The sequence below is a fragment of the Lathamus discolor genome, chromosome 3 (genome assembly GCF_037157495.1).
Source record: "Lathamus discolor isolate bLatDis1 chromosome 3, bLatDis1.hap1, whole genome shotgun sequence".
Lineage (NCBI taxonomy): Eukaryota > Metazoa > Chordata > Aves > Psittaciformes > Psittacidae > Lathamus > Lathamus discolor.
The window spans coordinates 132,756,832-132,828,920 of NC_088886.1; the positions used below are offsets into that span (position 1 = coordinate 132,756,832).

Genomic DNA, 72,089 nt, shown 5'->3' on the forward strand with positions numbered 1-72,089 from the left:
ATGATTCTCTGTAAAAAAAAATTCCTCTGTCTAATGACCTTCTTGAAGCTGCCATACATAGACCAACAGACATGTCCTGCTGTCATCAGCAAAAGGATCTTGGTGACTTTCTTTTTATGGTGCGGCTGAGAGCAGGGCAGAGTTGTAATTGCAATTCCATGTTCCTGACAGCTTCCAGATTTCATCTTGTGAAATATTTTTTAGCCATAATTTATTTTATCTTCGCCTCATCCTTGGGAAAGCAAAGCTGTTTGGCTCTGTGCTTGGGTTAGTATCACTCTTTCCTGAGCAAACCCACCCACACAAAGTCTGCTGTAAATTGCACCCTCAAGAGCAGTGTTTGGCCAAGGGGATCTCAAGACCAAAGTCCTATGGACACCAGGCAGTAGCAAAAATGGGGTCTCCATCTACCTCCAGGGACACTTGAGTGCTGCCAAGAGAAATCTCAAGACTCCCCTGGGGATGTGTGAGAGCAATTAAACACCCATCTGCTCCCTGGGAGCATTTCCCAGCAAAGACTGGCCAAGGTGATGGAACATGACAGATACACACCTTCCTAGAAGACCAGTGAAATGGATTATGTATTGACCAGACCACTGAGACCCAAGTCCCAAATGGATCCAGCTAAAGATGGAAACTGTTAGACCTATGCAGCTCTAGCATGAGATCTCACAGACTAAGCCCAGCTGCTCTTAGTTCTTCATCTATGTGTCACTGTCAGCATTGTAAATATTACTGGACTCCTAAGTATCAAGATTTTGCCTTCCTGCCTCTTCCCAGGCAGCCCAATATCTCTGTTCTCAAGCTGGCTGATGGACTCTCCATCACCTCTCTTTGCCCTGTAATACTTGTCTACATGGACGTGGCGACAAGTCTACAAAGTACATCCAGTGCTTAAACCCTTCTCGTGATGGTAAAGGCAGGAAAGCCAAAGGAGCAAGTAATTGAACTCTGCTGCATCTCAATGGGAAAGCATTCACAGGGCCATCAGCTCCTTTCTCTCCAGCATCTAATATCCTTAACACAAACACCTCTTTCAGCAATGTGTCTCAGACTGAACCATAGAATCATATAATACCAGGTTGGAAGGGACCTCAAGGATCATCTGGTCCAACCTTTCTAGTCAAGCATGACCTAGGTTTTATGTTCCAACATGCTGTCCAGCCAAGCTGGTCCTTGTCTGTATCAAAATCCCTGTCCTTCATTTGCAAAGTGTTGTAAAAACTTCTGGATTTATTTTAGGGGCAAAAATTTGTCTGCTAGCTCCTTGAAAGGAAAGTTTGTTTCTGTGTAAGACCAGCTACCCAAGTATTTGTACATATATGCAGGGATGTATGCATAAGAAGTGTATTATAAAGAAATCAGAATTATTTTCAGATGTGCCTAAACCGGTTACAACCCTAAGCCTGTGTTGGCTCTTCAGCCTTCAGGTTCGAGTGCAATACCTGCAGGCAAAAGTGGGACCAGATAGATGACGGAGTGATGGTATGGCAGGCACCACACACAGCCTTAAGCCCAGGGGACACAAACCTACCCCAGACCTTGTAAAAAAAACCAAAACAATTCTATTTCCCACTTCAGGTGCTACTTCAGTCTAAATATACAGTAACCATCATTCAGTAATCTGCAGGTCATGGACACGTGGATGGGATCTTCTAAGAAAATCCCATCTTCCCAGAGAAAAAGAAAAAATTACTTGTCTAATCCATATGACCTCTTGAATGAAAGCAGCTCTGCCTTAGCTCAGGAAATATCATTCTGGTTTGGTTCCAGGACAGTATGGCTAAGGCATCATGGGGCTGTCTCTACATATCTTCACAGTGCATTATGTGTGTACATAGATATACAGCTAGATATAGCTGATGTATATGGGCATCTCTGTATTTCTGTAGCTACATATGTATGCATGTATGTATGTAAATGAATGGAGAGATCTTGCAGCAGGTCTGTCTGGAATAAATCTTTCTCTTTTAGGAACCATGTGGATCTTATCTGCTCTCTAAATGAAGACAAAAGTGCTTTCTCCTCAGAATTCAGATAGAAGAGGTATTTAGTCCTTAGGGGGGAAAAAGACCCAAACCAAACCCACCAAAAAACCCCTCCAAAACCCAACAACAAAACAAACAAAACCCCATGAAATTTAATAGAATTCAAAGGGTAACCTAAGAGACCACAGTGAGCATGCAAAAATGAATCCTGTCCCAGGCCAGGGTTGAGGGATGACAGCCAGGAGGCTGCAAGACTCTACACATAACCTTGCAGGGCTGCTGCACCTCTCCTGGAGATGGAGAGGGCTCCAGAGCAGCCACACCAGTATTGGAGATGGCTGTGAAAAGTGTGATTTAAGTTCTGATACACATTCCCTTTGTTTACCATCAGCATAAAAATTAAATAAGGTGCAACATCAAGGCATCATAAAAATGCTGGTGCTGAGTCTCCTAGTTTTTCTCCCAAGCAGGCATCTGGATTAATGCATGTCTCTGCACAGTGCAAAGCTATGCTGCTCGTGTGTAGGGACTGGGTAATCCCAAAACAACTGGCTAGTGACCAGGAATGATGCGGGAATGATTAGAAAACATCTGCTCCCCTGTTGTATCCTGTACTATCTGCATTCCATCTGCTTTGGTTGGACTTAACTTTTACTATAACTGTCTTGTGGATTGGTCCCTTTGGGAGTCAGCTTGGTTTTAAAAGTCTATGACCAGAGATGGAAGGAAAAACAGCTAAATAAATCTGTTGTGGTAATTGCATTCTGTATTACTAGCACTTGAACCATTTTGAGGGAAATAATTTCCTTGCTGAGTTACCTTTCTGAATGAAATAATTGCTTCTGCTTGGGGAACAAAGATTTATTTATCTCAAATAATTTAAGAGGTCGTTCTTCACTGGGCCTGTAAACTGGATCATTCCTTTGGCAGCAGCTGCTGCTAAGCTATTAATGCCTCTGGTAACATGAGAAAATAAATAAATAGAAGTGTCCTCAAAAAAGCTAACAGAACTATAGACGTGGATGTAAATTAACGTGTGTGAAGATATAATCTTGTCTCCTGCAGCCCAGGATTTATACTCCACTGCTCTCAGCATCCAAGGGTAACAATCTGACGTGAAACAGGCAGGCTTGCCGGCCGAGCCTCAGCGGATGCCTTGTACAACCAAGCCAGCCTGAGCAGCGCCCCGGCATGGCCACCTTGCAGTTTGCGAATCCAGGGCTCTAATCTGTGCCTGCAAGAGCACCCCTGAGTCAGGAGTGCGGGGAATAGGGATGAGCTGACAACACCACATGGCAATTCAAGGTAGAGACAGGGGAGCAAGCAGGAGGCACAGAGGGGAGGTGAGACTGACGGATCTGTGGGCCCAGACCCTGTGAGAGTTGGGTGTCCATGTCTTCAAAGCTCTGGCTCTATGGATGGTGCGGGGAAAGCCCAACAGATATCCAGGAGCAGGATGGCTGAAGTGCCCCTAGTTTTCCCAGCACAGCAGCGTGTCTGTTGTGAGACTTTTAGCAGCAAGCTGTGTATCAGAGCTAATCCCATTAGCCCTCTTTCTTCCCCTATCCTTTCCAAAAACATGTGTTTGGAAAGGGCAGGCCCTGAATTGATCAAGCATTACTCAGGTATTGTTCCGAATTATCTAAATCATATTTCAGAATATTCTGAAAGAAACTGCCAGGCAAATGCGCCATTTCTTCCTTGGACAGGGAGAGGAAGATTAATCTTTTTCAGATGTTTATGCCTGCCTTGCCTTCCAAGTTTTCCCTCAGGAAGCCTGGGCTGGGCTAGGAGCTGTACCTTAGCCTGAGGTGGTTTCCAAAGAGTTGTCCACAAAAGCTGTGTGATGCTTTGAGTGCTGACTGATGCCTTAGTCCACATTATGTCTTCACCTTTGGTTTTTCTTTTTGAAATGAAGACCAAAAATAAAGGCAGGCTGAAATTCGTACTTTTCTCTATCTCCATTTAAAGATAAAATGAATGGGAATATTCCACCCTAAGCCTCAGATTCAATCCAAACTAAAAATGCGCCCTTTAATATCTTTTTAAATAAAATATTGCCAAATAAAAGTTAATTCTTTTGGAAAAGTGAGCAAGGAATGTTGCCACAAACTTCAGAATTTCCCATACACATTTATTTGGAAACTTTTCCTCAGGTGAAGAAAACACCTGAAATAATTTTGTTCCCTCTGTAAACTTTTTTAAACTTTTGTAAAATTTGCTGAATTTACCAGGCTCACCAAAAATCTGCTCCCCTCCAGCATCCGTTCAGAAGCATCTAACTCCTCCAGTCATTTCATTTCCCTTTTAAGTGTCACCATCTCACACACTTCACAGTGCTATCGGGAAGTGAAATTAGACCTACTTCAGTGGCTTACAAGAAGTGATTATCCCAGGCTATCTCTGCTCCTCAGAAGTCATGCTTCCTCAGCTCCCTATCTCCACAGCTGGCTGGAAGTCTGGCTTGCTCTGGTGAGCCCCTTCAAGCATCAGCCCCTGGCAGGAGCAGCAGCCCCAGCTGCCTGCACTCTCACACACAAGAAGATTTTTCTGAATCAACTTCGTTCCCCTCTGTTATCGGGAAACAGGAATGTTTGTGATTATGTCTGGCAAAAGTTAGTGCTGGGGGAATAGCAAGGAGTAGGCAGCCTGGGTTTGTGGCAGATAAGCACGAGGAGTTGTACTGATTAGCCAGTGTTTATCCAAGTTATTCCAACTTCTACAGTGAGCAAAATGAAGCTGCAAATCTCTCAAGCCTCAGCTTCCTCCAGAGGTTTGAGATTGGTTTTGGAAATGCCGCAAGAGGAACTCAGTCTTGACTAAAACCAAAAGTCTGTATAAAAATATTCTTCATCTTCCCACAAAACTCAGACTCCACAGCTCATAGAAGTGTGGATGCTGGTTAGAGGACCCTGGTGAGTAAGGAAAGCAGCAGTAGATATGGAGAAAATACAGAGGAGGTAAGACAGAAAATTGAGAGCTTTGAACCTTAGCTGACTTACAGGAGTTATTTCAGCAGGGAAGAACCTCAGGCTTGTCAAATTGCCTGAGACATCTGGGCCAATATCCCAACTCCAGTTCTATTCAGAACCAGGTGCTCCTAAGGAAGAGAGAAACTGCCCGCTGGGGAAGTTGCTTACCAATTTACTTTATTAGCAGCTGTCTGCCAATACATTTTATAACTTTCCCCCAAACTCGTTTATGAAACTGCATTAATATCATTGTGAATACTCCCATGGCTTTGAGGAATGTCCTGTTTTACTCTGACCCACTCTAATCTCCAGGAATCAAAACCCTCCTATTCATTTGCAACATGTGGAGAAATCATTCCTACAGCTACATTTGTAAGTTATGACTCAACTTCACGGAGTATTCTGTGCACATCCAGGATATTCATGTGTTAGGAGACACCATCAGAAGCTTTGTGATGATCTGTCTTCCATACAGCTCTCCATAACATCCCTAGGTTTTTATCTCCACTGTGAAGCGAGTCTCACTCTTTTCAGTATTTTCTATGTTTTCCTGGACTATAATCTCTCTTCCTGCCTCTAATCGCTCTTCTGATTCCAGAGCTTACTTTTAGGATAGGGTCCCCACTGATACATGCAATAGCTTTATGCTATTGACTGGATTATTCTCCATCCTATCAACAGTGCTGAAAAGGGCAATCCAACAGGCTGCGTGAATGAAGCCGCCCTTTCTTGGCACTGCGTTGGTACTATCTGCCTGATAGCTTTCCTTTCACCATGAGAAATACACTTTGGCCTAAAGCTTTTCTGCTGTAACTGTTTGACATAGGAGTGTGAAACCACTGTAGAAAAAAACCTAGCACAGATAAAATGATAAACAAAAAGTCTGCTTTCCCCTTTGGTAGCTTTACTTGAGTCAGAAATGGTTTGGAGGGCCTGGAGGAGACCTCAGAGACTGGGCCTCCACAAGGGACACACTCTTTGTGTAGCAAGGGTGACTTGTTTTATGGCCAGCTCTGTATCCCCATGAGAGCTTTGGTCAGGAATGTGTTTTTTCCACCTATGGATGGGATGTGCAACCTTCGATGTGAATGAGATCATATCAAAGTGAAGTTGCTGCACCTTGGTGCAGCATATCCCTAGCTGTCCACTGGAATGAACAATCCAGCTCAAAGATGCACTTGTACAAGAAAAACAATGTACAGCAATTGAGTGGGATGTGTGCCATTTACATGTTCTCTTAAAGCAACACAGTTGTGTGCAGGCAAATCCTGTGCTAATAAAGGTTTTGTTTATGTCTGTGTTTGGGAAGAGAATGATGGGCAGAGGGATTGGTTGCATGATCTTTGGTGTTTAAACTAGATTTTGACTTTGGAAAAGGTGAATGCGAGTTTCCTTCTCCTCTGAATCCTCCCTCCCCTATTGTTCTTTCTTTTTTATTTTACTGCTCTATGGTTGGCATTTTTGTTTTTTAATGAAATATGAAACTTGAAACTTTTTATTTAAACCACTTCTTAAAAAAAAAAAAACCCTCATTTTTTTCTTACCCTTTCCATGAATCTTCTTGAAAAAAGGAAGGGTGGAAGAAGACTGAAGATTTATTCTTTTTTTACAAAACCAACTGTCATTTTTATGAAACATAACAGACTTTTCCCTCCAGATCCCATGTACTTTCCAAAGACAACAGGTGGGGCAGAGATGGGGGAGCTCTGAAATCTTTTCTAATCATTTAGCAAAGGAACAAGCAGGTCCCACATCACCTCATCACTACCTCATCTCTGCACAAGTTTTTCCTGACCTGAACCTCCTCAAACACAGGGAGCAAGGGTGGGGAGCGCAGACCTTGACAAAGCTGAGTGGTCTCACTGACCACTGAAAATCACTGCATCACCTAAGCCTTGCCTTTTAGGGTGACCTGCCAGAAATACATAAATAAGTAAACTAAAAACATTTGCAAGGAAAGAAGAAATAGTCTTAACTCCAAACTGAATTTTGCAGTAAGGAAAAATACATTTCTAGACTGGGAATTGGCATGCTGAAATCTGGCAAAAAAGGTTAGGCTAGAGATTGGAAGCAACATTTGCATTCTAGCCTTGGCTGTATCTGTTGCTGTGGATGGCGGAACCTCTCTGAAGGTTTTTTTCCAGCCAGCTGAAAGGCGGGTGAAGCACATACTGAGGGCAGGGGTTTCCCTGCAGTGAGCAACTGTCTCAGGCAGCACAGTGAAATAGGGGTCCCCCTCAAGCAGCCACAGCCAGTGGGGTACAGTCAACATGGCACGTGAGAGGAGGTCACAGAAAACGTGTATCGCACACTCATTCATTCTCTGGCTGGAGGGAAAGGCTGCCCTTGGGCACCATGGGGACTGCAGTTGCTTTAAAGTCCCGGTTAAAGGTAACAGTGTCACCACCTGCTTGATTTCCCCAGGCTGTAAAATGATACACAACCAGCGCAGATTATTTCCATCTGCTGGGAACAGGAGGCCTTTCTGTTTTATTTACAAGCCTGTGTACTGGGGGGAAACCAAGTGGCTGGAGAAGTTCTCTATGAATGGCGATGCTGCGCTGAGTTACAGCTTGTTCCCAGACAGCTCCGTGTCCATTCTCACAGAGACGGTTTTTTTGCCTGAAAAGTTTTTCCTATCAGAAAATGTGGTTTCAAGTGAAATCAATATTTGTGGGGAGGCAAGAGGGACCTGGCCATCATGACAGATGTTTTTCAATATTCCAGGGAGATGAAATGAAGCAAAAAGGAAACTTGCCTCCACTTGAGCTTTGGAGCAAAATTAAGTTATTTTGTTTCAAAACATTCGTTCGAGATGGAAAAAGCTGCTCTCATCAATTTTTGCTGTTGTTTTTTTAATCTTTGTTGAGAATGCCTCAAAAAATGTTGTTTCCATATCCTTAATTCAATTCTCCTGAAATTCTTTCCTTTAAAACAGTTTAGTAATTTGGTCTTCTGGTTTTGTTCAAACAGGAAGCAAGTTGTAAAGCAATTACGTTTCCTGCAACAGAACCAGTCTTCCTCTTGGCCACTGCTAGCAGAAGGACATGGGGGTAGGTGGCCCAGGATAAGACAGTGGCTCTAAGAAGACATTCCACCTCTAGCTCTTCTGAGGTGCAGCTCCTAACCCTCATACAGATGAGCTAAGAAATATACTTACATTTAGAGGGTTCAAGACAGCCCAGCTCCAAAGTGCTCATGGTGCCTAGCTCTGACTTCTTTTCACAATAGGAACCAAACTAAAGTTCAAGCCCAGATTCAGCACTGAGCTTCCTTCCAGAACTGTTTGGAGTTGACAGTTTGGTTTAGACCTGAATCTAATTTGTAACCTCCGCCTGCTTCTTTAGAAAATGCCTGCACGTTCCTGCAGCCCCAAGGCAGTCCACCCCTTCCTGGTGCCAGCTAGGAAATCAAACTCAGACCCAGCCCGTGTCAGGGCTTGATAAATGGGCTTGCTATGTGAAAGATGAAAAAGAGAAGGATCTGGGATTGTGGAAGCTGTCAGGCAGAGGGGAGCAAATGCCTGGAGGATGTAGGAAGGGCCCTTGGTAACAGGAAGAGCTCTGTCGCCTTCATTCCCAGATCGAGATAGAGAAACTCTTAGAGTAAGTGATGGAGAAAGGAGCAGCCGATGGCCACTGTGGGGAAGTGGTGGAATCAGCTGCAAAGGAAAGGACACACTGCTGGTGCTTCTTTGCAAGGGAGCCCAGCCCAGCCCAGCCCCAGCAGGACAGGAACCTCTTCAGTGGTAGAGTCAAGCTTGGGAAGAGCGGGAGAGATCAGAGAGCTGAGAGTGATTTACCCAGCAGCACAAAGCAGCTCCCAGTTTTCCTTCTGCTCTCCTGCAAGCATATAGTGAAGTCTGGAAGCTCATTGTACAGCTTATCAGAGCAGGACCCTGCTCTTCTTTTGCTGGGCACTGTGGGATGGTGACATTAATGTCTGGTTACACTGCCATCTTCAGTGCTGATTACAAGTGCTGCCGGTGACACTGGTGATATTTTGCCTTTCACTAGCTATCCACCAGTCTAGATTGCCTGTGTAACTTAGTGGTACAAATCCTCTGGCTGAGGAACCTCTGCCCTTGGGCTATGCACAGCCCCACTGAGGCAGGACAATGGTGTTGGAAAGGACTCTGAAGGAAGTAGAGAGCAGTCAGACTGCTGGTGCCATCCACCTGCATCTCCATCTGCATCTCCATCTGAAACTCCATCTGTATCTCCATCCGCATCTCCATCTGCATCTCCATCTCCATCACTTACCCACCTCAAGGAAGAGTGTAGCCTCCTCTGCCTCTCTAATACAAAGTCTTGAAAAGGTGGAGTGAAACAAAGTAGGAGAAAACAACCTGGAAAGGACTGGTATGTGTTGCTGCTTGAGCCAATTGCACTAGCTAGTTGTCTTGAGCAGTTTGGATATTTGTCTTGTGCTGTGGGAACACCTATGGTGGCAGAAGGAGGATGCAGTGTTCTGTGGTTGTGCTTCACACCATTCATCAGAGCCAAGGCACTCACGGAAATTAGTGGTACTGCTGGGAGTAAAACCCAGACCATTTGCACCTCCCCAGCTTCTATGTCCCATGTCACCTGTGACATTGGATTAGCCAGTTGAGGTGTATCCTTAAATAGAGAAACCTTTAAATTAGTCTGCATACTGTTGTGTGTGCTTTTCTTACCTCAAACCCTATTCCCATTAAGCACCAGTTTGAAAGCCCCTGCTAGCGTTTCCTAGCGCATTATTTTGCTGCCACTTCAATGAACATCAGCCAACCACCAGAGCTGGCTGCTAAAGAAAGTGTGGCTTGTTTTCACCTGCTCCTTCCACAACCAGCGTAAAATGAGAAAATGATTGCTCTGAAAGAAGCAGGCAGTGAAAACAGATGCAAGGCTGGGAGTGCTAACTCCTCTGTCAAGTTAATTGTCTGCCTCTTGTAACCTAGTGCAGCTCAGTTTTGAAAGCTTTTATAGAAATCCAATTATGTGCTGGCTGTGGAATTTTTATTGATAAATAACTTACCAGAGCGATGCAAACTGAGGAGAAGGGAGGGTGACAGAGGGGTGTTACTCCTACAGAGGAGGGGGGAAAAGAGCTTAAAGTCATGATTGATTTTTAGGCTTTCAAAACTGCTCCCATGAGAATTTTCACTAGTAAACCCTGCCCTGGCAACAAGCCATCAGGAATAAAAGCAGACCCAAAAAAAAGAAAGATATGTACAGATGCAAGCTTTATGAAGGGCTTTCAGAGAGAACCTACTTCCTTGTGCCTTGGGTTATTCACTTTACAGGTCCCTGGATACAGGGTTACTTTATGGAGGGCAGTGCTAGCAAAGCTGTTATATCCTGGCATCTAGCAGCTGAGACACCTATGCCCCATCTTTCATTTTGCACGCTTTTAGAAGTCAACAGTTTAGTTTCAGCGAAGATGCTGAGGTCAGTAGGAGTTGTGGGTACTCTGGGAAAACACACTCATCTCTGGGCCAGTAGTGGAAATCTCTGTATAGAGAAGGAAAGAAACTGTATCAGGAAGGTAAAGACAAAGGTTTCAACGTAGAACGCATTCAGACTGCCTAAAAAAAGAAAAAAAAAAAAAACAACAGCAAACTAAATTAGTGATCAAAAGGAAAAGTAAGCTTAACCCCCATCGTTTTATAACAAATACAAAGCCGCAGAAGATGCATGGAAATGATTTTTTTTTTTTTTTGAAAACTGGCATTTTTGAAAGTGAAACCTTTGGCCAAAATTCATTGTCAGGAAATTTCATGTTTAGGAAAACTGCATTGGACTGTCTTTCCCTTTCATCTTTCTCAGTATTCCTATTCTCCTGCTTGTTTATTTTGGCTTTTTCTCCATTTAAGAATGGAGGGGGGAAAAAAAGTGAATTATACGTAAGCTGGAAAAATCTGGCTTCTGCTCACCTACCCAACACAAGAAGCTGTGGAGTGGCTAGAGGCTATGGTCACTTGGAGTTTATTTCAGAGGCAATAAGCCACAAAAAATCCATGTGCACAGGTTCTCTGAGAATATTTATTTCCATTCTTTTTTGTTTCAGCCCTGAGAGACATCATTCAGGCAGAAAAGATAGGATGTATTTTCAGTGATGGAGTAGACCTCGCTGAGATCAATTTGCATGAAAGACCTAGCAGATTAGATGATCACTGGGAATTGATCCAGATATTCGGGGAGTCTGCAAATGAATGCTGGAAAACTTTCAAACACATCCAGACTTTTTAGTCGCTTTCCCTCCTGGTCTGACTGGTGAGACCTGAAGAATGACCTCCTTTGCAGTATTTCTGCATTTCTTCTTTCATGTCTGGCATACAGACAGAAACTAAGTAGTGCATGAAAATTAAAAGTAAAAATTAACAAAGTTTTCTCAAGTTCAAGGTCTGGATTTAGTCTGAACCACAATTGGGTCATGCCCTGGGCAATTTGCATCCAAGATTTAGCCTTGAATTCATTTGGCCTCAGGGCAAAGGTCTGGGCAGGTTCTGAGCACTGCATTTGCATTTAGTCTAATGACACTCTCCCAGCCTCACTGGCCTCATTAATTCTGAATGTGACATTGTGTCATCCATGAGCTGACATAAAACAGGGGAACACTTTTACATGGGCAGTAAAGATGGAGAAAAGAGGGTTTGGGTTTCATGTACTAAAAGGAAAGCAAGGGTCACCGTATCTGAACTCCTCTCGGGTCTCTCCTAAGGCCCCTTGAGCAGTGTGTGGTGGTGAGGAGGAGGTATGGGTCCAGGCAGAGGTGTGCTGCTGGCTGCAGGAGTTCAGGTGAGGAGGCATGAAAGGAAGAGCTCTCACTTGAATTCTTGCTTGAAACTTCCTTTACACAATTTCTTCCTGGTGAAGAAAGGGGCACTGAAGGCTAACCAAGCAGGGAAATATTCTGTCTTCTCTCACTGGTATTTACTCTTTCCCATCTTCTCTTTTAAACACAATTATAGGAAGAAAAGATTGTTCAGCTGGGTTTTACCTATCATAATGAACAGGGAAAACAAAAGCAAAAAGTTAGAAACTGGCTTGTGCATTTAAAATACACCCACAGACCTTTTGTGCCTTGTTTAACTGGGTTTCAACAGAATCAGCATCTGTTTGAAGTATTCATATAGGCTGTAGCATTCTCACATTAAGACATTTATCCTCCTAATACCTTTGTGAGGTGTGGACATGCTGTCATCCCTATTTTACCTAGGACATAAAGAGAAGGCCTGCAGAAAGGTCTTGGGAGGCCTCCTGATGTGTACCAGTAGCTGTGGAGTGAGTGAGTGCTATACAATGTCAGCACCAGTGGGCAACACCATCACAACTCGGTGTATAAACTCAGCAGGTAAGTACAGCTGCCGGCAGGAAGATGAGCACGGTCCTCCCCAGTCCATAGGACTACAAAAGCAAGATGCCATCCATCAATCCAGGACAGAGTCATGACTTATTGATGCAATATCTCACCAGTGTCTATTCCCTCCCTAACTGGAAGTACTCTTTGCATGGATATACCTCTGTTTGAGTTCTTCGTGTTGCACAGCTTGTGGAGCACATCAAGCGATGGGAGGCTCTCTGCTCCTTGAGTGCAGATGTGTTTAGACTTCTGCAGCAACATCTTCCTTTCTAGAGAGGAGTTGCGTTTCTAAGCACTGGGGAAAGCATAGAGTCTTAACACAGCTCATACATCATCTCCGGTCCTGGAGGCAAGTTGAAGGCGTTCATATGAGGGCATTGGCTTCCCGGGTTTGTAATGATTCTTGACAGCAATGCAGTGAAATATTTTCCAGAGTGGGAGTACAGATGTGGGGTGATGTGGATCTTATTTCTAACATAGCCCCAGTCGTGTAAATATGAGGATTGAAATACACAAGGTGATGAAGAGCAGATTACTTAAATAGGAGGCTTGCAAGAGGTTTGCCTGTAAGGCAAGCAAGTCTAATAAACATGATAGACATAACAGAACAAGCTGGCTACGTGTCAGCCACAAGCAATGTGACCCTTAGCTCTCCCCATGTAAAGTATCTTGTGGTCTTTCTGGATGAACCACCTCTTCAGAGGAGTGTAAAACACCTCAGACCCAAGTGAAGGTATGGGAGCTGTTCCAACTTATAGAAGTTGAGTACCTGGCCATTACCACACTCACAAGTAAAAAGTCCTTCTGTGAATGATCAGTCGTGAAGATGCACGCTGCCCTAGAATGAGCTAGGACAGATGTTTGGTGTCTAAATTAAAGCCGGGATGCTAACAAGACCTGAACCTTAGAAACAATCACTGGAGAAAACTGAGGAGGTTGGTGGCAAAGGGATGCATTCACCAAAGGAGGAATTAAGTGGTCCAGTCATTCAGCCTTGATAAGCAGTAAGTGGTCAGTTCAAGAAGAAGATTTTGACTGAAACTATGGCTGAAGAGAAGCCAGAAAAATGACTGACTTTTTGGTAGCTGTGCTAGGAAACTTAGAAAGGAATGAGAGAATTAAATTGGACTGTGCTGAAGTTCTTTAATGGAAAAGTAAAAAAAGACAAAGAGATGGATTATCAACACAGAACCATTTGTTTTCTCTCAAGTTATTTTAGTGATTCAATTAACTTTCAGACAAGGAAGATTCCTTTAAAAGGAAAAATCAAGGCATTTTAATTTTAAAATAGCAAACTAAAATGCTGAAGTATTTCTGAAGCTTGCTTCATGTATTTTATCTGAAACTGTTGACTGGGTTCAGCCAAGCGTGTGCCCCATCTCAATACCCTTGTTCCTTGGTAGTGCTTATAAAAAAAGAAGAGAACTGTCACGCTGCAGCACTGAGGGACAGAGGTGGAGTGGCTGTTGCCAACATGTAGTCACCCCAGAGAAGAAGAAACCATAGGAAGTGGCTGGGAGTCACACCGCAGAGACCTAGCTGTTACAGACCATGTCCCATTCCACTTGGCAGCATCTATATAAGAGCAGGTTTGTATCTACTTGTGGTATGCTGTAACTCTCTTTCCAGCTTCTTCTCCTTTCTCTGCAGGGCAGTCTACAGTCCAAAATGGAAGGAGGATGTCAGGGAGATGAAGGGCTTTCAGAGCAACTGTGGTGATCCGGTAATGGAGGAAGGCTAAAAGAAGGGTAGAAAGAGATGTGAAATGGTATTTAGCACACAAGCAGGGCAGACCAGAGCTGGGAGCAGAATATAGTCTGATTGAGCATCTCTTTGGACTGGCTGTCCTGAGAATGTATCTGAACCTGGTTCTGCTGGTGTGAACTTTATCACGATGATTAGGCTAACCTAAGAAACAATAGCTGAGTGCTGCTTAGCCGAAATACTGCGATAACTCAGCAGTTCTCTGTCCACAGAGGGTCCTGCTAGTAGATGGTGTTTTCTTGTTGTACACATATGAACTGTCTCAGAGCCTGATTAAGTCTATTTGCCAGAAGTTCAATGCATATGGGTTTATAAAACAATGGCCTCCTACAACATCTGTTTACTACTACAGTAAGTGAGCCTTTTCCAAAAAATATTCTTACATGGATAACACAATTCTTCAAACACCGTATCAGCTAGAATCTAACTTAGAAATGCAATCTCCCTCAGGCAATTCTGGTACTTTTCACACTATTTCATCCAGAACTGTGAGGAAAAGCAATGATGGAGAATGAGAGGTCAATTGAAGAGCTCTTTTCAGCACTGGGGAGCTATTTGCTGTTGGCTGACATGATGCTCTCTGCCTTTTGCACTGGTGATGATTTGCAGTTCCAGAGCCCCACTCACACTGAATTCATCCCCAGGTGTCCCTTGTCTCCTAGTGTGCAGTGTAATACCCCCTCACAGCCTCGGTGCAATGTCTCTTGAGAAATCAAAATGTGTGGAGAACTGAATGACTGGCATGGATGAGACACGACTGCCAGTTCTAAGCAAGCCATTTCACTTTTCCAAAAGGGAAGATGCTTCCAAAAATCATTCTGTTTCCTCAAAAGGCTTCGATCTTCACACAACTCCATTTTCCAATGGGGAAAAGCATTAATTTCCAGCAGATCCCTAGCACAGCTCTGCCTGGGCGTTTGCAATCTCTCCTATGCTCCCACTGGAAGGAGTAATATACATCTCATGTGTTCCTTCCAAGCACTGAATACTCTCAAATTGACAGGCCAAACTTTATAGCAGAATTAATAAAACACTGTGTGCTTCGCAGCTAGAGCACTTGGGGTGCAATTTTATTGGCCTGTTAGGTTGCTGGTTTGTACACACACCTTTTACATGCATGTAAAATGGATTATATGTATACAAATAAACATATGTCTAAGTATACATTTATGTATGCATCTATACACATACGATTCATACAAGCATTTTACTTGGGAAAAATGTTTGGTGTTATTACGACTTCCTGTTTCTTTACAACTGAGTGGTCAGCAAGTGTTGAAGCACGCAGTGACCTTGCTTAAATTTACACACATACCTGCAGATTTCAGAGCAATAAACTCAGACCTGCTTCTTGGTTTGGTTTGTTTTCTTAACATTCACAGCACGCCAGCTGGCTGAATCAAGAACAAACTGAACTGAAGCTACGGGGTGACTTGAAAATCAAAGAAAAAAGGCAGGTAAGTTCAGCTCATGTGCTATCTGTAACTTGCTCAGATCCTTGTTCTCTCCCTTCTTTCTCATTATCTCCCACCTGCTGACGGCTATGGTGCTAACCATTACACCTGCTAACTGCTACCCCTCCTCTGTGTTTTCTAGAGCTGTCTCAGCCTTACTGCTGTGTGGGCTGTGGCTGTGCAAGGCGGGAGATAGAAGGGGAGTTTTGGGTGGCTCCACATCCTAGCTCAGGTACTTGAGGGAGATGCCTTTTGCAAGAAACTGGGGCACCTGGGCCTGTGCTGAAACTTGCACAGGACCTTAGACCTAACCAGGCTCAATCACCAGCACCTTGCAACTGTTGTCCCAGCAGACAGTGCAATGGAAGAGGAGATTCATAGTCCCCACATCCATTGCACTGGGAGGCTTCTCCACTTTCACTGGTCCTTGGTCCTCTCATCAGAGTTCATGCTGCAGGAGCTCTTCACGTTTTGGGTTGAGTGTTTTTGCATATCTGAAATGCTGCTCTCCTTGGGCCCCTGTGTCCTTTGCTCTGCAGTGCTTAGCTCAGGCTCCCTGAAGCGAGGCTTCCGTTTGTGAAAACAAAGAGAAGAGCCAGTCTCCAGTTGTTTTTTTTCCCCAGGACCCAATCATGTGCCTTTCGTTTGCCTTCTAGTTGCATCTGTGCCCTTTCCAACATGGCAGCATTTGTGTCCAGGTGACATTACAAATATATAAATATATAAATATACAAATAAGCAAATATGTATATTTATATATAAAATATATGAATAAATTTTCACAGAAGAACAACCAAGCATATTGTTTTAATGTTACTTCTTTTTTTCATTGCTTGGAGAAGAAAATAATAGAAAGGAAGAAGTTGTAAATACTCCCTGGCTTTCAGCAAGCAGGAAATGGACTGTCCTCAGCAGATGGGTTATGCTGAGTGTTTCAGTTCCTGACTAATTTCAAACTCAAGAGCCACTTCATAACATAAGCAGTTGGGTAGCTCTTTAAGGGAAAAAGAGGTGGTGTTCCAGCCCACTGGAAATAAGTAAAGGAGATTTTAAGAGCTTAATAACTGTGTGGTGACTCAGCAAAGAAAGGAGCTACCAGAACTGTCACTCCTGCAGCATCTAAGATTGGCAAGCATCAAGTCCCAGTGCTGCAATGGAGAGTGACAGCACCTGTCCTACACACCAAGGCCAGGCACATGTCTGGGAAACAGCAAGCCTTCCATTTTTGGTGGTTTGCTTAGTTACTTGTCGTGGTGCATTAATGTGGGATTTGCCACAGCCTTCTCTGCATTTTATTCTGCAGGTCCCAAAGGTTGCTCCTCTGTGGAAGGACATTTGCCAAAGCCTGAACAACTGTGACTGCAGGATGAAAGCTACCAATAATCTAATTTAACTCCTCTAAAGGCAGATATTCAAAGAGTAAGGATCCACAGGTCCTAAGTAACTAGTAAAACAAAGTGATGAAGAGTCCAAGGGGAGGATACTTGGCCAAGTTCTAGTATTGCTCATACAGTTTAAATCCCAAATAAATCCATAGACTTTGTTCTCCATGTCATTAAATCCACATACCTGAAAATAGTTAGGCTCTTTTTTTTTTTTTTTTGGGGGGGGTGGGGGTGGTTTCCAGCTGTACCAAATTACTTGCAGTCATTTGGACCTGATTCTGCTCTTACAGAGCCTGATGCGTATGATGGACAAAAGCATGCAGTTGTGATAGAGACACTCTCTCTGCATTAAAAAATTAAGATCAAGTTCATATACAGATTCGATGTTTTCAGAGCAGTTTTATAGATATATCTGATTCAAGAGACAGGCGAGACAAAAGCACAGATTTTTCTCAGTTTGGAATAAAATTGTAGTAAGAAAACATTTCTTCATGTTTCCTTGTGAAGAAATTTTGTGTCAGAGATGGGAAAAAAAAACACCCCAAACACCACCTACCGAGGACTAGTATGTCCATCTTGCACAGTATTTGCTTCTCTGGTGGTCTGAGTCCTGACTTACAGACTAAGAAGGACCTAGAGGTCATGAATGTACTACCCACATCTGAACATGGGCTTCTTCCCAAGACCCACAGAAAACCATCCCTATTATTTTTTGCCTGTAGATGCTCTTCCTTATTTTTAACATGGTCAGGACTTGGAGTGTGAGATTTTGCCTTTTTCCTTTGATTAACATCTCTGCACTCTTTCAGCAAACCCACCACTGAGACTCCAAATAACTGTACCGGCAGGAGAACATCACACCTTTCCACTACTTCCCTGACTCTCCTATCTTTTTTTCTGATGCTGTCGATGCTATGCTCTGTACCCTGCACAGCTGCTGAAATAGAAAAATTAAAAAAGAAGAAACTAGATGCAGAGTTTAATACAAAACAGGCATCATGACCAAAAATACCACATTTATAGATTCGTATCTTGAGCCTAATTCAAATCAATCACAGAACAACCCCCAAAGGGGAATGTAAATAAAAGAATCTTCCACTATTGCAGGCTGGCTGATGCACGTATCACTTTTCACAGTCATCACGAACTGATGTTGCAGGGCATCATTTTTGGGCACCCTCTTACCTTCACCTTCTAACCACCAAGGCTCCCTACTGCTAGGGATAGATCCCAGCAGCACTGCAGAGACTCGTCCTCAGTGCTTTGGTGTGGCTGGGTGAAAAAACTGACCTTCTGTTCCTCTTAAGTTCCTCTCTCCAAACCATCGTCCTGAGAGGCTGCTAGAAGTGGTCAAAAAAATAAATCTCTTTTTCCTGAGAACTGCTGGTATTTTGCCATTTATTTCCATTACTAATTGGCTCAGAGGAAGTCAGAATATTGTAACTTCTTGCAGGAAGACCATTTCCATTAAAAATATTTGGTTTGGGAATACATTTAATTTCAAGAAGATATAAGCATCTACTTTTGATGTTGCTCTGCTGTGCTATATGATCAGATCATATTTGAAATAGTGAAGTCAAAGCAAGCTATTTCACCTTATCAGAATGAGAGGTTTCAATAGTATGAAAATTAAACAATCAAGCACTAGTGAGAAAGACTGAAAAAGTCACCTCAGAGTATTTGGACTTCCCCACTAAAGTTTAACCAGCATGGCCCTGTTCCCACTGAATGTTTGGATTCCAAGAAAATCTGTATGACAGAATAAAAAAATATCCAGATCTGTTTGCTGGAGAGCAGGCAAGAATAATCCTCCCTCTCCTCTTTCTGCTACCTGCTTTCACATGGGATGGTGGAATTGCTGTCTGGGATGAGCCTGTGCAGACTCCCAGGATAAGCACATGCAGGTGCCATGGGGAAGAGGTGGAGGAGTGGGATAAGCCCCAGGAGTGATGTCTTCATGTGAAGTGAGTACTTCACATGAAGGTTGGGAAGCCCTCCAAAGGGGAGGAGATGCTTGAGGGCCACGAAGGAAGAAATAATGCTAGCAGGACTTGGTAGTGTTTATCTGCTGATCAATATCTGAGAATGGTTCCCCGCAAAGTTAACTAAGCTGAAGAGTGGCAAATAAAATAATGAACAGTAGCTAGGTGATAGCTTGTCAGGAAATACAGAGGTGATGGAGAATTTTCTGCCAAAGTATTCACACAATTAAAAGTAGCTTTGGTGAAATTGAAGTTTTTCAGGGGAAGTTTGTAGAAATTGGTGTGGTTTCTGCTGGGAGTAAAAATCATGACAGAAAGATTTCATATTAAACTGACATGCCCAGTGTCTGGCTTCCAGACTCTTCTTCATGCTCTCAATATCTTTAATGAGCTAGGTGCTGTGGAGAAACTCTAAACCTCATGAAACACCCTTGGATGACATGTTTTAAGTCATAAATAGGCTGTAACAGCAAAGCAGCCCAGGCAATGTAGTCTATCCTGGGAAACCCAGGATGGGGTGGATGGTTGGAACCATGACTCCTATGAGTCACTATGACACGCAGGCAGATCCAGCTCTCAATTGATTTGAGCAGAACAAATGATTTTGTCATTTCCTGAAGGAATCCATTCCAAACTATCCTTTTCAGTAGAAAACATGATATCCAGACTTTTTCGGTCCTGTTCTGAAATAAAAACAAATGTCAGAGTATTGGGAATCTCTCCCTCTTTCTCCTGGGTGAAGATCCAGTTTTCAAGCAGCCTTGTGTGCTGGGCAGAGGAGTGTCTGTGTATAGCATGTGAGACACACACTTCCAGCCCTGCTTCGTATGCCTCTCTCTGGCAGTCCTTGCCATTGGGGCAATGATACCTTTGGGAATTTCAAAGAGAGACAGGGATGGAGGGGAAATATTGTGCCATTTGCCTCTGTGTTCTGTGAGGATTTTCTGAATGGTATCCATATTGCTCATTGTAATCAACTACCCTTTATTCATTGACGTTAAGGAAAAACAGACATTTGATCTATTCGTGTCACAAGCGTCGTGTGCCTTTTATGCCTTTTCTTCCAAGGCAGCTATATTGCTGAAGGCCAGATGGCACTCTGAGATACACTGCAGTAAATCACAAGCATTTCACCAGTCCCACAGTGCAGAGAGAGCAGAATAAGGCCCTCCCACCCAAGACACAGTATTACTGGGGACATAGCTGGGGACTTCCATTTGTTTGCAATTATGTGCTGGCACTGGGAAAACCCTGAAATCACCACGGTATCTGGGCAACAGATAAAGCTTTTGTTTTTGCACAGACAAAAGGCAGAGCAGGCCAAACCATCACAGATTGTGTGAGCACTGGGAAGTCTGATGAAAGGCAATAAAGAATGTCCAAAGTCAGCAGCAAATAATATGGCATCAGGAAAGAGAAATCTTAGAGTAGTTAAAAGTGAGGAAGGAGAGAGGGGAAGGGGAGGGAGAGGAGGGGAGGAGCGAGGATGGCTGGGTGCCCAAACCAGTGATACACGGGGTGAGTGCTGCTAAGATTCGCATGGGAGCAAACCACGTGGGAACTGTGCAGAGCGAGCTGCATAGCTCAGACCTACTCATCTCCTGCCCACACAGCATCCCTCTCCAGACTATCTCTTGTAACTGAATGACTGGGAAGCCTTGTTTCTCCTTGTCCCTTCTCCATTATCTTTTTACATTACTCCACCCCTCCAAGGAACTAAAATACTTTCTGTTAGCCACATCTTGCATATGGTGAAAGAGTTGAATGTGAAATTAGATGATCTGCACTTCTTTACTTGCTTGACAAGCCATCCCGCGTCTGGTGTGATGCTTCTCCAACACCCAACGAAGAGACAGAGACTTGCATTCTTTGCATCATGTATGTTCGATTAAGAACCCAGCAGAGCACATCTTCGGCCATGAAATCTATCAGGTAGGGACCGTCTTTATCATTGTGTGTTTGTGCAACTCCTGCACAGTGGGGCCTTGTCCCAGTTATAGTAATGATGGACAGAGAGAAAATCGGACTGGGAGACAGGATACGAGAGTAGGGGAGTGCAGGTTTGTACAACAGATGCATTCTGGAGATACCCCTGGAATCTCTCTCTCTTCTTGGCAAGACTAGGCGTCTGGAGATCCCAAGAGGCACAGAGGGAAAATAAATCCCTCAGTAGCAGGTTTGGGGTAGGATGCTTAGCAGGCAATAACGCAGGTAGGAGAAACACTGGAACAACTAGGCTGAGGAAAACACTGAAACCAACTGAAAGTTCCTATGAGGACCTTAGGTTTGAATGTAAACACTTAGCACGATGGTAGTTATCTAACCTCTTATGTGGCTCTAGATCTGGCATACAGGGTTTGATTCCTGATTGCATTCATAGTATTTATATTTGGACAGAAAGACGTATTTCCTCTCTTTTTGCTCCTCCTTTTCCAAATATTTTGTGCAGAACAATTTTACTGGTGCTCTGCCCTGTGGGAAGGTTCTAATTTATAAAATACGGGCCAGGCTATGCAGTGGGGCTTGGCATTTGCTCATGTAAGTGGTCTTCCCTTTGCATAGGAATTATATAGTGTAGTCTGAAGTATTTTAAAGGTCTCTCTGGTACTCAGAGGCAAACAGATAGCGTGTGCTAGATATTAAACTTACATTGGTTTAATATATTGCTGTGGAATTATGTATGGAAGGACTTGGCGATTTGGGTTTTGTTACACCCTCTGAACCACATCCAGAGAGTCCTTTCTTCAGATTTGCTGTTTTTACAGGCAGCGTACAAACATGTTTCACCACAGCCAAAATCTTCTTCCAGGCACTGCAATAAATCATGTGGCGCACTAGGCAGCTGGAAGTGATTGCAGATCTCTGTGGTGGAAGGATTGCACATGTTTTGGAGGGTTCAGTCAACCACAGCAGCATTTTAAACCTCTGTCCTTCTGTTCTTAGGTTGTGTTCTTCCACCTCTCAACAGGCTGCGCTAGACTTCACCCTCTGTTCGAGCCATGGTGGCCTGGATTGGGTTTGCTGAAAGTGTAAAGCACCCTCTGGGTTCTACCAGTTCACAGGGCTGGTGGGACAGGCTTCAGCTCTCTGCTGGCAGGGAGAAGGAAGCAATAGCAGGTCACCATTTTTTCTCAACAGCATCTGCGCTGAAGAACTGAGGCTGTAGAGAGTGGTGCTGGAAGGCATGTGAGCTGAGGACAAGCTGATGTGCCAAAGGGTTGTGCTGTGGCTGGCAGGAGAAGACAGATCTGCCTTTACAGGTGGGAATGAGCCCAAGAGCACAAGCCAAACAGCTCAGCCGCAACAGTCAGGCAGCTCCTTTCCAAAAGGACCCTGTACCCTGCTCTGATACAGTGACTGCAAAGAACAGAAAGGGGATGTCCTACCACCTCTTTCAAAGACTGAAAATGGATGACTGGCTCTCACCAGAGAGCACCAACAAGGATGAGGAAACAGGAAGCAGGAAGGTGCTGATGACTGATGGAGACTCTCAAATGGTTTTAGATCACCAAGACTTGCCATTTGAGCTGTTACAACTGGGATTTAGAGAAAAGAAGAGGTCCCCAAAGAGCCAATAGAATAAATGAAGGACAAATAAGGGCCGGGGCAAAAAGGAACAAAAGAAGAAATTCAGAGAGTTCTTACAAGAAAACCACCAGTGTGAGCACTCCTAGCAGAGGGGACTTACGTGAGCAGACCACCTTTCCAGAATCAGGAGTTACATGGACCAGGGGCAGGGCTGCAGCCTTCTCTCTTTTCCATGCCTCTGCCCCCCCAGCTGGAAGGCAACCTTCATGACGAGAAATAGAGGTCTTTTACCCTGAATCTGTCTCCTGTGTAACAGCAGGAGCCATCCCCAACCTCGATCTGAGCAGAGCTGGGATGGCTGATGATGTACCGGTGTTACTAATCACAGACAGGCTGAGGAATGCTCCCTTGAAACCAGGGCTTTCTGCATATGGATTTGAGACCAGAGGGTTCGTTAGCTCATTGAATCTGACCCTATGGTAATAGAGGCAAGAGAACTTCACCCTGTGTCCCCTGAGAGCCCAGCAACCAGTATGTGGCTAACACCACAATGGCATTCAGCCCCCCTCTGAAGACATAGGAGGGATCAGGGCTTTCCCCTCCTCTCTTGAAAAATGTGTTCCAAAGGCTAATCAGTTCCACACTTAGAAATCTGTTTCCAGTTTAAATTTCTCTGGCTTCAGTTTCTAGACCTTGGGGTTTTTTGTGGGGTTTTTTTTGTGTTTTTTTTTTTTTTTATTATTATTATTTATTTATTTATTTATCTATTTTGCCTTTGCTAATCTCAAAGCTACATATTTGTTTTGTCTGAGGGACTCTCAGGATAACTTTAGAGCAAGTAGCTTTATAAAACAGAGAGATGCTCACCAGAACCTAAGACTGGCCCCCATTGTGTAGCATCACAGCAGCTCCTAGGTAACATCCTCAGTGGTAACATCCTCAGCTGGTTCCAAGAAGCAGGAGCATTTACCATTCTGTCTTCTGACCTATACCATACCAGTGCCTAATAAGTCCAGCCCATAATCAGTGTCAGGATGGCTGAGGCCATGAATGCAGCTGATTTCCTTCAGCTTGCTAATATTGGAAAGGTGCCTAAGAAGAGAGACAGATGTGCTAATAAGGGGGTTCACCTCTAATTCTTAGGCAGCTCATGGATACACTGCCATGATGCTTTGCTGAGGAAATAAGAACCAAAACGTCCACATTCAAGATAAAAGACGTGATGAAAGGCACAGCAAAGTTCTCTACAGAACATGGGGCCTTTCCTCAATATTAATGTATAATTTTGTGGCTAATGAATCCCAGTGTATTTCCCAGTGGCCTGGGAACCTCTCGCTGGCCATCTGCACTCACAATTACCTGCTCAATTTTTCAGAATCTCTTACTAAATCATTGCTGGATTTGCAAAGCGATCATCAGTCATCCGAGTTACATTTTTTCATTTTTTGCTTGTCTTTGTCTTTACATCAATTTGGCCAAGAAATATTTATTGGACAAGAAGCTCAGTGAGACTCAAGCAGTTTCACTGCTATGAGGTATTAAATTATCCCCAACCTTTTCTCCAGCCAAAGCTGTACATGGTGCAGGGATTCGCTGTGTTGTTACAGTGTAAGAACGGAAAAGGACTGGCATGTGGGAGCAGGGCACTGTGGAGGGAGCAGGGTGACACAAGGAAACACCTTCCGCCTGCCATGGGGACTCGGAGATGAGGGGAGGCACTGACAAAAGCCAGTTTCCAACTCATGGTTTTGAAACTCACAGAAAATTCCCTACAACATTGTCCAAGTTAGGATTGCACCTCCAGGATCTCAGGCCAGTCTTACAAGCCTCTGTAACCATTCCCCACCTTCAAACTGGAGGTTGATCTTTCTGTGCCCTCTGAAAATCAGCCCCAAGAGCATCCCCTGTCACCCCCGGGGCTCTTCAGGGAAAGTCTCATCCCTTCCCCAGCAGATGATGATGGCATCCTTGTTGCTGGAGCAAAAAAAGCTTTTCAGTGCCACTGAAGTCAACCTGCTGCAGGAGAAAAGTTGGGGGAAGAAAAAAAGGATAAAAACCCAAAAAGTTGGGCTTCTGTTTAGGGAGCAAATGGTTAAGCTTTTCCTTTTTAGGACAGCACATTTCAATCTCCTAGGCTGCTGCTCCCTGCCAAATCCTATCAGCACTTTGCCTCAGGTTCACTGGAGAGTCTGGGCCCATAGGGCTACATGGAAGCATCCTTGAAATTGGCAACTTGAAGTACACCAGAAGCTTTTTACTGGTGTGGAGCTTTTAGCTGTTTGTATGTGAGGACAAAAAAAAAAAATTAGAAACAAGCAATAATTTCATTTAGATAGACAATTTTATTAAGAAAATTTTAAGTGCATACACATTTATAGGAGAAATTACAACAATATAAAAGTGTTTATCTTCAAAATATTCTATGAAAGGAGTAATTTCAAAAGCATAATATAACTCCTCCATAAAAGCTGCCTTACAGGAACACAAATACAAAACCCTTTTCACATTATTTGGGAAGATATTTCTTTTTACTTAATAAAAATATAAAGTACAGTATTTACCACATTCTGACAACACTGAGTTCTTAAGGAGTGGAAGATGGGAGGTTCATGCAGCCCTTTCATCGTGATACATGTTTTCTTTTCTGTGGCTACCAGAGTTTCATGTTTGCAGGCAAGGTTTGTCTTGGTGGAATTGGTAAAGAAAAAGAGTATCAGATTTTAGGTGACAAGTTCTCAGAAACCCCTGGTTAGTATAAATCACATCACTCAAAACAAGTTGCCAGAGAAAAGAAGGACCCTCTAGGTGCTAAAAAAGGGAAAATGGCAAGAAAAACTTCTATAGGAACTGCATTTTCAACAAAATGTGCATATTTAACTTCAAATATAGCCTTCATTGCAAAATGAGCAGTCATCTTTGCTCAAACACCTTAGTTAAAAACACATCAGAAAGTCACACTTCATTCTTCCTCAGGCAGAATTCAGATAAGATATTGATACGGACAAGTATAAAGCTAGTATAAATAAATTGGCACAGCAATAAATACTATCTATTCTTAAGGAAAAAAAAAATACAAAAATCCAACCTTAGGATTTGACAGCTGCACTTTGAAAATACCACATGTGATGATTTCACATTTATGGAAGCTGCTTTTTCAGCACAGTTCAGTGTTATCTCTTTTCCCTCATTCTCCTCACATGTGGTCCCTACATCACTCCCATCTCCCTATTCTTTCTTCTCCTGATTTGGTCTTTGGTCAACAGCCAAAGGCAAAAAGGAAAATCAGACGCTCTCCCCAAGCAGGTTTCTGCTAGTGCTGCTACTCAGCCTGCTATTACCATGGTGTGCATACAAGGAACAGCGTGTGATGCACGGGATAGTGCATGGAGCTTGAGGCAGACAAGTGCAAACAGCACGACTGCTCTTCCTGATGCATCATGCAAATAATGTCAGGCAAAGAATAAAGCTTCCCACTCAAGGCTGAAATTTTGTCTAAACCAAGAGAAAGGGTTTTCAGGTTCTCACTGAAGTATTCTGCCAGTTCTGTACCACCCCTGCATTCATGCTGTGCTCAACCTCGTTTTCAGGCAAGGGAAGAACATGGTGGTGGTAACCAAAAGCAGCCACATGCCCTGAATGGTCTCAGCTACACGAGTAGGGAACTGTCACCAGCAGTGTCAGGGCCCAGGTAACTGTGTCACAAGAAATGCCAGAGGCAGACAGCCAGCACCTGGCTGTCAAAGTTCCCTAGCCTTGCAGGGAGTCCCTTTCATTCCTGCTGCTACTCATGCATTGCTCCCAGGACTGCCTATTTCAATGCTTCTGTCAAAGCAGTCTGCATGCCCAGGCTGTAATGTGGGGTTGGCATGTGCCCAGAGACCTTCCCCTACTGGTGCTGACCTCAGATGCACTGCCCATTAAGCAGGACTGCAACAGAGCTCTGGCAAGGCTGTCCAGTCACATCCACCCACCCCACCTTTCCACTGGAAAGACATTTCCCCTTGAAAAGGAATCTTCATGGCCTCAATCATCATTAGCAAGGTATGCTGTTGAATAAAATCAGAGGATTATTCAATTCTCTGTTTACTGCAATGGTAATTAATCAGACCTCGAGCTGTCCTTTGATGGGAAGCATGTGTGAAGACTGCACCTTCTGGGGTGAAAGGAGAAGCTCTGTGTCTGTGTCAGAACCAAGATTCTTCCACGCCTTCCCTGAAGTCATTCTTGGCTTTTGACATTCACATGTCCACCTCTGGCAAACCACCAGCAATTGCAGGTGCATGTGTGGGGACAAAAGATAAACCTTAGGATATAAAGCACAGACCAGGGAAGATACAAGAAACTCTCGTTTTCTCATAGAAGTTCTTTCTGTCTTTACTCTCGCAACAGATGAACCTACTCACATTAAATCAACACTCCGATTCTCATCAAGTACAGTGGTCCCAGACCTTTCAAAACAGAGACACAATATACTTACAGCACCAGATTGGTAACAATAACAATACAAGGAATGTCAAAATCTCACATACATATATTTTAGGCACAGCAGTTGGTTTCTACTTTAAAACAAATGAGGTGATGTTGTCCCAGCTGAAGCACTCTCTGTAATAGCACTGTTTTGCAGAGAGAAAAATACAAGATTTTTACCTGAATACACTCAGAAGTAGCATAGTCCCTGGCTTGCCGAAGTGCCTGTTTGGCACTAAAGATGCCTGCCACAAAAAGGAGTGCTTAGTGAAACATCCCTCTCAGTATTCCTGACACAGGCTGGAGGGAAAATTCCTTCTGAAGCAACCCGCCCAGAAAACATTCAATCTCACAACATTTTTTTGTTTATAATGCACACACAGGTATATACAAATGCAACTATTGGGCTGCACAACTGTGCTTCCCCAGGATCCCAGTGTGCAGCATTGTGTGATTATCTCAGTACTACAAGTGTCTTTCCATACTTTATACTGCAAAGATATTGTGTATACAGGTAGGAATTGGGAGGAAGATACTTCTGGCTGAGAGAGAGTATTGTTGCAAGAAGTGGTGCCTGTCCCCACAGGTACTTTGCAAAGGAAATTCCAGACTATCCTGTTCACCAGCAAACAAGACCATGACCACTGGTGAACAACGTGTGTTGGCCTTCATTTCCACACCTGAGAAACACCACTCCTTCCACAAATTTGGCAGACCCTCTCTTGCCCCAGGCATCTCTTGCCCCGTGCATCTCTTTTCTCCACAGATATGGCCAGACATCATCTTCTAGGTATCTCCGGAGGAATCAAAGGTGTTACTGCTCTCAGGAACCTGTGACTGTTCAGTAACCAAGGCTACAGCATCATGGGTGAGTGGTTACATGAATGCATCTCCACCTACTTCAGTGCAAATCTAGCCAGGAATGCTGAAGCCACCTCTTGTGGATGGGTGGGAAGAGATACCTGGCAGCATATCCGACTCCTCAAGCAACTTACATCATGATCATGTGGTTAGACCTATAATAACCCATGCCTTTTATGCTAAAATTTGTCATCAGAAACACAAGAACATAGGAAATGCCAGGTGACATCAGCTCAGTGTTGTGGCTCCTAACACATACAACTGCAAACCATGTACTAGCACCCTGCAATACCAGATGAGCAGTGATTCAGCTGCTCATAGCTGTCATCAGGGTCTCTGATCTTCAGAGAAGGGCTTTAGCCCTGTAGTCCTCAGTTTAATCCCTCACCCCGAATGCCTATAAATGCCACCCATGGTGATACTGCCCACTTTCATCAATGTCTGGTACTTAGCCTTCCTATGTTCTTGGCCTTGATGACTTCTGGAGGCAAGGAGTTCCTCCATTACTTACACAACATCATTGCACTGTACAGTTCATGTCCTTCTAGGTTTAAAACTCCAGGAGACTTGCATGAACCAAAAGAAAGTTAAATAAAGCATGACCTCTACATAGCAAAGGTAATAAAATATTATATAATAACAGAGTTAGTTTGAATTCATATATGCCCTCAGTGCTAGGTAATAAACCAACCTGTATAAAAACTATTTCTCTCAAATAGTTACATCTTGTTATATAAAAATAGCACTGTGAAAGGAAGCCGATTTGTGGGAGGGAAAAATAAAAACACCAAAAAAAACCCCAAACAACCCCAAACAAAAAGAAACAACTTTTGGAAATGCATCAAAGCGTTGCTTTTGTGCTGCATCATAACAGTGAAATGTATTCATTCCCTAATACTGGTTATCTGCTCTCTGGGTCCTACAGTAAGAAATCCTGTAGACGGCTTACAATGCTTGCCTCTTACATCTTGAACCTCCTGTTGATGAAGAACAGAGTGAAACACTATTAAGGTTGATTTCAGTTGCAAAAGCTTTGACATCAGGCCTAGTCAAACAGCAAATCTGTGTCTGGACTAACCCAAAGGCATTTATTTTGTAGCCCCTCCAACCAGTATTTGCAGAACATTTTGGGGGAAGTTCTCCACAAGGAGCTACTGGGACCCAGCAGGGCAGACCCAGCAACGTGAGTTATTTTGGGCAGGTTGTGCTCATCACAGTTAGTAAGGTGTTCAGATCTAACACAGGAGGAAGGCTAGCTAGGAAGCTTATTCTGGACTTGAAAGCCAGAGCAGAGAATTATCAGTGGGCAAAGAGAATTGGCAAAAAACACCAGCAGGGAAAGGAGGGATTAATCATTTGTGAGCAGCCCCAGTAGAGGAGCAAGTAGCACTGGGACTGCCCCCTCTACCTGCCCCTGCCCCACAGCTCTGCTGGAGATTCATGGACTGCAGCTCCACAGGGTTCCAGATCTCTGTGAGGATGGAGGAACACAGAGGACAGTCCATGCTTTGCTCTTGTTGGTGTTCAGCTGCTGCCATGGAGTGGCTGGAGAGCAGATCCATGAGTGCTGCTCAGCCAGGAGCCATCGCTGTGGCCACCCTGCCCTGGGACCTCACCTGTGCTGAGCAGCTGGGCAGCATGTCACAGCTCATGGTGACCAGCTGCCCAGGGCAGGTGGGGTGACAGGGAGGGTGAGCAGCACAGTAAATGTGTGAGGCATTAAGTGCAGAGGTAGGGAGCTCAGGGTAGGAGGCAGACAAGTTGAGTTGCCCATACTCAGTGTAAGCATGGTACCCAGGGGGAGTAGTGGATTAGGCATCACGGTAAGTGCAGGTCTATTGTGTGCAGGATTCACTCAGAACAAGGAGCCAGTCTGCTGGTGGCCTTCAGGTTTTGTCTGAAGTGACTCCTATTCCTGCTCCAGGCTGATTGGTTTTTGACATCTAGAAGTGGTCACTAAGCCTGAGTTACAAGTGTCAGAGACCAAGTATTTAAAAACTAAAAACCCTGGTGTCCAGAATGTCTTCTCTAGCCTACAGGATCAGCACAAACATCCTTTCCAATGTCTGCTGGACAAGTAGGATAGTGTGCTAACAACCAGAGACAGTTGTGGCTACTCATTCTCTGGGACTTGCCATAGGAGAGGTGTCAACCAGTCACCACTGCAACAATTGTGTTGTCATTACTCAGTGCTGCATTTGTCATTAAAAAAACACCAGTGACAAATTCACAGCTGTTATTTATAGTTTAACTCTATCAGTTTGGTATTGCAGGAATATGGCCAGCTAAAAGCAATAGAGCTTTCAAACCTTTACCCTGTTTTAGACTTTATCTTTGTTTCAGGGTTATTTTGGCCTCTTTGGGTGTCCATTTTCCCATCTATAAAATGGGAAAGATTTCCCACCTCTGTAATGGCTGAACTTTCTCACTGTTTTAGGAGTTTTATCTATACAAAAGTCCTTTGCAGGAAGGGTACAGATGTTATCCTCAACAAATACGGGAAAAATGGAGGTCTGGATAAACTAATATATTTGCCCAATGTCACAAAGGGTGGTCAATGGAAGAGCAGGGACTTAAACCTGAGGTATCCCAGCTCAGAAACTAATGCCTCCTACCATTCTTTCTCCCTGGAGACTTTAGTGGTGTTGTTCGGGAAGGGCAGAGTGGGCCCCGTTTCTTCTGTTGCTTTTTTTTATGAGTGCGATGACGTGGTCTAAATTAAAAGAAAAATACAAAAAGACTGCCATAAATTATCCACATACAAAGGCCTTATTCACATTTATTCTATGGCCCCATCACACCTTGCTGGCAGGGTGCAAACAATGATAACATCCCCTTTCATATAACCTCTGCCTCAGAGGAAACACTACACAAATGAAAGTGCCCTAGTGACAGGACATTCAATTCTCAGGCCAGAACCATACTTTTCCCCAAAACACCAAAGCCTCCCCCAGTTCCTGCTAGGTATGGTCAGCCAAGGAACCTCACCATCCACATGGTACTTGCTGAGGTACAATGAAAGCAGAGGGGGCCTGAATTTTTGACTCCCCCACCCAGCATCCCCACTGATAACAACAAGAACTGGTGGCTACTCAGTGGGATTATGACAAGGCTATAAAGATATTGTCACCTATATTGTCCCCCACTATGTGGGATGTCCACCCAGCACACACTTGGTGGAGTACCAGGAGGCAGTTGTTATGGCATCTTCAGCCCTTATTTACAAAGGTCAGAAATTAGGAAGAGCTGCCACACCAGGGCTTACAAACACTTGTAAGTGTTTGTAAGGCAGTAGCAGTACTTGGCTCTCATTGCAGCCAGCTTCTAGAAGCTGGGAGTTTCCGTTCTCTCAGAGGGCTCAAGGGAAAGATTTTTTCTATCCGACTTTGGTATCTTCTCCAGATCCATCAGCTCTCATCTGTGCCAGGGGTAACACTGAGCTTAATGGACTCCAGCATCTTGGATGGAGGGAAGTTTTAAGGTGGGACTATATTAACTCAATAACAGACAAATTTGTCTCTGTTTATTTTGGGCTCTGCTCTCTCTGCAAGGGCCTGATTTTGCATACCCTTGCGTGAAGAGAGAAGGAAAAGACAGTCGATGTACAGTAAATGATGACTGGGATTGTCTGGAAGTGATAAAGGATTTGTTAGCTATTTCAAGAAAGGACTGATTTGCCCCTTGCCTATGAAATGGATGAATGTTGAAATGATGTTGGCCACAGCAGCTGCGCAATGATTTTTAAAGCCAGTTAAGGAATTTGTATTCCTGACAGCCTGAATGTATTTTACTGATGTTGAATAAGTGTGTATATTACATGGAGATGTGATGAATATAGAGCAATAATAAAGGCTAAGCAGAATTAGTGAGCAAAAAAAATCCATACTAAAAACCATCTCTAGTTTCACAATCTGTTGTATTGGACTACCACATTCTATGAAATTTTCCTTTACTTTAGCTGCAGATTATAACACAGACGATACTCTCGTATTGAAGCACCGGTATAGATTAGGATGTCTTGACAGTTTAGATTTTACTTAAGCAATTACAAGAGCCCTTTCTACAAAAAGTATTGCTTTTATTCCAGAAAAATAAATTCCCATGTACAATTGGGTTTTGATAACATGAAACAATTAGCCATTTTATTGCTAGTGCATATAGGGTAATGTCACATTTCATACAATTTCAGTACAAGTGAAAAAATATAATATATGGCTGATTGAAATTGATAGCTACATTAACATTTATAGATCTATATAGATTTATTTTACAAGCTGTTAGTAGTTTAGAGGGATATCGGTGTTTCAAACTACCAACATTCATATGGCTCCAATTCAAATATATGAATTGTTTGATGCGCTATAAATATATTCCAAAGTACATTTCATTGAAGAAGTCAAAGCTGTGCACTAAAATATATCAAAAACATGCCTTGTGAAAATCCTACAGACAGAGCCCTCACTGTCTGTGGAGCATGAAAATGCCACTGGTGCTTGCATTACTAGTTGGAAAATGAAAACAATGCCATGATTACAGGATTAGGTGATGGAGATATATGCTTTCCGTCATCTTATTTCATAGAGCTGGGACCAAAATCTCTTCTGTTACTTAATGTAAACCAGGACATAATCCACCAAATTAGTAGAATTGCTTCTGGATTAGTATTAGATAAACAAAACCCAGAATCCGGATGGAGATCAGGCACAGGCTGACTGGTTTCAGTAGAGCTGGCCCTAAATCTTCACTAGTGGAAGTGAGAGCAGGATGTGTTCCAGCTGACTTATTCCCCTAAGTCAGGCAGGCAGGATACGAGCACATAAACCCATTTGCCCAACCCTACAAATTTCAAGTGCCTCTTAAGTTTTAGGTCTTACGAACAGCACAAAGGGCTCCATTGGGGATGACAGCAGATATCTAGACAGGGACTTGAGGATTTCCCAAAGCTGGAAAACAAAGTTGCTCAAGACCCTAGGATAGTCAGCATGGAGCAGATCCTGCTCTTCGGTTCAGTTATGCCTAAATACAAAGCCATCCTGGCAGCATGAACCTGGATTACCTCTACAAAGAAGATGACCAAAGGACAAAAGGGCTGAGTACTGGCAGCAAAGAAGGCACTGAGCATCGGATGAGATGGAAAGAGCTGTCAGGGCTGGAATCACAGTCAGTTTTTTAGCTAGCTTCCTTCCTTCCTCCTCCTCACTCTTGGCCCCGTTGTGGTCCCAAAAGGGCCACATGGAGGAATCTCTTTGTTTCTGGTATCATTTTTCCCATTGCTTATTTTAAAAACACACGGGAACAAAGAGTTAGGGTTTTTTTAAACTACGCCTTGTTTGGCAGATGCCTTTACAAAGTGAACAGTGAAGGGCATTCAGCTGCCTGTACAGCCTCACATCTGCCCTGGGGCCATACCCGTCACATTTCTCCAAGAATGCATTGCCTTTGCAAATGACTGGATTCCAGCCCTACCTTTACCCTACAGCTGCAGGGGGTTGAGCAGGGTTACAGCATGGTTACTGAAGGTGGGAATGTGGTCACAAGGGTGGGAGGGACACTGAGTGCACAGGTAGGCTTGCTGGCCAAAATGCCACTGCTGGATCAATCACAGCCCGGGACATCGGGTAAGCAAGGGAATGCTTTGTACCATTACTTGTCTCATCTTCCATCCCAGGAAGCCTGGAGCCCTCCCCTGCAACTCAGCACTGAAATGTTCTCTGTGCTGCTGACCGTAAAATTGAGCTGAGATAGGCTGGGTCCACCTCAGAGTAGCCATGATCACCCATTTTCAAGGGGAATAAAAATAGATTTTAAAAGCCTGAATTTGCCAAGTATGGCTGGTTTTCCCTTGGCCTCGTGTGAGAGCATTATTCATGGCAGCGCATCTCGCCTTGGCTGATATTAGTAGTACTCCACACTGGCCAGCAGAGAAACAATTTATAGAGCCAAGACCCCTTAGGCCTCAGCTGCCTGTGCAAACAGACCCCCAGTGTAACATGGAGAAGGGGCTCAAAAGAAACTGGAACAATATAGATTCTAAAATAGCTGTAGTTTGGCTTGGGGAAGCATTTTCCTTGGGAGAACGGCTTTTCTTTCAAAGAGGATGAGTTGGGGACCCCAGAACAGATTCATTACGAGAAATTTTGCCTCAAACCCTGGCAAAACTCTAATTTTAACATTTAGAATATGCTATAAGCTGTTGTTTTAATACAGACTAGGTCAACTCCAAACCCTTCTTCAAAACAGTATCTGATTCCACAAGTATTTTGTCCACATGGTAAAAGCCAGCCCTTAATGTTCTACCCTTTAATAACTCAGGATGTTAGCTGTTAAGTCCGTTTGTCTCTTGCCTTACTTGTTTAAAGCTTTCTCCAGATATTCCTGGATCCACTTTAACTTGGGATCAATGCACACTTGCTTGCTGTTGCTCTTGAGCCTTGCACTGCAAACAAGAAAAGTCAGAGTGAGCCCAGTGGGCAACTGCTACTCATCCCGCACCCACCACCCACCCACCTCCCTGATGCCTTATTTTCCTTGGGTGTCAATATTGCTGTCAGTTAACCCATGAAGAGGATGTGTTATTCCTGCCATCCTCGAGGCACCTATTACAAATATCCCTGGTTTCAAAACACTGGTACCATCTGTCTCCTCTGATGATGATTCTTGTGGTCTGCACTAGGATGCATGTGGGGTTGGCACAGACATAGGATTTGAATCAAAGTTTTTCAATTCATACCTGGGGGGTTAGGAGTTCAGCGCTGACAATGGCTAAACTTCATTTGGAAATACTGATGTAGTAAGTGTGGGTCATTTTTGGAAGGAATTAGGAACAGCTTTCAGATTCCACACAAAAGTAGAGTTTCACATGTTTTGAAGACAGACACCAAACCGTACCTCCTGGATGTTCTGAAAGGGTAACTCTGCTTTTTATTTTATACAAGACTCAACGAACAGGCTGCAGGCAGGAAGACAACTTCCTGTGGAAGTGCCAGAGGCAAGTTTTCTCTCAGCACTGGAAACAAAAGCAGAAACCTCTTGAGGGTTTTCTCCTGGATGAACAAGCTGCACTTTCCTCACCAGTCTCTTCAGCTGATCTAAATTCCCTGTGAATTTGGCATTCGTGCTATCTGCATCTTTCATACAGAGGCAGTACAAATAGCTCTTCACCCGCATCAGCAGGTCTTACCCTCCAGGGATCTCAGGGCCTCTTGAGAGTACTGTGATCTCCCATGTTTCCAGAAGTACCCTACCTCTGCCCCAGCTGCTCAGAAGTTTCCCCTTAAGCAGCCTGCCTGCCATGCAAAAGTGCCAAGAACAGCAATTTCATGGAAATGCCCATAGGAATAAGTTCAGTACTTGTCTAAGAATTTTGCTGGATGGAAGCCAAAATGTTTCCTGCTTTATAAAATGAAATCTGTTGAATATAAAACTACAGTGTAAGAAATAACAGGTCAAAAAGGCTGCTTGGTCTGAAGTTATGCAACAACACAGTTGTAACATAAACACATAGAAGATGCAGTCTTGCAAGCTTGTGCCAATAAAGAGATGAATGGGCCTAATTCATATTTTCCTTACAGCAGTGCCAAGCTGGAGTGTTTTCCAGTGAAGTGATACCAACAGAGAGTAAGAATGGATTTGCTGATGTTAGCAATGCCTGGGAACTCTTGAGCTGGCCTCATAGGATACAGAACCGAAAGCATGCATAACCAGCCTCCAGCCACCATTCCAGAGGAATGCAATGCAGTTCATCTCACCTAATATTAAGACATTGATTATTTATTTTTTTTTTACAGTTGTTTCTGAGCCTATCAACCCGTCCTCCTCTTAGAGTCACAGCAGAGACCAAGGCTATTGTACGGAGTGTTGATCTGAACCGGTTTAGGTGTCGACTTTAGGATGCAATTAATTGCATGCTAAAAGTACCTGTTTCCTTATACCAAAAAACTAGGAATTTAGGGTGGGCTTTGTAAAAGTAGACACCGACAGAGGTTATTTCTGAGTTTGGAGAGATGACTTCCAATAGAAGGAAAGACAAAAGCCTGCTCTTAGACTTTTTGCTCAGGTAGAATTTCGCTCAACTATAAAGGGGAGTGCAAAAAACCAAAATCTTTCCTTGAAACTATATGATTTCACTGAGATTCTCTATTCCAGAAAACGGTATCTGTTAAGTTACTTACATCTCCACTGTATAATGCATGTTCACTAAATTCAGAGTGTGCTTAAAACCATCAAGATGAGAAATTTATGTTAGTTTTGATTCTATTTCAGCTTTTGTTTCAATAAAGACCTAGTTTGCACTCAGGATGATTCCAGGGTAAAAGCTTTATTTTTCAAACTAACAAAGAGGTGGTGAACAACAGGTTCATGTGTTTCGTGTGCCATAAATCACATTGCAAACAAACATATTTGGGTCAGGAATGGACAAGAACATGAGCTGGTTTGTGTTGTTATCTATCTGTAATAACTATAATCCCAACTTAATTAAGAGATAAATGTACTCTACCCTTGTCTTTCTTGAAACTACTCCAGAAAATTCCAAATCCTCTATAAAGGCTCAGCGATGGGATCCTAATGATATCCACTGAAGTCCCAGAGCACAAATCCATACACTACAGTATTTTGGATGCTTGCCTCCAAAATTGTTTATAGGTAAAGAGCAGAGTTAGTAACAGCTGGTTTTGTCATTTTTGTGAAAGGAAATTATTTCTCAGCTGAGGCTTACATTTTTCTCACTATCCCCCACCAAATCCTAAGGCAGATGTATGCATGAGAAAATGTATATGACCTACCCAGGGTGGTTCAAAAAAGAAAAATACCATATGAATGAAAACCGGTTCATGGACAGATACATGCTCTGCAATATATCTGTACATTCCTAAGAAATCTCATGAAACCGCATCAGTTTTCTAGGTGCAGAAATGATGACAAAGGATGGATTTCTATAGCATTTCAGTTGTAAATAGAAGAGCTCGGCATGGATCGAAGACAGATCTAGTAATGGGAGCACTGCACAGAAACTCATTCTAGTCACTGAGACCCTCTTACAGAGGTCAACAGGAGTTGACAGTAGTAAGGCTCCCTTGCAATGAAAAGATGAGTGCTATTTTTTTTTTCCTTCTGAAGATTTTGAATTCTGTGAGAGGAGGGAGGGGGTCACCAATGAACAAATGAACCAAAAAGACCTTCCTAAAAACATGCACACACAAATCTACAACCCATTTCTTTTCCTGAAAATCAGTGGGTTGACTGGTTTGGGGTTTGGGTGGGTTTTGGTTTTTTTTTTTTTTCCAGCAAAAATAAAGAGGTTATTTTCTACTTGGAACCCATCATTTCTGGCCTGATGTGATCTGTGATTTACCAGAGACAGTCACAGCCTGGTAAGAATGTCCCTAGATCAGGCCAGCATATGTTTAGGGTTTGTAACTCCTGTGGAGACCACACGAAATCCAGGAATTCCTTTTGCTTGTTTATCTCCTCTCTTTAGAGAACTGGAGCATTAGAAGACTAATACCACTGTAAAGCCTTTTGTCCAAAGTGTGAAGCTCCACATCCAAAGGCAATGGACAGCCTTTCTGACATTCCTGCTCACATACCCATGGGGGAACAGTACATGGGATCACATAGTCACAGGGAGATCAGAGAGGTAGAACACAGCTGGCAAACATTTAGCTGAGCATCTTTGTCTGGGGGAAAGCAAGGGCCAGCTGTATCTGACACATGGACTGAAGAGATGAATTGGAAAGCATGGCATGAGACAGACCAAATTGCAGCCACCAAAGCAGGAGCTGGCTCTGTGACTCTTCTTTTTGACACCTGAGATTTACACCCTGCTGAAAAGGGTAAGAGACTTACACAATCTGAAGTGAGCAGTTGGGTGTGGAGAGGATTTTGAGGTGCTTAATGTTGGCTCTTGCCACGTTGCTCTCGTAGAATCGACAGGGGCATCGGTAAGTCAGGCTGACCGGTTTCTCTGCGGGACACAGGGAGAGAAAGGACACGTTACTACTCCCTCTTGCTTCCGCTCAGCAGCACAGATACACGGAGCAGGGCTGACAGAAACGCCTTTCAAAAATGCAGGTGAAAAAAAGCAATAGAAAAGCTGTAGATTTGGGAGAGCATTTGCCCACAGCTCACAGCACAATCCTTTTACCCCAGTACCCAGCCTTTCAATAATGGTGCGTGGGATTTTGGAAGACAAAAGAAGAGGGAAAGAAAATGGAGATAAGTAAATAAGAAGAGATTAGAATAAAGAGCCGCTCCATTGTGCGGGGATGCTCCTGGTAATTAGACAAGATAAAGGCCAAAAGAGGGGGCACTTGTCTTCAGTGCTGTTCTTGTCAAACGATTTTGACCCGAGGCCAAATTAGAAGGTAGCCAGAAGAAAGCGATGAATTCCAAAGAGTTCAGATCAAAACAGCTCGGCTCAGGTGCAGGCTTTTCAGGGAGGACTTACTGGCTACAGAAAAGCTCTGAGTCTTTTAGGCTTTCCCAGGGCCCAGGACTGACCTTTCCCCACTACAGCCAAACTTTACTCCCAGACAGAGATACCCGCACGAAGAGGTGCGACTCGGCGATGGAGATCACAGCAGGCTTCCCAGGAGAGATTTGGAGTCTTCTTTTGCCTGTGGCAAAGTAACGGCAATCTAGAAGACAGGGACCAGGCAGGGTGCGCTCCCCCAGAATGAGTGGGAGTATTGTCACTGGCATCACTATGGACAGAATAAAGTGTAGCCTGCCAGGTTAAAAATCAGCCATGTATACACATGCAGAGAAAAGCTGCCTGGCACTCACCGCAGCCTCTGATGCAGCCCTGCTACCCAGTTCTCCATGGGAGAAATTAATTACTGGCAAACAAGTGTACATAAATACGGTCCTTATTCTGTGTGTAAGCTTCAAAGCTCCATGCACACTATAATACAAACACAGAAGCCTTGCCTGGAAGTCTAGAAAAAGCTGCTAAGATTTTAAGCAATTTCTCAGTGGAACACTTTCGGCCTCTGGGGGGAATTAAGTTCATACACCTAATCCATAAGATCTGGCTCATGCTGTAGATGGTCAGATCTATATCTGATAGGACTTTAGATCCTACATGGCAATCTGCCACCCTGTTTATTTAGCCACACAGGAGCACTCCCAGCATCCAAACCCAGATCCCTTTCAGGCAGATGGAAATCTAAAGAGCAGGGAAAGGCTTGGAATCCTTCAACTGCCATCTAGGAAGGTGAGAAAAGAGACAGCTTTAGACAGCTTTTCAAAGTGCAGCAGATCTGCATTCACTGCACATTTAACAGTGCCTGTCTCTAGCACATATAACCTCAGAAAACACGGTGAAATCACCCTGTCCTAAGGAGGGAACCCCCCTTTTTTTTCAGTTGCCCCAACCAAGACATGAGCCAGAATCAGATCCCACAGGCAGATGGGCAGACAGAAGAATCAGTGGGAGCAGAGTTGCTCCAGATTCACATCAGGATCTGGACTGTAAGGTAACAAAATTGGAGGACTTTTTATATCAGTTTTATGGCAGTCAAAACAGTGATATCATCTATGAGTTAATAAATGAGAGGAGAATCTCCCACCTGCAGGGGAGCAGGGCTGCAGAGTGAGCCTCTGAACATGCATGAGGCTGACTAGTGCTAATGTGGAAGGGAGGGAGAAAACCGCTAGGGTTTTCCACTGCAGTTCTGTGCCTCACAGCTGCACATCAGTGTGTTTGTACTGGAAAGGGAGGCTGAAACTGAATGCAGTCATACAACAGCATTCAGCACAGCTGCAGTGGAAACATCTCTGCAAGCTTGCACCAAGTTTAAGCAAGTTTACCCTAAACAGCACACAAGAGATGAACTGTTCAGATCTATGATTTGAGAATGCAATTCAGTCCTTTCTGAGACTGGAAGAGGGACTTTTGATCCTGTAACACTTGAAACCAGGAGCAGAGAAAGCTTAACTGTGACTAACATGTCCTTGAGTCCCAAAGCTGTTTCCTGCTCAAGGAAGAGCATCCAGCACAGCAAGCAAGAGGGGAAGCCCCAGCATTTGGTGTTCTGTCATCTCAACGCAAGGTGGAATGACAACTGCCTTCCCAACACAAGAATCATGTTGGCATTTTCTGTGCCCCTTGCTGCATGATCAGCAACAGGCTAATGCCTCTGTTGCTACACCTGGGAGCAGCAGCACAGGCACCAGCTGGGCCAGCTCTCAGCATCACTAACTGGGAACCAGTGTCTCCTGCCACTGCCCTCCAGCACTCTGGCTCCAAAAGCTTGGCTGTGGCTCACTCTGCTCTCAGCAAAGCTGAAAACCAGGGAAAAGTAGTGCATATGGCATCTCCCAATACATGAACAACTATCATCCCAAAGTAGAAGGGGGAAGGGGCTATCTGGGGCTCACAATTTGGGATGGGGACATTTCTGAGGTGGACAAACATCTTCCTTATCTCCTTTAAAAATTCAAAACAGATTGTTCCATTCACAGTACAGCTGATTAAGTCAATTATTCTGAAAATCTGTACTGCAGGACTTAATGCTCTGTGGGTTCTCTGATGTTTAATAAACACTGAGCACCAGCTGAAGCCATTCTCAGTAGGACAAATTAGTAGCCTGTTAATTGCCCTGTTACATGAAAACACCAGTTTTCGTGAAACTGATGGTACGTAAAGCTTTTGAGACCTTTATCTGTCTGGCACATTTGGTAAAAATGGATGAGTATGGTCAAAAGTTACAGAAGAGCCAGATGCTATTCAGTCATTGCAATGTCATTCCTTCAGCCTTATTTCCTTAGAAAGAAAAAGAGAACAACTATTAGTCTCCACTAGAAGGGTTCAAAGGGCTCTTATGGGCCTTTGGGTTTTTTTAAATAATAGTTTTACTCTTTTACAACTCAAAGCTAAGTTTTGCTGCTTCTAACACCCACCTTTTTCTAAAGAAAAAACACAAAAATCTGTCAGTGTGGACACTCATCAACATTGGACGATACGTATTTCACCCTGTAGGGATCTGCCTTGCTTCACCCACACTGGAACTGGACATCCAGTTACCATCAATAACTTGTTGTGTGGGCTGAGAAGCTCCGGGCACTTGAGTGGAGTGGGAAGCTATAATGCCCGCAAACAGGCGGGGCATAAACAGACAAAACATCTAGAGGAAGCATCATTTTACACTATCCTACCAAGGATGCATCTATCAGCACTGGGAGAAGGTTAGCAACTTTTTAAGACTAGAACATCTCAATTTCCCTGGGAAGTGAGGCTGTTATAGGCAGACAGAGCTTTACCAGGGTGGTTCCAAAGCATTCAGTGCTCACCTGCCCTCCAAAAGAAGGTAGTCCTGCAAGCCCTCAACTAGATCAGAGTTGAGAGCATTACCTGACATGCAAGGACGTAGGCAAAAACTTCAGTTTTATCACTGTAAGCCGGCGGGGTCTCTTCCCTTACACTAGTTTTCTTCCAACCTTTTTAAGCCATTTCCTCACTCAGGTAGCCAGGTCCCGGCGCACTTGCCCTGCCATAAAGATAACCTCTGCCGTTTGCAGACCCGGTGCTGGCTGCCAAAGCTCCCACAGCTCGCTCCAGAGCCCCACTAGCCTGCAGAGGCGAAGGGAGCCCGCTTTAAGTCCGTCCCGCCACCCCGGGCACCGGCCAGGGCGAGCCACTGGAACGTCGCACTCTCCGGGGATGCCGGACTGGAGGTGCCGGGGGGCTGGAACTGGCCCCAGCACCTGCGGTCCCTGTATTCCCTTAGCTTCCCGCCCGCAGCCCCAGCGCGGCGGGTCCCGGGGCCAAGAGACCACCTGCCCGGGCCCGCTGGTTGGAGTCTCTTCGGTGCAGCGCCTGCTCCGTGCCGGCGTTTCGTGTGCTTCACCGGGACGGGGCTGCTGCTGGGACTGTACTGCGGAAAGGCTTCGGGGAAATTATAGGGAGCAATTAACTCTTTCAGGCTACACAAAGAAGGCACCGGAGGGCATCCTTTGCCGCCCTGGGTGGGGAATAACCAAGTTTCGGTCGCTAGAACGGGAGAATAAGATGGGAGCGGAGATTTGAAAGGGCGCTCCTTACCTAGCCCAGCAAGCTTTAGATGAGGGGACAAAAGGCGGCAAATCTCTGCCAGGCGAGAAGGCAGCCGCAGAAGGAACGCCCTGGAGATGCCCAGAGGCTGCGGGGAGGACCCCCGCGTTGCCACGCTTAGTCGCCTCTCCCCCGGAGCCCCGCGGCACAGGGCTCGCCGCGGGATGCGGAGCAGGAGGCGCAGGTTGCCGCGCTCCCGGGGCTGCCCGGGTCCGGCGGCTTCCAACAGCGGGCAGCGGGTGAGCCAGCTGCCGCGGCGGCCGCGCTCCGGGGGTGCCCGCGGGCTCGGCGTGAGGACGGCGGGCTGCAAGACTGCGCTGCAGCGCGGTGCGAACGGGGACAAACGCCGCCGTTTGTACAGACCCCCTCTCCCATCCGCGCAGCTCCCCGCGCCCCCCGCAGCCCTTCCGTGCGCTCTCGCCGGGGGTGCGGTGGGTTCCTGCGGGGTGACCGCTTTGGCTCAGCTCTGCCCTGATGGAGGGCAGATAGATCACAACAGGGGACAGAAAAGGAACCGGGCAAACCGTCTGTTTCTCGTTTCTTGTTAACTTTAAGGGTTGTGTTTTTAAAGTGGAAATAGATACGCGTATTTTGCAACCCAACCAGCTCTCTACAGACCGAACGCTGCTGAAAGCCTTCCCCCAGCCGATCTCAATCTGGGATAAGTTTGGCAGCTGATCGCTTTGACCAGCCTTCTTTTGAAAAAAAACGAGGGAGAGCGGGAGGGAGAGCCTGCCTGCCTGCAGCTCGGCACGGCTTGGGGCTCGCCAGTGCCCCACATCTGAACAGCGGCAGGAGACAGAGCCCGGAGAAGCTGCAGCGAGAGGGGAAAGAGCGGGGCTTGCCGCGGGACCGCAGCTCCCGGCCGGGCTGGCTCCGCAGCGCTCACAGGCAGGAGCGGAGGGGAGAGCGGCAGCTCACTTACCCTCCGAGAGAGAGAGAACGGCCAGGGCGAAGGCGAGCAGAGCCAGGGCGCGGAGGTCCATGGTGGGGCGGCTGGCGGGGCGCAGGGCAGGCGCTGCACTGCTCGTCCAGGCGGCTGAGAGCTCTGTTGGAGTCCCCTCCTCCCCTCCCTCTATAGAGGGGCCGGGACCGCCGGGGCTGGGGGAGGGGAGCCAGGGGGAGTAGCTAGCCTATGATTTATTGCCCGTGGCATGTTATTACATCCTTCCTCTGTTAAAAATGCTTGGAAAGGAACCAAAAGAGCGAGGGCTTCTCTCGGCACTCCGTCAGCCTGGCAGTCTTCCCCTAGGCAAAGCGTTTACCCCAACAGCCCCACGACCCTAGCCCCCGTGGGACGGCAGCGGCGGTACCCTACCCCCGAGACACCCCACACCTCCCTTCACGGCTGCAGAGCGGCGGGGAGCCGGCATCACGGACACTCCATCCAGCCCCAGCAGCGGGGGGAATGTTTCCGCCCCCAACTATGCCAACCACGGTCCCTTCTGGGCACCCCGGCCGCTCTGTTCTTGAACCAGGGCTGCTAGAGCTGGAACAGCTGTGGGGAAGCGTCCTGTAACACCTCAGTATTGACACCGGGATGAGAAAAATCCCCCTTCACTCCGTGGGCGCGAATTTAGACTTACACTGGCGCCCTGGACATCAGACCCAGAGCCTCAAGAGAAGCATCTTCCCAGATTTGTCTTCCCAGATTATAATAGAATATAAAGATAATATCCCCAGGTTTATCTGGGGATTTAGGGGAAGGGGAGGAGGCAGCAGACGGATGTTTTCAGTTTTTGCCTCCGCATGCTTGGCTCGGAGCACAACCTTTTCCCCGTATTAGCCAAAGCTAGTTGTATGTCTGCTGCCACATTTCTCCTCCTTTGTATTGCAGATGCCTCTGGGATCCCTGGCACCTCGGCTGAAAGCCCCGACGGCGCGGCTGAGCCCGGAGGTCCGAGGGGTGCCGCTTACCCTGAGCCAGTACAGCATTGTCAAGTGTAATTGACTTAAGCATGTCCTCCCTGTCTGCAGTCCAAGCCCACGGGGCCCTGTTTGTTGCTATTCAATACTTTAAATAAACGTCTAGGCTTTGGTTGAATTTGGACCCCTCAGCCCCCTCAGCAACATTTAAAACAGGCGCCTTCAGGCAGGACAGGGACAGGATGAGCGGGTAGAGTGAATCCTGGTCTGGAGATCTTTAAAAGACAGGTCCTGCATGCCACCAAAGGCAGCAATGCAGTTGGTTTATACCCCGGCTAACTTCAAACTCTCTCAGCCACTGCTCATGAGGTTGAAAACAGGGCTCCAAACCATGCATCTGTGCTGATCTGTGGCTGTTTCACTGAGGAGAGCTCGTTTCTAACGGTCACCAGAAAAGCTGGAGCTGATACTGGGCCATGAACTGGCTCCCTCCCTGACACACACATCCAGCTCCCTACATCTAGTTATCTGTGTATCTGTATGCCTTTGTCCCTACTTACCAAGGAGTACTGAATTTGTCTAGCCTGATCTTGTTCTCCCTCATTTTCTTTGTAGTAAGCTAGCACAAGAGGAATCTAATGCTTAAAGGGCCGACAACTGTAACTCGTGCTGTGAGCCTGGGTGCATCTACAACGTGACAGTTGTGACATTCTGCAGGGTGGGAAAGGCAAATCATAATGCCACTGCAAATACTGCTAGGAGTGCTGCTGTCCCACCAGTGCTCTGGCTGGCACACGAGGATATCCACACTGCACTTCATATTAAAAAGCAATAGCATGACTGTGCTGATGCTATTGCCACAGAGAAAACCAGCCCAAAGTTCTAATCAAAGTGACTGGATAGATAAAGAACGAAATCAGTGTTAAATTTGAGTAGCAGTCTCCCCCTCGGCGTCCTCAGACGTGCAAATGTGTTGTAACAGAAGGTGAAAACTGGTTGGATGCTAGGAAATACCTAGACAGAACTTCAGAGCTGAATCGAGCAGCACGCAGATGCAAGTGGTCTGACTGCACCTTTGGATAACTGAGTGCGGTCAGCTTCAAATAGGGTTCGCACCCTCTTCCTCACAGCGCAAGGATTCCCTAGCTCCCCGTTCTCCTCGGCTGTCCTTCCTCTCTGCACAGCCGCCCCTCTCCCGAGAGCAAGCCTCCTGAGAGGAAGGGGGTAGGAGCAGCGGGACACCTCACCCGGCAGCATCCCTCTCCCAGCCGCCCCAGCACCGAGCCCCAGCGACTGCTCCGCCGCTTCCCGGCAGCGCTGCGCAGCGGTGCAGTGAGGCGACACGGAGCTGCCTCCCTCTGGCGGGACGGGCCCGGGAAGGGGAAGCCTGGCGAGGGGGTACCCGAGGCCCGGGTGCCAGGAAAAGTCCCAGGGAGTAGTCCTGGCACCGGAGGATAGGAGACCCCGTCGTCCCGCTTCGACGGCTGCCGGATGAACCGCTTGTCTTTTGCGTTCCGTTTCTTTCCCCTCCAACATGCGCACACCTGCACACGCCCAAAGGTACGTTCTCTGCTGTAAAGAAATCTGAGAGCAAAGCAAGTTTGGCGGTCATTTTGCCAGGGCGACTTTATCGGCCCAGCGCAGCCTGCTCCGTTTCCAGCCCTTCCCGCGCTGGGTATCCTCCCGCGGACGGGTCTGGGCTCGGGTCGGAGCAAACCCAGCCCCGCATAGCCCAGGAGCGCTGAGAGGGGCGGGAGATCTGATGGAAGCACTGCCCTGTACCGCGGGGCTGCCTTCACCACTTCCCCGCTATGTTCCCGCTGTCGGGATGGAGACCTTCACACAGTGAGCGAGCTCGTCTGAACGGGCAGCAGTTTCCATGAACGGCGATTTTTTCATCCCCATCAAGAGCAAATTGCGCCCACGGTACAACGCTTCTCAGTTTAAGACTCAAACAGCAACAAAACAGAAAAGTGGCTCTTATGATTTACACAGACCACCAGCACCCCCTCAACTAGAATTCTGAACTCAGGGAAACCCAAACACTTGGAAGGGAAGTCAAAAGAGTCGTCAAGTATTACATTCCTTGGAAAGTTCGTTTCAACTTAATGTTAGCTCCCACGAAACTGTCCAGTGTTTATCTGAATGCCCAAAAAATCCCGTCTACACCCCTCCATGGGCAGGGTGGCTGAACAACACCCCCACCCTCCCAGCCAGCTGCAGCCAGAACTCCGTAATAGCCAGTAAATTTAATCTTTTATCTGAATGCTAACAAAGAAAGGACGAATTCAGAAACCTTAAATAGATCTACTGTTGATTTCAACACAGCTTGAGACAGCCTTTTTTAATAACACAATATTCCAAGTTTTTAGTGTGTGTGTGTGTATCAAATTACATTTCCTCTTAAACGAGGAGATAGCAACATTTCTGTTGCTTAGAATTTCAGACTGGCATAACCCAGGAATGAAATCATTATTATCTGAAGTTGTTTTAAATCCCCACAGATCATGCCTCAAGTAAGCCATTCCTGGCCAATAAAACACATTATTAAGAAACTTTCTTTGTGAGTTAGGAATTAAACTAAATGTCCTCCTCAAAATATTGCCCCTGTTTTCATCTTGTTCTTACTAATAATATTTGACTGTGATCTTCTGTAATATTTCCTGGACTTATTATCTGTAACTAATGCATTATTTTTTGGACAGCCATAGCGTTCACACAGAATCTATGTTTAAATGGAGTTCAGATTAACAGCAAATTGCTGCATCTCAGTAATTTGAAGTAAAATACATTACAAACCAAGCATGTTAATGCCAGGAAACTCAGGGATCTGGAGTTAAGGATAATTACATTTAGAAATCTGTATGTATTAGGCTGTGGGACTGCATGATTAAGATACCAAATCGACCTTATCTTTGCCTTGTTGTAACATCATCCATTAGCCCACATGATAATGACTACAGCAGTTTAGTATCTCTGTCTCTAGATGCAGCTCTTTTTCTCTTTTTCTTTTTTTTTTTCTCTTCATTTTTCCAATATATGTTTTTTAAATCATGCTTAAGCTGCTTATTTCCACACAATATGATGCTGTGATGGGAAGGAAATAAAATAAGCTAAATGTTAAAATTGACATTAACTATTGCATGGGTGCAGAGTTAAGAGTGCTTGGAGATTTGAAGTGTTCCAGTATTTCTATGCATTTATAATCTTTTGTAACTTAACTCTAAATTCTCTGACTTATCAAGGCATATAAAGGTTTTTTGCTTCATTCACTGACTATATGCCCTTAGATTTACTTCCATCTTACTGCCATTCTTGTTTTGCTTAAGAATTCTTTTCTAAATAGTAGTCTTATTATAGTAGCCTTAGTCTTGTGACATTCGCATATGAATACTCTTCCCCAAGACTGTTAATCAGGTGAAAGCTTGAAGGTTTTGCAGTCTTGCTGCACATCCAAGCAGCAGCTAGAAAAGGAGAACCCTAGTGGTTTGAAATTTTTTCTTGACTCTTGTCTTTGACCTTCTTGTTTCAAGTGCTAAGACTATTTTCCCTTCTTATTGCCACGCCATGGCTCCAAGCTCGTCCTTTACATGTGTAGCAAACAGGACTTCTAGTATTAAGTATTTGCAACAAAGCAGTATAAACTAAGATAAGTGGTTTGTTGGATTTGTCTGTTCTGCATAAGGAAAAAAAAAAATCTCCTCAAATAGCCAGGTTTCAGATAGACTTACAAGAGGTCTGTTCTCATTGCAGTAAAATAGCCTCAAACATTCATGTATGCAGAGATATCCATAACGTGTGTTGGCCCTAAAAGATTCCTTGGAGGGCAGAGGGAGAGATCAAATGGAGGTCAAGTGAGTAACTGTTTATAGATGGTTAACTAGAGTGACAGAGAACTGTGGTAGCTGCTTTTCTAACAGTGTTTAAAGGTTTAATCTTGCTTCCCTGGGAGTTCTGCACGTGATTTCAATGGATGAGAAATTGGCCCTTAAGGGCAGAATCTATCTCTCCTCTTATCCCAGCAGAGCACATCCCAAGTTGATCTAACCTTTCATGAAGAAACTTAAAACGTGACAGATTTTGCTTGGGTTTAGTTTTGTTAGGAGCATAGCTCTGGGTCTCACTGTGAGGCGTTTTCAGAAAGCTTGGGGTAAAGCAGAGCGAAGTTTGGCTTGTTCTGCCTCTCCCCGAGCACCACACTGACGCTGTGGAGGGGATTTTATTCCAAGAGTGTTTAAAACTGTGTGGCTTTGCTTGGGTTTCGCTTGGAGTGTTCAGGTTCATTGAGCTTGCAGGCCACTTCGAGGAACTTAGACCTCAACAATAAAGGTTCATTATTCCCGGCAAGAAGAGGCACCTGGGAGGCTTGGCCAGGGCCAAATCAGCTCTGCTGTTGTGCTCTCTCCATGGGAAACTGATGCACAGAAGACCAGAGCATCAGAACTTAATAGACTTGAGACTTCATAGAAAAGATCTAGCCCGACAGCAGGTTTTTAAGGCGCCCAACTCGTTGCTTTCAGGCTTTCTTTTAACTAATCAAATATGAGTTGCATGTCTCTTGGGATTTTTTTGTTATCATTATTGTTTGCTTTTAATGTAAGATAGGCATGAACAAAACACCATAACCCAAATATCCATACACTTTGGGATTTCAGGCTCTGAAACAAACTTTCCAGCTGCCTTCTCCCTCAGTGAAGTCTGGGGGCCTTATGGTTTTGTCTATATTAACAACTTGTGTGGTGCAATAAGAACAGATCTATTGAGCAAAGCAATAATTTCAAGGGTTTTTCTTGAATCTAGCTGTAGTCTTGTCCTAAGGACTGAACTGCTGTTCATCAACTGGATGCTTTTCTGGAGTTCATTTTTTTTTACTTTGTTTCATCCTAAAGAAATCTAAATCACACTTTCAGAGACAACTTTGCAATGCAACGTAAATAGGGATAGAGCTTCAAAAAGGCCATTCCAGAAGCTCATCCCTGATCGCAGATAAAACCCTAATGTAGGTGCAACCTCGAAGCCGCAGAAGCCAGGTTTCTGTGTATTGTGGTGCCCTCTAGTGACAGGAGACTCGGCACTGGCTGGAAACCACCGTGGAAAGCCTTTCCTCTAACTTCTTTCGTATTTTGCTTTTGGTTTTGAAAGTATTTTCTATTTTCTTTTTTGCCTTCTTTTTATTTTTTAATGTTTATTATTATTAATATAACACTAGTAATAATGTTAATGTTCAGGAAGTTTCTGAAAATTGCATTTTTTAAAATGTGGATTTATAATTCAAGAAATCCATTATTTTAGTGTTGCTTTGAAAAAGCCCTGTTGTCAATTAAAACCATGGATATAGCCATTTTAGGAAAGAGCATCCACAGAGTTACATCACATAAAAGCCCAGAGTAACAGGTAAGATAAAAACACTCAAGAAAACAACAAGAATCTGGTGGGAGGGAAATGACAGCTTATGGTGTGCCCAGAGCTAGGCATTAGTGAATACCCAGAGGGCTGATGAGGCAACTAATGTAAACTAAATCCAGTCTGTATTTATAGATCTGTTCTCTGGGCTAGGGGCAGCTGTATTAATCTCACATTGAAGCAAGACCCAGCAAAAAACTCGTTTATGGTGATGGAAATATTTCATTTGCTGGAACTGCTCTGACATTCGTCATCTAAAGTCACCAGATGGTAAAAATGTTTAGTTTGCTATAAACAATCATTAACATCACTTAGCATACATGTCACTCACACAACAAGGACATGTGTCTTACAGGACTGGAAATAACTGGGATGTGGGAGACGGGGACGTGCCAAATCCTACCATTTGCTTACTTGCTGGAGTTGTGTTTTGCTCAGAGCCTTACTGGATCTCATAACCAACAGCTGATAGTGTAAACTAAAGTTTTCAAAACCAGCTTAAAGCTTTGCTCTCTTAGAGGGAAATACTGGGCCAGAAATGAGTCCCTGAAGTACATACCCATGACCTGCCACTCCCCAGTATGTCAACAGAAATATCAAATACTCATTTCTCCTCTTTTGAGAAAATCTGGTCTTGTGGCTGTAGCTACTCTTCCTAACTTCTGCTTCAGAATTTGGGGTTGAATATATGTTTCAGGAGATTATCACCATATGTACTGAAACACGGAGGGAATGAGACCAGTTGGTACTCCCACAGTATCTTTTAACCTAATGGATCCCTAGCTGCTTATAAAACTTCAGCCATCTACAAAAAGCATTGAAGAGTCATTCAGTTACAAGACTTGGAGAAGTAAACCCATCTAGCCCTTTTTCTCTCACAATACAGGGTTGTTTCTGATTCAAGATTTATTTGCATTACGTAGAATCTGTGCTTTAAAGTTTTTAGAGATTCAGCTTCTATTTCTTTCCTCCAGAGGTCTTTGCATAGTCCGATACATCTTACATCAGAAATCTTTTTTTTTCATAATGTCTCTATTTTTAACTCTTCTGGAGTGTACAAATTCTACTTATGCTCATTTGCTACTTTAAAATATTCCTCTCTGGAGATTATTTCTATTTCTATTTTGACCTACACAATCAGAAGATAAATGCCTACATTATTTAATGAGTCCCAAAAATGTTGCTCTTGTCTTATCTCAGTTCACAAACAGGGAATAACATTTGCTGATGTGCTTTCGGTTTTTACATTTTTTAAGCATTTGTGGCTTTGTTAACTCACCGATCACATGCTATTTTCAACCTGGCAAAGAGCATACAGGTAAGGGACTCACCCAGACTGAATTTCATGGCAAGAAGTTCAGCCGTGATTTTAACTGAGCAGACTGGTCAATTACTTTTGCAGTTGTGCAAATGGCAAACATTTGACAAGACTGTGTCAGAAGGGCTTGTAATCTCAATTTGACAAGTTGCTGAGAAGTACTGACCTCGGAAAAATCAGTATATTCATTACTCTATGTCTGCAGGAATTGGCTCCTCAAGACTTGCTTCATTCAGTAAAAGCCATTGAGATCTGAACAGCATGGCAATTTAGAGGAAAAAATGTCAGACAGTTTTGCATTTGTCCTCATTTACAGTGGTTGCTCACATTTCCAAGAGACCTAGCTCAAAACGTTTGTATATATGTAAACCCCTGCACCTTCTCTCTCATGAGAAACGTGAGAGTCTTCTTGTTTCGGTGCGTATACATTAAGCTAAGTTTTAAGAACATCAGCCTCCCACAAGGGAGTAAAGTAGGTGTTTGAATTTGGCATAGTTACTCCCCTCACACGTGTACACAATCAATTCCCCAACATCTGTAGCACAGTTGAGTTACAGCTTTTTTGGTGTATGCTAATTAAACGTGTACTCAAAACTCCGACAGTAAATCCCAGGCTGAGGGCCCAATCCTTGGCCCCACTCCCACTCTGTGGAGCAATCACAGCACAGAGGTGTCAACATTTATTGGAGCTTCACTCCAATAAATTCCCCAGGTGAGATGAAGCGCCCAACGCAAGTCCACCCAGTGAATTTTCTCTCATCCTGTGCAGCTCCCTCGGTGGGTGAGTGTTTGGGAGCAGGACTGGTGTTGGACCTGAGCTTTGTGTGTTACAGAGGGGGAGGACTTCACTGACAGAGCACAACCAGCTAACTCACACTATGACATTTACAGATGCAAAAACCCCAGAGGAAGATGCATGAGAGCAGTACAAAGGCCGCACTATTTCAGATCAAAGGTCAACATAGCTCAGAATCCCCTCTCTGGCCATGGTCAAAAGCAGATGCTCAAGGGTGGAGGGCAAGCATGGCTGCAACTTCCTGCAGCATGCCCTCTCGGCACATGGCCAAGAGCCTGGGCTCCGCTCCAACAAAGATGTGGAGCTCCTAACTTCCCACTGATTTCAGCAGCTCCAAGCAGGTCTCACATCGTTTGATTTTAGCAGGGAATCAGAAACTTCAGTAGAAATAAAGAACTATAGGAGATAGACTCTATGTTTAAAAAAAATTGTACCACTTTTCCTGTGAAACAAAACCCAGCTTTGTTCCCCATTCCTGATTATAAAGAGCTTTTTCCAGCTCCTGCAATATCTGAAAAACTGCAGAAGGAATTTATAGAATAGTAAATGTCTGCCCTGAAGATAAAGTCAAGAACACCTGGAAACAAGAGTAATACTGAACCTTTCACTGCCAGCAGGAGCTGACGGCAGTATACCTGTGCAATAAAATACCTATCAATCACCTTATGGAAAAAGCCAACACAGTAGAGTTGCTAGGACAGCATGCACCAGAAACTCAGGGAATTCAGAGCAAAGAGAGGCTTTAGGCTTGCAGGATTGGTCCTAGAATGCTAAATCCAGGAGGTTATAATGGAGTTTCTCCTTATGTTCAGCTGGCTGATTATAGCTAACTAGTTATTCTTGTGAAGAACAAAGTGGATTCTGCAGTGTGCCCATCTAAGGATGTAAATGCTATTTTTTGCAATTTGTTTTCCCAGGACAACACCACAGCAAATGTCCCCTACTCTTGTAACAAGGGAAAGGAGGGGAAGGAATGTGCCTGTACCAAGCCACTCTGCACAAGAGGCCAATATCTGATGCACTGGCTCATAAATGACATGAGAAGATTTTATTTGGATTTACAGCCCCATTGGTTCCGTAGGGGCTGTAGTTTTCCCTTTTACATTTCTTGGAGGTGTTGCATGTGCTCTCAAACAGGACATCTGATGTGGAAACAAAAGCCTTTCAGATCTCCCACAGAAGGTAGCTTTTTCGTCCCAAACAAATACCCTGACCAGGTGGACTGCCTGCAGCTGGGATGCGGGAGCAAGAGTAAGCAATTTAAAGGTCGTAAAAACCCTTGGGCCTAGCTTTTATTTGTGGAAGAAAAACCCAGGTGGCAGATGCATCTCTGCACTCCTCTTAGCATGTGCCAGTGAGACCAAACCTGCCAGAGAGTTGGTACAATACAGGTGAAGAAGAAATCATACTTTTCTACAAATGTACTTTTCTACAGACATTGTTCTGGAGTTCTTTATGGGGATGTCTTAGCACTTTGTAGACCTTAAGAAAGTGGGGTCAGTTTCCTGAATGCAAACATGATCGCTGCAGGTGTGTGGGGCAACTGCAAGGCCTGCAGGTGCCATATCAGAAATACATGGGTCTATAAGCTTCTTATCATCATCTGGCAGGCATGCTGCATACCTGTGCCAAAGAGCACTAGAAGCCTGCATCTAGGTACTCAAAGCAGACCCAAAGGATTCTGTCCTAGAGCTTTATTCCTATTTTAAGGACGTAGAAACCAAGGTGGAATGTTATTTTGGACAATGGCTGCAAGAGCATCCTGTCATTCAGGGTGAAGCAGTGCCTGGGAGGCCAAACCTTGCTTCCTGAGGATGCTGAGTGTTGCCAGCTCCAGATGATTCCAGTGCCTGGTGTGAGTGTTCTGGCCTTTGGAAAACAGCTGCTGAAGGAGCACTATGGCATTAGAGCTATTTATGGAATTTGTGATTACACAGAAAGTCTGTATTAAAGACAAGGCTAAGCCTAGGCTCTCGAGTGGTGCAGTTTACTGCCATAGCTGCAGTGATCCTCAGCTACAATGGCTCCTTGTGAAAGCCGAAGAGACTTGCAGATGTTACCAGAGATACTTAATACTCTCCATTTTCCATTTACCTACTCCAAGTCATGTAACTGACCCCAGTACCCCACGGGACATGGGACAAATATCCGTAAAGCACATGCATGCTCTTGCACATTGCACTGAATTGCCATGGACACATCTGTGTTGCCCTTAACCCCCATGAACGTATACACACTTACACACGCAGCTCAGCAAGCACAACTTAACTGCTCTGTACCTTCAGCTCTGCCTAAGCCCAACTTGATTTTAGCTTCATGCTCAGGGCCATTGGGTAAGGGATGTTGCAATGATCTATGCAGCTTATAGCCAATGGCCCTGGGAAAGTATCTGTGGGGAAGCTTAGAGTTTCTGGCATGTACACATGCAAAGCAGTAGCAACATAAACAAAAGCAGCCGAAGCAAATGGCATAGCATCTTCTGTCTTGATTGACACAATGACATTTGCACAAGAGCATTGATTGAGAAAATGAGGAATGATATGGCTGGTCTGTATTGCCCCTGCTTTGCCTCCTGGGGCCTCGGGAGGAAATTGCTGGGAAGAGATCAGCACTAAAAACCAGCAAGCACAGTTCCAGGCATGGAGAGTTCAAGGCTATCAGATCCTTGGTGGCCTGGGACTGCTGCTTCTAGAAGGGTCAATACAGAAAGGATTAACTCACTGGCGAAGGGCCCAGTGAGTGTGGGGCTTCCTTCCAAAACCTCCCAGCCTGAAGGGCTTTATTCAGCCCTAACTCCAGATGCTACAAAACAAGAGGAACACGAATTTCCCCCAGATTTACTCTACTAGGGCTGTAAGGCTGGGAGAGAGGAGGTGGAGGGAGGTCATGCTTATCAGGGAAAGCAGCCCAGAGCAGCAAGGTGGAACACTGCGGGTTAAAAAGTATGTCAAGGCTTGTGGACTCTAAGGTTACTCTAAGTACAGGGAAGGATCTTCTGGGTTGAGTCCATAACCTGTCATCACACAAACAACCCTCTTATTCCACACCTTTTTTTTATCCAGTCTGCTGGAAGACTTCTAAAACCTGGCTGCTTAAAAAGTTTAGGACTTTCTTTCAATTCCTGCCTCAATTTATTTTTTGTCCATTTATCCCTAACTCACTCTCGCATGATAAAGTCTATGATGTAATAAATCTCTCCTCCTTCACATTGCAGACAAAACTCTTAGCTAGTCTTTTGGAGAATTTTTGCATATTTAGTAATGACAAAACTTTTGGTATGTGTATGTCCAGTGCAGTTAGTACAGAAGTCACAAGAAGGACTATCAGTGATGGCAGCACTGCATGCAATCTTTGGTGTCATCCGTCATTTATTTCCACTTGAATGGGGTTATCTAGCTGGTGCCATCTCACTCTGGAAGGTTACACTTCATTTAGATGTACTGAGTAAATTCTCAGCTCCACTGATACTCCATCTTCTAACAGTGGGGCTAAAAGGGCACAGGATTGTTTATATTGGTTTCAGGCTCAATCATAATGTAGGGTTTTGTCTGGGTGGAAGTGCAGAATCGGAGCAGCTGGCAGAATTACGGAAAACTATAGGATTCCCTTCAGATCAAAGGAAGACACTTTCTTCTTCATTCCCACAACCGATGTTAAGGAACTCTGCTGTGTGTTTCAACAAGAAAAAAAGTCATGATTTCCTCCCCCATCTCTTCTCTTTTTTCACTGGATCTGATTGAAAATTTCTCATCAAAGGTTTTTCAGTGGACATTTGAGCTCTTGATGAAGAGAAAGGAGGTCTCAGTGCCCTTGGAAACATTCAATTTTTCACTGAGTAAACAAACCAAATTATTTTTAGATAAGAACAGCAGAGTCAGGGGAGAAGAGCAGAAGGATATTGGGTCTCGATGGAAAGGCAGTGTGTTTTGTGTCAAAATGGAATATTTTTCAACAAGCTGTACGAGCTCATCAAATGTTCCTTAATTTCAACTTTTGAAAACATCCAGTGTCAACCCAAAAAAGTGCTGAATAATAAAAACTGCTGCCTGCTTGCCAGTCTGTTGACTCCACTGCTCTTAGTTGTAAGACAGACTTCTGAGTGGGGATTTGTTCCTGTATCTTAACCTGAAATACATGCTTTTACCTGTGGGGTTTACCAGAGTGAAAATTTTATTTCAAGGAATCCCAATTTGATCTCACTTCCTGACTTCGTATGGGGCTTTGGGAAACTGTTACATGGCCATCTGCTCATTACCTATCAGAGCAAGCACATGCAGTATTAGGAGAAAGCTCCCTTCTCTTCAAAAGCTCCCAATCCAAGGAGAAACCTTCCTCTTATGGGTGGCCAACAGCAGAATATTGCACCCAGAAGCGATGAGCCTGTGTGGTGTTTAAGCCTGTCTCTTCTTCAAGCACCCAGATAATCTGTTTCCAGAAATAAGGGGTCTTGAGCCCTCATAAACAGAGACAGAAGTATCACCAGAGCTGAAGCAACACTGATCTGCAGCTGAGCAGATCTGGCAGCAAGAAGATGCTTGAACCTGCCTAAGCAAGCCTGGCATCCAGCAGCTGACAGTACACGTGGTTGACCCTCAGATACTGGAGATACAGATACATTCATGCTGCAGGCTGAAGGGGCACAGTTGAAACGAAAGTTGGGTATGTTTATAAGAGCCTCCCAGAGGATATGAGGGCCACCAAGTCCCAGTGACTTGAGTAAGAGCTGTAGTTCAGCTTCCCACCCTGGATTCAGTTTGGTGGTGCTTGTGAAGAGAGGAGTAACCTGGAGAACAAAGCCAGGTGAAGCGTGTATGGAAACATAATGTGGGTCTGGTGCCAGGGCTTTGAGGCAGACAGGACTCTTGGAGGAGTTTCATTTTGATGTCAGGCTGCGCTCCATTGCAAGAGCTGGTGATGAATTTTGCTCTGCTGAGTTATGCTGTCCTATGTGACTGTAGCTCTGTTTGTTTTGAAATCTTGCTGTGGTGGAGGGAATTTACGAGCCAGCGATATTTCTGCTTTATGGCACTTCCTTCATCCACATTCCTTCGTCTGGTCATTTACACGGGCTGGGCCCACGAGGAGAGGTCAGGGGGCACCTGAGTGGTATCTAGAGGCTCAGAATGGAAACATGTTTTCTCACGCAAAAATAAATAAGGAGAAATGTTTCCATTGCAGAAGAGGAACAAGGGCTGGGATCACAACAGAAACCAACCAGGACACAGCAGGCTGCCCAGACAAGGCAATTAACAGCATTTAACAGCAGCACACATTGTACATAACTTGTCTATTCTACTGACACCCTCTTTGGCTTTGGCACATTTAAGTTTGGTTGCTTTAAATAGCAGCTGAAATGCAAAATAGAGATGCTGTTACATCTGAATTATCTGAGGCACAGGCACATGTCTCCCCTGGGCTGCATCTGAACATAAAGCAGCTACTCCCCTTGGTTCACAGCAGAGGATTTTACATTTGAAGAGGTAACAGCCAAAAAACAAATCCTCTATACTGACTGCCCATCCCTGCCCTTCTCAGGAGCTGAATGAGCACCCCAGTTCATCCAGAACTGCTTGAAATATGTATCCCATCTAATTTCCTCAGTTACAGGTCTGCACCAAAATGAGATCTGTGAATCTTAAGTATATAAGCCGCCAGAAAATCCCACTAATAGATCAGACAACCACCTGAGCCTGAGAGGCGTACAGGACAAGCATAATCTTATTAACATACCAAGAGCACCCAATAGAGAAATGTGACTGGCACCATAGCTGGGGTAGTTCTTCTGATTAGGTTCCAGTTTCAGAAAGGTGCTACACAGTGGTGTGAACCTACGGGAAGCAGCCACCATGCCCCTTACCCAGCAGAAAGGGCTGAGCTCAGCTGCGTATACCTGCACCGTATATCTGACTTCCAGGGCAGAAGACTTCCCTCCTCCACATGAATGCAGACCACCACCTGCAGTGGAGGGTCTCAGCTACTTCAGTACTTCCCACACATTTGTTAGGAGACCTGTTGGTCTTGCTTCTGCCTCCCCACCCCAAGATGGCTGTATTTCTGCTTTAGATTAAACAAGTTATTCCCACACAGGCAGTTTGTTAAATGTCCTACAGTGACAGACAATACCTTAGAAAGGCACAGAGCATTGATTTATCTGAGGTTACTAGCTACAGCACGTGGTTTAAATCAGATCCCAGTCCATGACAGTGATATAAAGGAGAACCTCACTTAATGGTAGTGAAGGGAGCCCATCTCCCTTAATCACACACAGATTTCCAGTTAGGTAAAGGCTGGGCTGCTTATTTGTCCTTCATTATATAAACCATAAATTCTTACTTAGATATGCAGACCTCATCCACTTTAATCGTCTATCAAGAATTCCAGATTCCTTCTCTGATCCAAAGACCTCCTTTATTACCACATCATTACCTAAAAATTTGCATAAACTAAGTTCTGTTCTCATCCTATTCTCATCTTTTCCTAACTGAATGGAAAAGATCAGATTCCCAAGGAAGCTGGTTTTGAGGCCCCATGTAGGTATTCTTACCTGGGTAAGTAAAGCAATGTCACTTGCAGAGATTTTAACATTCAGCTGGCTTGATTCTGTGACATCGCTTTTTACTGTACTGCTAAAACAGCCCACGTGGATGCTTTTCACTAGCTCCATTGCAAAGCCAGCCAGACTAGTTTATGCCATCTCTGAGTGGCAGCTTGGTGTTGCACTGAAACACATGAAGAGTGCTCATGTAAATCTGCTTCACAGCTGGATAGTTGAGATAATCTCTTCTCACTGAAAGAGGTTCAATGACAAATGCTCAGACAAGAGTGTTGCCTTAAATTGCCATGCTATTTTAACAGCTCTGTCAAAATCTAAATCAGATGGGACATTTCTAAAGGTACAAAGTGAAATTAAGTGCCTGTTTCTCAGTGGCTCTCATGAGGAGTTGGACACCTCATAGATATTTGTGGCTTTGAAAAGAGAATGCAAATACTGGACATTTGGTTCTTGCCTGAAATATACTTGCAAAGTTTTTTTTGGCAAAGCAAATTCTACCAGAAGAAGTCAGAGAAAGGTTTTAAATTCCATTTACCATCGGATGTAACTCAGACACGACATTTGTAATGTCATCAGAGCAGGACTGCTGACGTGGACAAGAGGGTTGGCAGTGACTTCCATGGGACCAGGACTGGGTCCAGTTTTCACATTTTCTAGGCATTCTTTGCTAAATGCTATTTTATACAAAGAAGCATTTGTTTGGGCTCTAGATGTTCAAGTAACCTCCTGTGATATTTTGCCTGCATCCCAGCTCTCCCATCCATGATCTGAAGTGTTACAAGAAAAAAGTGGAAAGATTTATTTTGATCTCACTTCCATCTGTTCTGCACTCCACTGACTCCCTTCTTGATTTGTACTAGTGTTTGAGAACAGGGCTGAAGTGTAGCAGGTGAAATTTTGTACTGCTCATACCAGCCAAAATCCAAAAGACAGGGCATTCAGTCTGAATTGACCTTTGGCAATTACTTGCAGACTTATTTGGGACAAACAGTTGTGATCCAGGAAATCAGCAAACCCTGTGTAGGCACTTGTTCAGGGAGAACATCTGCTGTGAAACACTTCAGTTGTTACCAGTGCTTAACAGATGGGCACTGCCGAGGCTAATCGTTGTGATACATGAACTTTGCACTGTTTCTGAGCAACGCACAGCAAAGTTACTACAACATAACCATAGAATGGTTTGTGTGGGAAGGGACTTTCAAAGATCACCTAGTCCCTGCCATGGGCAGGAACACCTCTCAAGTGTGTCCAGGTCCCTCTGCATGGCATTCCTTTCCTCCAGCGTATCAACCAAACCACACAGTTTGGTGTCATCAGCAAACTTGCTGAGGGCACATGAATCCCACTGCCGTTATCGCTGATGGAGATGTTAAGCAGCGCGGGTCCCAGCAGCGAGCCCTGAGTAGCACTGCTCATCACCGGTCTCCACTTGGACATTGAGCCATTGATCACAGTTCTCGGAGTGTGAACATCCATTCAGTTCCTTATCCACTGAGTGGTTCATTCCCCGGATCCCTCCTGATTACAAGTGATCAGTGACTGTGATTATAATCAAACTTATAAGACAACCTAATTTGGGCCCAAATGGCCCCAGTCACTGTGGACAAATGCTCTTTACGAGTGTCAAAATACCTGTGTGTGCTGGGCAGGGGGCTGGGGATCTCCCCCATTCATTTCCTAAGAAACGCTTCCATACTCCAGGGCTTGTCTACACTGCAATTCTTCATTGCTAATGCAGACAGGGGATGTCTGAGGGCAGAGAACTGTTCTCACTAGCTTGAAACCAGCAAAAAAATAGTGTCAGGGAAGTCTGTGTGGGCACCCGAGATGAATCTAGATTTTGCACCAGCTTCTATAGTTCAGGTATTTGTCTAATGCTGCTGAGTAGGTGAAGATGCTCCTGAAGACAGTTAGAGACTCCTGGTTCCAGTATTTAATTCTGTAAGTACTTTGTGTTGCAGAATCCCAGCTGGAGGCAGCAGGATCGTCAGCATAGGAAACAGGGAGACTTGAATTCCAAATGGGTAAAAGGTATCCAAGAACCATATGGAGAAAAGCAAAGTAAAACAAACCAAAAAACCCCACTTTCCAAGAAATTCAGAATGACAAAAATCTTCTTTTTCCATCGTCACTCTGGTTGAGCAGAAATGAGCAGCAGATCCAAAGCACTGGGGGTGGGGGGTTTTATCCCTTTATGCTACAAGAAAAAATTCTCAGAGCACTTTGTCGGAAAGAAATCATTAACACAGGAAACAAGAATTAACAGAGACTGCAATAATCCTTGCTACAGATGAGATGGACCCGGTTTGCATCCCAGCTGCAACACTGGAAATCCACCAAGGGAAGCTTTTTGGACAAAAAGATTCTCCAGGGCCTGGTGCACAAACTTTGTCACAAAGATTACAGGAAGTTGTCTGCAATGTAGCATTAACATTTTTTACTGGAGACCTGAAAATTTCCATGCCTGGTCCAGAACAGAATCCCCTGATGCTAAGCAATCCTGTTCCTCTCCAGGCCTGACTCCTGGACCAATCCTAACACAGCCAGCAGCACAAGGTGATATCACTTCTGAAGTATGAAGTTTGAGACTGAAATGCCTTGTCCTTTCTCATTTTGCTTGCCAGCACTATCCCTTAACTTTAGTCAGGGCCTCTCATTTGCCTGAGAACTAAATTTAACTGAAACAGTAATAAAGATACTTTGCATGCTCATCTAATGCTAAGAATTAGTAGACAGATTATTGGCATGTGGAATGATCACTTTTTGGACTTTCTGTAATAGTGTGGCTATTAAACTTAAAGATCATTAATAATATGCCATTTAGCTTGTTTTTGAAAGGACTGAGAATATATGGATGAAGAGACTGAGGGGAAGAAGCTGGAACTTTACATGCTGCTGGCAGCAGGCAGGGAGACAAACCCCAGCTGTGCATGTAGCACACTTTGATGTATTCATAAGGCGTTGCAATAGCACGGTCATTTCCAAATATATTTACTCACGGTGGTAGTCCAGCCAGCTGGTGTGTCTGTGTCCAGGCTGGGAAAGATCCCTGCTCAGCAAAAGGTGATGATACTGAAATCGGGCTGTGAAGAAGTCTGGCTGTTTGTCTCTGTTACAGCTAGTGTCTCCCACTAAAAATGTCAGGTCTACTTTTAGATCTTGCTTTTATGACAGCAAAATCTGGTATGGGTTTGAGTGACACAATGTTTTGCTGCTTTGTTTCCCTTGCACTAAGAGAGGGGAGTACGAAAGATGAGAGGCTTTGGGCTCACTTAGGCACAAAACACCAATTTTCAGATTTCTCTTTTTCTCTTTTTTGGGGCATTTTGTTATTATCACAAGAAAGATACTCCCTCACCTCTGCACTTAAACTGTGTGTCAAAGGGAAGAGGTGTCCAATAACAGCAAACAGGAGACAGAGTCCAAGCTTCCTCCCTCCCACCAAGTGAGGAATTAATTCTGAGAAAGCACCTCACAAACTCTTCCAAATCTTCCCAACCCCTCCAAGCCTGCGATATTGGACTTAGAAATAATGTACACATGAGGGCTCTGTAGAGTCCAGGTTCTCAACACTGTTACTGCCTTACAATCCATTTAACTCACACCATTTCTCTGCTGCCTGAGAGTCCATGTCAGCTGAAGTAGGTCTGGCACTTACCCCCACCTGTCTCTAGTAATGGTTTAACTGGAGACCAATGAAGGCACCCATGAAGTTACCACTCCACAAAGGTACCCACATCATCACATAGATTTTGATTTCTCTAGCTAATTTGTGGGCTCTCTTACACAATGTTTAATATTGTGCCAAGGCACAGAGGGATCTTGTAAAACCATTTTACACTGCTCAGCCCTGGGACAGGTAAAGATACTGGCTGTCACCAGATAGATGCATCCATCTCCACCACATTTGCACTCTCCACATCCTCCATCACACTCTGAACTGTCCTGATGCAACTGAAAGCTGTATGTGTATCCAAGGGAGTAGTTCTTATTCATGCTGGTGACTCAAAGAGGAAAGTGCTGGCTACACCTTTTTACAGCACTAAGAAGAATGTACTTGGTCAAGATCAGCAAGTCACACCACCTTGGAGCTCAGCAGCAGCCTGTGTCATTGTGCCCATAACACAGTGGCCACTCTGGATTCACTCAACGAAATCATAGAATCATAGAATCACCGAACAGTTAGGGTTGGAAAGGACCTCAAGATCATTTAGTTCCAACCCCCCTGCCATGGGCAGGGACACCTCACACTAAACCATCTCATGCAAGGCTTTGTCCAACCTGGCCTTGAACACTGCCAGGGATGGAGCTTCAGAGAGTACCAGAGGGATTTGGTAATTACCTGCTAAAGCCTCAAGTTCTCAGCAAGTGCCACCTGCAATGGCAAGCCCTGCCATGCTCAAAAAGGGTCACTTTGCTCCCCATCAGTTTTGATGCTCTTTTATGCTCCAGTGCTCTTCTCATATATGGCAACCAGTGTCACCGCAAGTTGGAGGGGGAGAGCCCTGAGGCAGAAATGGATGTTGCTTTCTTTAAAAATCTCTTGTATGAAATACTCCCATGGAAGGGAGTGAAGGGAAGGGAAGTTTTGACTTTGGCTCAAGATGCCCTGTGCCTGGATAAGTCATCTCAGCAGACAGATTGTGACCTGAAATAGAAATGATGGAAACAGTGACAGTGCCTCGTCTAGCAGGCAGGACTGATGCTGCCAGAGTGGCGGGCTCTTCCCTTGCAGCATGAGAACACAGTACATCTCATGGGAAACTGCAGACCTGTAACCTTGACGTGCGAGTGCCCGGCTTTACGAATGGGTTGTGATGGGCCGATGCAGCTTCACAGCTTCTCTCCTGACTGCTGCCCTTTCATACCTCATTATTCATGTTTGTTCTGAGGTATATGTTTTGGCTGGGTGGGAGAATACAGTTTTTCCTTTACATTTTTTTCTTTCTAGTAATCAGTGATCAGAGTTCCTATTCCTCTGCAGGCCAAAGTCAAAGACTGATGTACAAGACAGTGTAAGATGAACTTCTTAGGCTTTTCCTATCACTTATCTACAGCCCCAGGCAGATATGCAAAGCACTCGAATTATACACCTAAGGGCAAAATCAAGCATCATTTCAATTAGAAAACTCATCTCTGACAACTTTTTGCATGTTTCTCTTAAGTTTTATTTTAATTCTTTAGCTCTCTGAGCCGCTCAGGTGATGAATTACACCACGCTATGAAAGATACCACTCTTATCTGTAATTTCATAGATAATTCAGGTCAAATTCAGTGGTGATACAAAGCAGTCAAAGTGGAAATAGCAATAAAAGAGTCCAGAGTAACCCTCTCCTGCATCATGCACTGTAAGGAGACTGAAAGAAGATATGACACGGACGAACCTGAACTCCCGCTATGAGCTGCTCTCACCAACATAAACTCGTAAAACTTATCAATAGACAAAGCAAACCAACGCTTTCCCATACAAAGGCTCTGCAAGTTATGCTCCTGCCATAAACTACTGATGAAATTATTGAGAATGGAATAATAATTTGATTTGCTGCCTTCAGTCACATGAGGACAAAACTCCCTGACAATATCATCATATAATAAGACAGCTCCCTCCTCATGACAAATAGCATGGCTTTGCTGATGTTACACTGTTTGCACTGTATTCACCCCAGAGACTTCCAGAATGGACATGGATACTCATATGGTAAGGTCTGCACCCATACATAGCAAGCAGTTCCCAAACCCTATAGAACTTTCAGGATTAAGTCAGTTTTAACTTCTGTAGCTCTTTCTTGTGCCATCCACAAGAACCCCTGATGCTGACAGTCAGTCAAATACTGTCTTTTTTGTTTGTTTTTTTTTTGAATGGGCTGCATAGATTTGTGAGCAGTGATACTGTTTATAGGTGTGCAGGTACGAGAGGGTTAATCAAGTTTTATGTTCAGAGCACCTAAAAGGGTCAAGGGGTCATTTCCTTCGCATGTAACCATTTGGCCAGGTGCAACTGTGGAATTTTCCGTTCCTCAAAAGCCTCAAGGTATGGATTATTTCCCAGAGGTACATAATTAGATTTAATGGCCCAATATTCTTTGGATATGGCAAAGCTTAAAAATATTGAGCATGTAGTGGCTGGAGAGAGTGTGGAGATTTGTTTGACAAATACCACCATCAGCCCTGGCCTCACTTTCACATGAATCATCATTTAGGATTAGAGAGGAAATGGAAAGGGAAAAGTCTCTGTCTGAATCCCACTGAAGTGTGCGAGTACAGTCCTGATTTCCATGAGTTATTTCTGCATTACCCTTCTCTGAAGATGCTGCTCTTTCCTTTGACTCTTCAGTGGTTTGATGCCCAAGAGTATTTGATGAAAGGGTAGCAGCTTTCAGTGGCCTGGAACCCATCTTTTCTAACCAGAAGCAGGTAACATCTTTAAAGCACAGTAGTGAATTCCATTGCTAAGTAACAACCTAAAAAAACCCCACCACCATATTATATGTATTGTTTTTTTTGTTCTTTATTAGGGATACAGTAGACCTGAAAGGCTTTCTGGCTTAAAAAGTTATTTCTCAGTTTTGTTTCCATGTAAGGAATGACATACAGATCTCGCTGGAGCCAAAGGGAAAATTCCTCTTTTCTTCAAGAGGACCAGGATCGTACACGAGAAATACAAATTCTGAATAAAAAATTCAAGACATTGAAAACAGACAGCACCAACCCAGATGTGGAAAGACTCCACCAGACACTGTAGGGCCTAATGTATATTTTTGCAAGACCTACAGTCCTAGATCCTGAGTGGGACTGAGGTAACGTGGGCAGTCAATATTTCCTAAACTCTGCTGAAAACAAAGCCAAAGCTCCAACGGAAGTTAACTGTTGGTGAACGAAAGGCCTACACCTCACTTTGTCTGTGACTCAAGTAGTCAAAATTTAGATGTGTAAAAATGAAGCATCCAATAGAAGCACCTTTTCCTAAATTGCCTGTATCTGCATGGTGGCAGCTGAGGGAGGCTGGCACAACTCTAAGAAGGATTTATCTCATTTGAGTTAGCTTGCCTTTTGGCCCTGTCAGCCTCCCTTAACACCAGCTAAGGATTAAGACAACTAGACTGAGTAGGAGCTTGACTGTTACCTGCCTGGTTACATAAAAGATATCCCTTTTCTACTACCTTTGCAAATGTTGCCCCTTTTCCACCTTAGAATGTCATGGATATTTCAGAATTGGTGGCATTGTACTGGAAGACATTGACCTTTAGACTCATGCTGAAATTAAGTTTGACTTAGGTTTTGGCAATGCTGGGGAGGGACTTTTCATGAGGGACTGTAGCGACAGGACAAGGGGTAATGGGTTCAAACTTAAACAGGGGAAGTTTAGATTGGATATAAGGAGGAAATTCTTTTCTGTTAGGGTGGTGAGGCACTGGAACAGGTTGCCCAGGGGGGTTGTGAGTGCTCCATCCCTGTCAGTGTTCAAGGCCAGGCTGGACGAAGCCTTGGGTGAGTTGGTTTAGTGAGAGGTGTCCCTGCCCATGGCAGGGGGGTTGGAACTAGATGATCTTAAGGTGCTTTCCAACCCTAACTATTCTATGATTCTATGATTCTATGCATTTGTATTTTGTGTTTGGTTTTGTTTGCTGTTTATTAGTAGTAGTTTAACTCAACACCTGAGAAACCCTGTATGAAAGGAAGGTCTTCATTAAAATTTCAACACAGTTGCTGCTTCAATGTAGAGTTGGGAGAGCTCCCACTATGCATGTAATTGTTTTTCCACAGTAAAACACTCTTTGCTGAAGGATAATTGATATGAGGCTTAAAATTCTAGCACTGAAATACAAAAAAAGTTAATAACTTCTAAGTACTTGTATGGGGCCCCGATTCCATCCCCTGGAGTCCCATCACGTTCTTCAGGGGTGGGCTAGTAAATTTTCCTCTTGGCTGCCTCATTGGCCAAGTTCACCCCCACACATATCATGTTCCAAAGAGCCTGATCCCATAGGTCTGTGTAACGTAACCAGCTTCTCCCCTGCAAATATGCAATGAGAACATGATACCATTTTCTTTCTGATGTTAGATCACAGGCAATTCATTGGCCTCTGAACTGGTAGGGAAGAGTCATCAGGCGTGCAGTCTGCATGAGCAGAGATGATTAATCAATACATAAATGTGTGCCTGTATCCACAGACTAGACTGTATCATTTAAAAGCTGAAAAAATTCAAAAGCATAAGATGACCACTTAGTAGCATTACCAGCTGAAACTGTCCATGAATGCAGGATTTGGTCTGCTATTGGCAATCTCTTTCCTGATTAGTCCATTCCTCAAAACCACCAAAAATGCGAGGGCCCTTCAACCCACCAATTCACCAAGCAGTGTCTGTATCCTGTTCACAAATTCAGTGAGCTGGGCTGAGAGAACCATGGGAAGCCTTCAGCCTCCATGCTACTGCCCTTGCTTGCTGAGGGAAAAGCTAGTGCAGTGCATACAACATAGTCAGATTCTTGCATAACCCTTCATACTATGCCATATGGTCTGTGTTACAGTGGCCACAGCTATTCACAAGAATACAGTTACTTTCTAGCCCAGAAAGTCCTACCAGACACCCAGTTCTATTATGGTCTTGCTCATACAACCAGATTAAGCCCCAAAATTCTTGCTCCTGCAACAGAGACCTCCCAGATGAGTTTGGTGAGCTTAGAAATGAGCACTAGAAACCAATAATCCCTCCGATGTCCTTGGTCCACCCCATCTTTACAATGTTTATGGCCTCTTCTCCTAATCAAAAGAACTAAGGAGAGTTCAGTGGAATAAGGCAGTAAATGTGCTATAGGGGAGAGGGCAGATAATGTAAATAATACCAGTTTTAGCCAGGTTATGGCAGAGTGGGTTCTGTACTGATAATTTCCAGCATCTGCCCAATCCAGGAGTAACTCTGAGTGAGATTTTTCTTCCTGTGATAACTTCTACACTCTACAGGGATCACAGCAGTGTGACTTGGTCAATGAAATTCCCAGTTGTGGGAGCATGCCCACCTGCTGACTCTCAGGATCTGCTATGGAGGATTTCAGGTTGGGGATGACTGGTATATTCTCGTGTAAATTCTGCCTACAATGCTGAGGAGTTTTTAAGCTACACATTGGTCCAGATGTTTCGCCAGGCTGACTTAACTTCAGGTTCGATCATGGCACAGTTCTTTCCAGCTCCTGGAGTAGGCTGCAGCTGGGAAGGCATAAAGTTGGTTTAAAACCTTTGTCCCACAACCCTTCCCAGGGATAAAATGTCATGTGCTGTATCATCTGCGGCACACCACATAACATCAGCCTGTGAACCCAGACCTAGGCATAGGTCCCCAAAGGTTGTCTCTTTGCATGCAGTCTGTTCTAAGCCATGGGAGCAAGGGACAAGTGTATGGACATGCACAGCTCAATACATCTGGCCAATGTGTTCATCTGAAGGATGGACCTGGATTTCCATAAAAGCAACCAAGAAGTGGAGGAAGCAGTACATATTAACTAGTAAAGCCACTCATCTTGTATTACTTTAGGGCTGGCTTTGGTGAAGCTGAAGCGTTGATGTGTAGTAGTGTTCTGCTGGGATTGGAACTGCTTAGGTTGACAAAGTGATCTAAGGAAGGTGTGGAGACATTGCAGTTATTTACAGATACTGAAAGCCTGTGTGCAAGTACCATGGAGGACAGACAAACTCACTGGGGTGCCAGAAGACTAGATAAGAAGGGATAGAGAAAGGAAACCTACAAAACAGCATGACTGTCAGGAGGGAATTGCTGATACTACTCAGAGGAATAATGTCTTCCTTGCATCTTCAAATACATAAAACTAGACTGGATAAAGTGCTAAAAAATACATACAGTAGAAAAAGCAAACTGTACTCAGCTTCCAAGGACAGAATGAGAGAGATCCTAGGAAGACTTTACTGTCTGTCATATCCAGGTTTCTCTGATATTCAGGCTGTCCTGGGAGTGCTCATTCAAATGTATGCAAAGTTGAATTAAATAACATTTGTTATTTCACCATAAATTCCATTCAGAAAAAAAAAATAAATTAAAAGGTTATTTCTGCAGAGCTGTAAGATCTTGTTAAGTGAACAAAACCAAGTGGCACTTCCTGCCTGGATGTGTTTGTCTTGAGATTATCCAAAGGTTCTCTCTTGACAGAGATTCCCCAGATTATTATCATTGTTGTTTCCTGTAATAAAAAAATTCCTCAAAAGTTAGTTTGAATGAATGCTGAATCTGTGCTTCTCCAGCCAAGAAGCCCTTCCCCAAGATCACTGGAGGCTGTTTACCACTGTTTTATGTTAGCCTGTCAATGAGATTGACTGAATGCCCAACTGTGTCCGCCTGCCAAAGATCAATGGCTTCCTTCAGAAAGAAGTAGCCTGGGGGGAAGAGGAATTTGTGGACCAAACAGCTTCCTGGTCTCCCATGCAGTTTATGGGTCTGATACTCTTCTTGCTTATCTTAGGACAACACCAGGGTTCATTCCCATCCAGACGGAGTAGAGATATGCAAGATGGTGATACTATCAGTGCAGAGGTCACTAGTAGCTTAAAAATCACATAGATTATCTTTTCTAGGTTTCCTCAACATTTTAATATCAGAAGAACATAAGCTAAAATGAGGAAAACAACAATCTGGCAGACTTCCTTATGCAGCAGGTGATGAATGAAACTTACAAAATTTAGAGAGCATCTGCTTTGGATCAATATCTAAAATACATTGAAGTTGACTTTTGTGCCACCCTATCTAAGGGTGGTACTGACAACCCAAAGAGTCCCAAGAAATGCTGCTAAGAGCCTAGGGCACACTAAATATGAGGAGAGGCTGAAGAAACAGAGTTTTTCTAACCTGGGGAAGAGAAAACTAGAAAGGGGAGGAGCTGTTTGCATCTTCTACTTCCTGAAGGGTCTTGTACTGAAGGCGGAACCAGACACTTTTCAGAAGTGCACAGTGAAAGGATAAGACACAGTGGAAACCAGCTTCAACAAGGATAATTCCAACTGGGTGTATAGAAAAGATTCATCACTGAGAGAGCAGTTAATTATTGGAACAAGCTGACAAGAGATGACATGGAACATCCATCCCTGGAGATTTTCAGAGCTTTGTTGGATAAGATCCTGAGCTAATGCTGAAGTTGGGCCTTCTTTGAGGAGGCAGACTAGATAAGCCCCAGAGGTGACTTCTGAATTAAATTTGTCTGTAATTCTACGATTGCATTTATACTGCTTGAACCTGACAAAGGCTAAAAATGCTATTGAAAACCATTGTTATTTTGCTAGCACAGCTTCTGGCTCTAAGAGCAGAGATTGATTTGGATTCTAGAAACTGGAAGCTTTATTTATGTATTTATTTGCCCATAGCTGTGTTCAACAAGTGATAAAAGGTCAAGTACTTTATTGTAGGAATTGGTTCTTCACTGGGTTCAAAACACCTGAGCAGCAGCAAATTATGATCCAAGATCTCTGTCAAAAGCCTGTAGGTAGTCAGAAAACATTCAAATCTACTTCAGATTTTAGATTAAGGCTCAGATATGTTCTTGTTTCTTGTTAGGAACCAATTTAAAACTGCAGTAGTGGCTTTTTGTTTTGCCTTTCCTCCTATCCTGGCTTTAACCCAGTGCTCTTCCATTGAATCCAATGAGTGTGTCCCTGAAAAACATGAGGATAAGTGGGAGGAGCATTTACAGACCTCTAAGAATAACAGAGTGTTCTGGCTGCTTCTTGTCCCTGAGCTAACAGCCTTATCACTCCCACTGTGAACAGCTGTATTACTCTTTTCGTCCTTCAGAAGGAGAGGGCAGAAGATGCAAAAGAAGAAGTGTGAGAGTGCTTCACTTGCTTTGGCACTCAGTCCTAGTTCAAAGCCTGTCTTATATATCTATCTGTGGTTAATTATGAAGTCACAGAAACTAGGAAAAAAAGAAAGGAAAAAAAGGTTTGTCTTCCATAACAATAAGATAGGTTGCGCCTATCACTAACTGGATCCATTGCTGCTGACTAAAACTGAACCTCTAAACACATTTCTGTAAACCGGGTGACAGTTTTGATTTCTTAGATTCCACTGTGGAAAACTGCCTTTTTTTTTTTTTTTTTTTTTTTTTCCTCCATGAACTGCCCTATTTTAGCTGGAGATAGGATGTTTCTCCCTTCTCAACTGTGCAAGCACCAAGGAAAGGTTAGAGTGACCTGACTGAGGAATGACTGCCCCTTCCTATTATGGAAGTGATTCCTACTCTGTACAGAGCATTGCTTTTGTGCTACTGGAGCCTTCAAGATGAAAAGGGGATCACCAAAAAGCAGGAGGTCATATCATTTGCTGGGTAAAATTGCTCAAATGGGTTGGGCCATTATCTCTAAATACAGTGCTTGCACATGACCTCTGCAGAGCTGTATCTTTCAATGGCACTGCCAGATGAGGAGCCAGGCATTTACGCAGAGCAGCTCAAACACTTGGACAAACTTCAATGCAGCAATGTTGGATGACAGCAGATGAGGATGTGGCCTCACAGTATTTGACATCTGCCCCTCAGTGAAGGAAAAGAGATTTCTTGGCAGATATCCTACCTTCAATATTAAAAAAAAATGAAAATAGCCTTTATTGCTTTTTAATTGGGACGAAGGAGGGAGTATGTGTTCTTTGGATCTTACTTCAAAGCACTTGATCAGTGTTGCTGAAAATAAAGAGCCTTGTTCAGGCATCTTCTGATCTTACCCGCTAAGCAAAATAAACTCAGATGGAAGCATCCTTCTCTACTTGTGCTCTCAATGCATGCCATATCCCTTGCAAGTTTATTTGCACAATAAGAAATGCCAGGCTTCAGTCTGAAGTGAGCAGTTGTCTGTTCTTGTGTGATACAGGGATCAGCACCTTTTCCAACCAGTGGTTTTGTCCCCACACAGTCAAAACAAAGACAATAGTCAAAAGCCCTTGTCTTCAAGCTGTTTCATTCTGCACCTTCACGTGTTACAAGAAGCCACCTTGAAAGGCCACTAGCTAAATACATGACATCATATATGAAAGCTTTCATATGAATCCTACTCCTCCTTAAGCCAGTGTTTCTCCTATCCAAAGGACAAATGAAATTATTGATGGGGAGATAAAATTATTTTATTTTCCTGGCATTCATATCTGTGTCACCTTAAAGGCAAGTAGATGGAAGATGGGAAATAACATTGTGTTGTATCATTGATAGGGAGCTTTCAAATTTGTTCTTCCTTAGTTTTTGTTTTTTTAACTAGAAATACAGCATTCAAGCTGAGAGGACTATTTCCTGCCCCTTTTCCTTTCCCTGAATATGGAAAACTCCAGGATATGTTGTGCTTCCTCCAAATTAAACTTAGGACTGAGTGGCTGTCTCTCAAAAGTACTACAAAATCGAGAGACTGAACAAGAATAACAGGAGCCCATCTGATGACCAGAACATTTGCTGTACTCCTGAAGAGCCATTTAGCTGCTTGCTGGTCAGAATTGGCCCCTTATAGAGTAAGCTTTCTTCTTTGTGGTGACAGGGCAACATTCTTTGAGAGTCACCTGGATTCATCAAATAAGGATGTAGGGGACTTAAGGATATATTTCCATTTGATAGTCTACTACAAGATCAGAAGACTGGGCCCTGGATATGGCCAGAAGTGACCATAAAAAATATGCAGTTTAATATCGAGGAAAATGTTCAACACACCTCTGTCACCACCTGTTGTGATACAGCCAAGTTCTCACCAGAGGTTTCGGTGTTAGTGTGGACTTCACTTATAAGACACCAAGGACCAAAGGTATCAGAGTGCTAGTTAAATTCTCAGTCTAGTACAGGGCATGTTGTTATTTAACATGTACACACAGCGTCTAGGAGCTCATTACAGCCATTTAGAAAATATTCTTTATCCACTTTCTTTAAATAGTAAAATTTCAAAACCTGAAAATATTTGGCTAGAAACCATAACAGCTCTGTCACAGAGGCCCTGCAGGACCTCCTGGGAGCTGTATTTCACATGCTTCATGCTCCCATTGTCCCCCAGACATGATACTAGGTTGGGCTAGATCTCCTGTGATGCATGATCTTCTTGCCTGTTGTTCTTTTCTCAGGCCTTGAGGGTGAAGCAAGAAGCAATAGATGACATATAGCTTGAGTTCAGCAAGGGTTATGACAACGTCCCATGTGATAATTTCATAAACAGTGAGGGAAACACAGTCTAAATGAAGCTTCTCAAGACTTGATGCCAAAATGATCTCCCCGAAATATAATTTAGAGAACAGTTATCAATTGCTTAGACTCACCCTAGAAAGATATATTGCAAGGGGTTACTCAAGGGTCTGTTCTGGCTCTGGCACTACTCATCATTTCTGTTAATGATT

General features: G+C 44.2%; 1 protein-coding gene across 2 annotated transcripts; it reads right to left on the minus strand.

Moving 5' to 3' along the window:
* Positions 1-24,739: 24,739 nt before the first annotated feature.
* On the minus strand, positions 24,740-42,873 carry CXCL12 (C-X-C motif chemokine ligand 12). 2 transcript variants are annotated; one of them, XM_065671849.1, is made up of 5 exons: positions 42,724-42,873; positions 37,592-37,709; positions 34,095-34,181; positions 30,361-30,458; positions 24,740-28,722 (listed from the first exon to the last, which is right to left on the minus strand). In XM_065671849.1, exons 1-5 carry the CDS (start codon positions 42,782-42,784, stop codon positions 28,691-28,693), a joined length of 396 nt encoding a protein of 131 aa, XP_065527921.1. In that variant the 5' UTR covers positions 42,785-42,873; the 3' UTR covers positions 24,740-28,690. The 2 variants fall into 2 exon arrangements, with proteins under 2 accessions (XP_065527921.1, XP_065527922.1); XM_065671850.1 differs by lacking the exon at positions 30,361-30,458 and having other exon boundaries at positions 42,724-42,863.
* Positions 42,874-72,089: the final 29,216 nt, after the last annotated feature.

Coding starts and splice junctions, on each gene's coding strand:
- CXCL12 (XM_065671849.1), bottom strand. CDS start 42,784: ATGGACCTCCGCGCCCTGGCTCTGCTCGCCTTCGCCCTGGCCGTTCTC. Junction 34,182..37,591: donor AACTGCTCACTTCAGATTGT/GTAAGTCTCTTA, acceptor TCTTGTTTGCAG/TGCAAGGCTCAAGAGCAACA. Junction 28,723..30,360: donor GTCTCCAGGGAGAAAGAATG/GTAGGAGGCATT, acceptor CTTCATCAACAG/GAGGTTCAAGATGTAAGAGG.